Source organism: Solanum verrucosum, unplaced genomic scaffold, assembly GCF_900185275.1.
Source record: "Solanum verrucosum unplaced genomic scaffold, falcon-dt-bn FXZP01000228.1, whole genome shotgun sequence".
NCBI lineage: Eukaryota > Viridiplantae > Streptophyta > Magnoliopsida > Solanales > Solanaceae > Solanum > Solanum verrucosum.
Window position 1 is genome coordinate 3,004,796 of NW_026020210.1, and position 72,089 is coordinate 3,076,884.

Here is a 72,089-nt window from a genome sequence, read left to right on the forward strand (position 1 = left end):
GCACCTTAAGAATTTCAATTCGTCCAATTAGACCAGGTTTTGGGATGTATATCTTCCGATCAAACCGCCCTGGTCGAACAAGTGCTGGGTCCAATATGTCTGGTCTATTTGTAGAAGCAATAGTGATGACTTCACCTTTGCCTTCAAAACCATCCAAGCATACAAGAAGCTGGAGAAAAAAGGGGAACATTCTAAATTAATGTAGCCTGAGATCTCAACAAGATGAAGTGACAGTTTCTCATAAGTGCAAAATGCCAAGGGAACCTGATTCAAAGTCGCATCACGTTCTTGTCCACCTGAACCCTTGATCAAACCACGTTCTCTGCCAACTGCATCCAACTCATCGATGAACACCACTGATGGCGCCTATGCAAAACCACAAAATAATGCTCATATCTTGTTGAGACTTTATAAGTTACATATAAAACCACTCTAAATAAAAGCAAAAATGGCTTGACAAGATTCAGAAACAAGAATATGAAGCAGCCCACTCAACAACAGAGAATCAAGCAATCAACTACTACTCAACACCAAACTAGCTGGGGTTTGCAATATGAAAAGACAACAGCAAACAGTTCATTCAGAATAGGAGGGAAATGGCAGAATCTTAATTCACAGCATAGGTGGAAAAAGAGTAGCCAACTATAACGCCAAGCATTTATAAGCAAATGACTCTGAACGATGGTGTGGATAGTAGAGAGATAGAAAATTAACTTACATTCTCCCTCGCCTCTTGGTAGAGAGCTCGAACACGGGAAGCCCCAACACCAACATATATCTCAACGAACTGAGACGCAGAAATGGAGAAGAAGTTCACCCCTGCCTCACCAGCCACCGCCTTTGCTAACAAAGTCTTCCCCACTCCAGGTGGACCACAAAGCAGTATCCCCCCTGAAAGATTTTCTCAATAGATACGTGATGGTATAAGACAAGAATAAAGCGTACCAAGCTAATGTGCCAAACAAGGAGACAAAAAAGCTGAGAGAATCACTGGAAAAGTGAAACAGGAAGGTGCAAAAGAGTTACCAGGTACCTGCACTAGTGAGACATAGCGGTACCTGGTGGAATAGTCGAGGTGCACGCAAGAGGACCCATATACCACAATTATTTTTAAAAAAAAAGGAAAAAGAAAAATCAAACAGGTGCATCGTAAATCTTACGGGCACACTAAGTTGTCATTATTTGAGAAGTGAAATGTCACAGGAAAGAACTGGGAAAAATATGATAATTGCAGGGAAATAGCTTTAAAAAATACAAAAGCAGCAAAGTCCACACTGGCAAAGCTATTCATATAAACTGATGTAATTAATAACAACAAGAATCAGTAATCAAAAACTTTGAGGGAGAGAGACAGACAGACAGAGAGGTTCATTCAATTAAAGTTACAGAAGTAGATATCAAACATCTTATGTTATATTTAAGTCAGAGAGAGTACTATTCTTGCATGTGGTTACATTAACAAACCATGGGAAGTGAAATGCAAGAAAATGTTAATAACCAGAGAAAGAGGTATTCATCTTATCATAAAAGGTGTGCAAATACATTTCGCACTATAAATGTTACTCATAGACGTGATATTTGTTGTTGTTATTGTTATCAGGGGTTATAGAGATAGGAAGTGTCTACAGCCAAAGGACAGAACAGTACTAAACCTTTCTGGAAAAGAAAGAGTCATAGGTGACCTAGCTAGTAATGGATTAAAGAACCTTGGACCTGATAATGCTGGAAAATCACAGTGGAAGAAGCCTATAGCTTTGTGTCAATTCAATCCACTTAAACACGCGATTTTATAAGGAAATGACAGTATTGCGGCTAGTGCAGGAATATATAGTACCTAGAACAAATAACTAACAAGTCTAGAGCAAATGATATGGCTTAATTCATGCAGATCGGAAATAGAAAGAGAAGGACTTCCTGCTTAAAGAAAATATGGATCAAACAACAAACTCAAGTAGGAACCTACATTCAAGAAGACCCCTACAAATTACTATCTGCATATATCTAACCTGGTATTTTGACTCCTCGCCTGCGATACATCTCCCCGTGGGTGAAGAACTTAACAATTTCCTCTAGCTCCTCCCTAATTTTTCCAAGCCCAGCAACATCAGAGAACTTAACATCAATACCTCTCTCTAAATACTGGGGAAGTTTCGTATTGCGTGCTCTTCGAACACGAGCACCTGACTTCATGAACTGCATAGCCATCTTCATATAAGGATTTTCCTCTCCTTTCCTTCCTTCTTCTTCGTCGTCATCAACACCCTCAATCCCTTCCATTTCCCTCTCCAATTCCCTCAGCTTCTTTTTTTCCTCAGCATCTGCTTTCTCTATCTTCAACCTGTCGTCATAATCCTTTTTCTGCCTCCTATAGCTAAATACAACAGTTCTATAAAATATGTAGAAGAAAACCAAACCAAGAGCAGTGGAAACATTTGAATCACTAGCCAAGCTTTCCCACACCATTGCCATATCGTGAGAACTTCTACTCGCTTGACGCAAGGACTCCTCATACCTCATTCTCTTCAACTCTCTTTTTCTTTTACTCGCTTCCATTTTCTTCTGCATTTTCATTGCCTTCTCCATCCTCTCCCTCTCGTTCCGTATCTTCGCCAACTCCTGATTTTGCCTTCTCTTCAATTCTTCCCTCATCCTCTTCAACTCCAACGCCTTTTTCGACTGTGGCTTGGCCTTCATAAAAGAAAACAACCAAGCAGGAATATTTGACAAGAACCCCAAATAAGGTGAAGGAAGCTCAGGTTTTTTCAATGGTGGAGTATAAGCATTCATACAAAGTCCATCAACTTTTAACTCATCCCATTCAGCCCAAAATCTTGGATCACTCTCAACAGAAGGTAAAACAATTCTTACAACCTTAGAATCCTCTAGAACAGCTAACACTACCTCAGGCCGTTGCTTTAACCCTACATTAGGTGGCTTAATTATATGCTTAAGTTTCCCTTCCCTTTTCAAATCCAATATTTCTGTATAAGGTAACCTATTGCTCACAGTTGGAAGACCTTGTGACCATTTTTTCAACTCTTGTGGCGTTAAAGCTTCTAACTTTTTCCTCTTTTCAGACACTTTTGCTGCATTTGCGGGTCGTACAAGTGAAGCTGATATTACAGTGAGTGTAACAGAAAGATTAAGTAAACCCAATTGATTTATCCTAATTTTCTTGTCTTCTTCAGTTCTGGGTTTGTGAGAATTGCAGGAAATGATTACCGGAATTGTATTTTTCCGATAATGGGGTTTGTTTTTTGAGGGGAAAGAAGGCAAAAATGGAGAATTGAGAATGGAATTACAGGCCATTTGAATAATAAAAGGTTGAGGGTGATTACATTGTAGAGCTAAGCAAAAAAAAGTTGGAATTTGAAATTGAGACACCTCTTAGGAATTTTATCAAACAGCTTCAGGATGAGAATTTTGGGTCAGCTTTCGTTGAATTAACCGCAATTATCCAGAAATATACACCAATGAATGTCTGCAAAACAGGCTCAAGTTTATGAATGAAGAGTGAAGAGAAGAAGAAGAAGAAGATGACGACGACGACACCGAGTAGATATGGTGGCGGGTCGCCTGCAATAGAACCAACGAAGTTAGCAAGGCACCAATGGCCCAATAATAAAGTTGATTTTTTTAAATAAAAATGACTAACATTTTGAAGTAATTAGAGATTTATAGTTATAATTTGGATATTTATCATTCGAGAAAATTTCAAAAATAACAAACATAATAAGATATAATAAGACTCTATAGCTATAGTTTCGATAATTGCGCTTCATAACTATTGTATTGTTTGCTATGGAGGCTACAATTGTATATTTTATACAAATATGGTAAGTACATACAAAATATATATTTATACATTTAGGAATTTATCATAATTTCGTTTTTATATTTTGCTTGCCAATATATAAATACAGTAATTTATTATGGATTTTTCATAAATCATATATAAATAGATAGGGTCAACATATACAAAATTCTGGATTTATACAATCAGGAACCAAATTATGAAAAAATTGAATTTATACCAACCGAATTGTACAAATCAAGCGAATTATACAAATTAGGTGAATAGTAAAATTGGACGAAACTATAATTGCGAATTAGAATTTCCCTAAATAATAGCTATAACCTTTAATATGATTTAAATGTTTGTTATTCTATACAATTTTCCCTTAAACATTATTTAAGATGCTAAGCAAAATAGATTTTAAAAAAAGTTTTTTGCCTCTTTTCTCAATCTTTCTCACCCCTCCCTTTGTTTCTCTCTCCGTTTCTCGATCGTCTCTCTGCCTTCTTTCTTTCTTTTGTACCCTTTTCTTTCGATATTTTTATATTTTTAAAGGTATTAGATGACTATATTTGTAGTATTTATATGTGCATTTAGATTGTATTGTTTTCTCTTTATATATATATATATATATATATATATATATATATATATATATATATATATATATATATATATTTTTTTTTTTTGTATTTTTTTTATCAGGCGACTATATTTATTATGTCATACGTGAATTTAGGTCGTTCTCTGTATTTTCACATTTCTTGTTCTTGTATCATGTATATTCATTCGCCATAAATATTTACTTTTGTATTCATTTGCTCTTGTATCACTTGTTATTAGTTGCTCTCGTATCATTAATAGTATTCAAAGCTCTTCTATCACAATGAAGGACTATCGTCAATGCGGTTGGAGCCGCTAGATCCCACAACAGCGATCTTCAAACTGATAAATCAGCCTTTCACTTCTCATATGGGGAATCATCCACATGAGGACCAGAAGACTGCATTCTAAGGCTATATAGAGCCCTTATCCAAGAAATGAGCTATCTTGCTTAGCATACCTCACCCAAAGCTATTTATCACTTGTAAAGTTATAATTATTCGCTCTTATATCATTAATAATATTAAAAGCACATGTATCACTTGTATTCATTCACTCTTATATCACTTGAATTTGAATTTTGTATCATTTATATTCAAAGATGTCACTCATCAAATATCAGCTAGATACACATATGTATCTCCTCAAAGATGCCTACTCGTCTCTCAAGGATATTCTTGTAAAAAATTTCTTCTCTTGAAAATGTCGGAATAGCTCTATAACAAGGTACAAATTATAAAATGTGATTCTTTAATGTAGTTCATGTTTATATATACTAGATACACGACCCCGTGCTAGCACGGGCCCAATATCCGTTCGTCTCATATTAATTGATTACTTTTCATTTTGCACGGTACTGAAGAAATTATAAATAAGAAAATAACTTTACTAATTCAACCCTTATAAAACTTTGTGAGAATTTTACAAACAAATGTGACACTTTCAAAAGGAATTAACGGCAAGGGTAATATCGAAAAATTTTAAATAATGTTTTGTTGATTTAGCAAGATGATCAACTAATATGAGTCAACTATTTTTAGAATAATAGTCAATTAATATGGAATGAAGGGAGTGTCATAGAACTTGAAAAGTTAGCCAAATTTTTATATGATTTTAAGTTGTTAGTATTTTTTATATAATTTTAAAAATAATATATATAACTCTCTTTTTGTTTCAACTTACATGGCATCTATAGAATTTCAAAAATTAATCATTTTTTATATGTTTTTTAAATATTTAACATAATTTTCAAATTATATATGTTACTTCTCCTGTCCCAATTTATGTAGCACTGATAAGATTTTTTTAGAGTCAAGTGATTTTTTATATGTATTTTATACTTTTAAATTGTTAATTATTGTGATTTATGAATTGATACCAATAAAATTTCAAGAGTCAATTAATTTTTTTATATAACTTTTAAATATTTAAGTTGTTAATTATTACTCCCTCCGTCCCATTTTATGTGGCAACATTTGATCAGGCACGGAGTTTAATAAAATAAATGAAGACTTTGAAATGTTTACCAAATTGCCCTTTAAAAAGTAGACTCACTTTCTCTCTCCTCATAAATGTATTGGAGTATTATTTTAAGATTAAGTGGGACCAACAAGAGTAAAAAATGAATTGTACCTTTAAATACTTACCATATAAGGAAATGTGACATTATTTTTGGGATTGACCAAAAAATAAATGGTGCCACATAAAATGGGGCGGAGGAAATATGATTTATAGTGTTATTTATATTTATACAATTTTTAGATATATAACAAACTAACTGTTGACACCCAATTTTGACCCTCCCCGATAATAATTAATTTACGAGCTTCTTAATATTCAAATGATTTAAAATAATCAGCTGTATCAAATTCAAATAGTTTCAAGGTTAGTTTAAATAATTTCAATCAATTTTTATAGTATTTGAATAATAAATATATTTCATATAATTATATAAGTAATTAGTATATTTAATAAATGTTTGAAAATCATATCAAAAAGATTTTTGCTTCGTTAAAATAAATATTTTATTGATTTAGTTTTAGTTTGAATTATAGTTTGAATTTTTAATTAATTTATTGAAAATCGATTAGTTTATAATTAAGTTAATTATTTTTTCTCGTTAAGATTAAAAAGCTCATAAATTAATTATGTTAATTTGTCCTATTTGAATTCTAGCCGAATTTTCTAAATTTAATTCATTTGGCTACCTTTTTAATCCGCTTGGCTAAATTGTTAATTAGTTCCTATTATTATTTTAGCCAAAATCTAACCTTTTATTCAAACCCATTTTAAGACCAAAATTTGGGCCACTTTGCAGCAGCCCAATACAATTTTCTAGCAAACTCAACCCACATTACAATACCCATCAAATACATACAACAATACAGTAGTCCAATTCCAAAAGAAACCCAGGCGTACAATAGTACTAGTCGACTCCATCGCGCATTCTTCTTCACGCGAACAACTGCGTCTGGAAACCCAGGAACAGAAGCTAAAAACAACAATTCCCGACAGCACGCGTGAACGACACCACCTGACCCCATACGCGCCTCGTCTTCTCCACGCGAAGACGAGTTCACGGGAGTAGTAGCAACGACACCAAACGACGTCAATAGTACAGTGGAACGTCCTCAGTCTGAGTACTGTTCCCGTGCAAATTCGGCGATGGCAGATTGGGGATTCGTCCTTGCTCGCGCGGATGCATGCCACGTCGAGTCCCAAGGACGGAAGATCAATCTTGATCCTCCATTCCCCTTTCCTCTTCTGGAATGAGTCAAAATTGCAAGAAAAAGGGTGTTTCCCTTAAATGGTGAAATAATTTTTGGAGTTTTGAAATTGGAATGGACCATTTCTATCCGAATTCGATCCTTTTTCCCTCCAAAAGGTGAACCCTAATCTCCTTCTATAAATTTTCTTGTTCTTTTCAGTATTATGGGGGATTTTTGAATTTTTTTTTGAGAGAACAGTAGAGCAAAATAGTTGCCAGAGATATAGAAATACATTTCAAGGAAAGACAGAAGAGAGACTTGTTTTCCTTTGGTGTTTGGGTTTGACATTTTTGCTCAAACATTTTGGCTGTTGTTCGTGTTCGAATCTTGGCGTGGTGAAAGTCATCGTTTTGCTCGTAGCTGTCCTCAGTCGCTGCTCACCAAAAGGTGAATAACTCCCAGCTCGCTTAATCTTTCAGTTTTCTAGTATATGCCTAGATCGGAGTTACGTTTTGTTTTGTTGTGTGATATGAATGTGAGTGTGTAAATGTGGGAAGATTGTTTGTTGGTTGCTGCTACCTAATCGCCTTAGTTCTCATAAGTGTTGTCATGATCCGTTTTAAACGCCTTGTTAGCCTCAGTTCATGTGTATCTTTATGAATCTGCGTAAATTGTTAGTGTCCGACATCGTGTCATTCATTCTCTGCTTAATGTTAAATACGCGAATCAGAATATAATTATTTAAATTTATTTATTTTTTCTCGTGCCTTTGTTACACCTTGTTCTGAATGTATTCACCGAAACAAATCTGAGCCTCTTAGTTGTCAGGGATTTGTTCTTTTAGTCCCTAAAATGGCTTGACATCTATTTAATTTCGTTTGATTATTGTGCTTTGTTTGATGTTTAGTTTGGGTTCTGTAGTGAAAGTAATAGGTTGAAAATGATTTGGCCTTGATTTATTGCCCCTTTCGAATTTAAATCGTCATGCCCTTTTTTTTTCTTCCTGATTTGGTTCCATTCAACCTAATTTCTTGTTAAGTCACAGTAATACAACTTTTGCTTAGATAGCTGAAATCTGAAGCTGAGTCTTTGTTTATTCAGTTTCCAATAAATGTTCCATGATCGTTTTGTCGTTACTACTAAAAGGATTCTTAGTTCCGCTACTCATCTCCTCTTTCGAGTTTATTGGGTTTAGATACATAGCCTTAAAGGTCAGCCGGTGATCCTCTCTTCTCTAATATATTAAACACACATTATTCGGTCTGGACGTTTGCCAGGGTCATTTATTTATGCCTAAATCAGTATATTGTCTTCTTAATTTAAATGCATGCTCGTGTGTAGAGAGTATAGTAGGCTTATTATGACATTTAGTTGTATTTTGTTACCGCCCTTCATTAATTGCTGAGAATGTAAGTGTTTGCCTCTTTAGGAATAGCTAGTGAAGAATTACATCCCTTTAATTATTTATTGTTAAGTTATGGATTTGAGAATTTTATGCGGATCGCTTAAATGTTTTTTTTTTCTTGTCCTCGTATAATTGCGTGCAACCATTAATTTCATTTAGTTCACTGATGGACAGTGTTTCAGTTCACTTACTTGGTGTCATTTTTCTATTTAGTTGTTGAGTCTTATTAAATTAAATGGTCCTTCTTGTGTTGTTGTAGTTATATATTTTATTTTATTTCTTTATTTTAGTTTTAGTTGTTTTTTTTTTGTTATAAATTCTTGATCTTTCTGTCTAGAAGTGTGTTAGTTTCGCAATCATGCTCTCATTTCCTAAAGTAATTTATGTGCTTATCTCCATCTTGTGTTAATTATTTGATTGTCGTTTTGTTGGAATTTTACCTCTATTCTAACCCTTGGTTATCTTTTCGTTGCATGTGAAATTTGTCCGAGTTCACTATGAACTCATCATTCCCTTTGCATTTCGGAGAGTCATAAAGGCTTAAATTCCGCCTTCATCGAGTTGGCCGGTCCTAAAAATTAACGAACAGGTCCCATAGTTGAAAGAGTATGAAACAGATCAGGAATTTGAAAAGATTGGGCCAAAGGCCCACTCTTAGTTCCGGAAATTGTATTTTTGTTATTTTGGGCATAAGCCCTTGTTATTATCTTGTTAAAATCTAGGACAGGTGAAAGGATTGAGCCTTACCCAAGAAAAATATATATTTCTTTTTATGTTAGTTTAGGACAGGTGCAGATGATTCAAATGGGCCCAAATACTGGCCCAGGCGGACAGGAAAATCAGATTTGGGCCCAAATCTCGTTCCCTCATTTCCTTGTTGTGTTTGTTTACTCGTTATTATCTGTTATTAATCTTAAAGTTAAAAATTTCAAATCTCCAAAAGACACCCATTTTGAATTAATCACTTAACTAAATTAGCTGTTTCTTTCTTGACTAAAAATAAAATAAATAAATAAATAAGTAAGTTTACAAAATACTTCATATTGCGATATTTTTTGTTTCTCCCTTAAAACGGTATTAACTATAAAGTAGTTCACTTTTGCAATTCAAGATAAGTTAAAATATTTTAGTCAAATAATTAATTGCCGGATAACCGCATATTAGCGGGCATTTCGGGTGCTTTCTGTCACTCCCCGAGCCTACACCCTGGGCGGGACCGGCACCCGGAGACCATTTCTGGCCCCAAGCGAACCCTTGGCCTGGCTTTCTTAACTCAGCAGAAACCTAACCCAACAGAATAACTCAATGCAAATGCAAGGTTACAAAACAACTTAACTTATAAAATCTGGCCACAAAGGCAACTCGAATCTCAAAATAGAATATTTACATATATACATAGATGAGAGACTCAAAACTAACTGACTAACTGTCTATGAAGCCTCTAAAATACTGAGATGGATGTTGGGACAGACCCCGCAACACCCTAATAAAACAAAACTAAGAATACAAAATAATTGAGTCCTCCGGAATGCAAGGAGGCTCACCACTGACTCTGGAGTGCTCAGCTGGATCAACGGCGTACTGGATGTTGATCTTGAGTACTTGCGTCTGCATCATAATAAGATGCAAGCCAACTGACATCAGTACATGGAATGTAGAAGTATGCGAGTTGAAAAGCTAAACCACAACTTAAGCTTGAAAAGAGTAGAAAGAGAACACTTACCTTGGCTCTGTTCGACTCATGAATAACTAAACTCAATATATAAAGCAATAAGACACATGCAATATATAAGACTTGTAAAACAGTATAAACAACTTAGCTTGTTAATGATAAAACAATAACAACTCAACTTTACCTGTATAAAAGTAATATAACTTATGTGGGAGATTCTTTAACCGACAACCACCACTATGAGCCTTAGTGATGATACAACGTTTTAGCTCACGTTGCCCAAGGACCATCTTATACCTTGCTGTGATATAGGAAGCTAACTTTACTAAGTGGATCCGCTAGCTTAACTTTCGTGATCATCTAAAAAGTATGACCCGAGAAATCCCATGTTGGCGCATGGTTCTTATGGAGAGTTGAGTTAATATGAATTCGTGTCCCCAATTCGGTGCTCAATACTACTCCCAAAAAATACTTTGGCTCATAAGTGTCTTTAAACCCATCTTTCTTTAACTTGAGATAATTACTCAAAATCTAGCCCAAAGGCTCTTTTGGAATCGATGTTCCTTTCTTACTTAAATGTAAAAACATTTAGAAACTTCTTTGGGAAATACATAGTTCCCTAATAACTTTGGAGAAATGGACTCGACTTTATGCTCTTGACTTAACTTGAAACTTTAGACTCTTCACTTGGCTTGAAACTCTATACCCTTTACTTGACTTGAAACTCTATACCCTTTTACTTGACATGAAACTTGAGTCTTAAAAATGAAGTTAAAACGTTCACTAAAGACTCTTGAACAACTTAAAAAAACTTGCTTTGACTTACTTAACTTCTAAGCTTGGCTCTAACTTCACTTGACTTCTAACTTCAATTGACTTGGAAACTAACTCTCCTTGAATCGGATTATGAATTCAAGGTGTTTGATCACATGTTATGGATGAGTTTGGGATGTTAAGATGTACCTTAAAGTATTGAAAACAACTATAAAACATAGGTACCTTACCAAGGAATATGTATGAAAAAGTGGGGAATGAAGGTAACGGGAAGGATTGGCGTCCTTGACGCTCTAAGAGGTGCGGGGAGCCAACCCTCAAACTTCAGAGGGGCTTGCTGGGCACTCTGCCAGGCGCTAGCCCTCAATTTCAAAGGGGCCTGCTGGGCCTGCTGGGCACTCTGCCAGGCGCGCCAGCCCTCAACTTCAATGGTTTCAGCCCCAATCACTTAGAAACATAAAACCCCTCAACATACAATAGATTCAACTCAAGAACACAACCAGAAACATATCCCTCATCAACAAGAACTTCAACAACACAACCAACAACTCCAACAACCAAAATAAATCTTTTCTTGGAATTAAAAACGAGTTGGCGTGTAGGGGTATCAACCAACCAACACTATGAACTTACATACAATAGATTCAACTCAAAAATACAACCAAATCATGTCCCAAATCAACAAGGGACTTCAACAACACAATTAACAATATCAACAACACAACCAACAACTCCAAACAACACAACCAATCTTTTCTCAATAATAAAACGAGTTTGGTGTGTGGGGGAAAGAATCAACCCATCACTATGAACTCACATACCTAGTAGGGATCACCCCCGACGATATCCACGATGATCTCCTTGATTGCTCTTCTCTTTCTCCTCTTCCTTCTCTTCTTTCTTTCTTCTCTCCCAAGCCCTAGCTCTTTACTCTTTAAAAAAAAAAGCCAAACTGATCTAAAATCAGTCTAACACTTTAATATAACCAAAACAATTGATTAGGGAAAAGATCAAAATACCCTTAAAAATTTCCGGATAGAAATCCCTACCAATTGCCCAACTTCCAAAGGGCATAACTCACTCATACGAACTCGGAATCGAGCAAACTCATTGGCGTTGGAAAGGTCATTTCAAGGGTTTTCCAAAAATATCTAGAAATACACATAACTCATCCTGAGCCAGAAGTTATAACTTTTTGAAGTTGACCAAAAACTCATTTTTTCCACACTTAACCAAATTTTCCAGATTCTGAACTTAGCCAAATTTCCAAATTCTGAATTTTTCCAAAAATGACTACTTCCAATTTCAAGCTTTTTCATATTCATTTTAAATTGTCGGATGTTACACTTTCAAACCCTTTTCGAAATGCTAATAAGAACCCTCGAACCTCCCTTAAGTATTTTCAATTGATTCCCTGTTTTAATCTATTGAAAATCAATTTTCTTGATTTTTTTCTTAAAAATTAAGTGGGGACTTATAAACCAGTCCAAATAATATTTTCCTAATAAAACAGAATGACGATTTTGCTGGGGATTTGAATGGTTCTAACCTTAAGATTAATTATTGGCTATGTGTTTAATTGTTAGCTTGTTTAAATTTTCGTATCTTATATTAATTGTGCCATTCATGGCACCCGATTTTACCAAACGGCAAATAGATTGCATTAGGGAAAAGGCGATTACGTGGCTTACCACGACTGTCCTTCAGAAAAAACACAAGTTAAATTCTTTGAAACTGATAAACGAATAGTTGACTTGTGGTCATCCAACGTCGTTTATTAGACTTCACCCCGTTGTTTGTCCGACTCGGGTAACAGTAATTTCTAAGCCAATTCTAGTCAGCTTAGAGTAGAGCGAACCAAATCCAAATCTAAGTATTAGCCTAAGACGGCTTAATACCCAAGGCGTATTAAGTCCATTAGTAAAACCGCCAAAAATCATGTCCAAGGTCCACGACCTAACGACATATCATATTAATTGACATTTGAAAGATGTATGTGTGGAAACCTGATTGTTGCCTATTTGGGTGAGGGAATCTTCACCGTGCTTTATTTTATAGGTATGGATCGATTTCCTAAATTCGACATGGTAGTGGAATCCCTAGTTTTGCTTAAGATGTGGTACAACGACCTCATTGTGGTTTATAAAATAGTCCTCAACAAATATATAGGAGCCTTAACGGAACTCATCAACATGGTTGGGTGGCCCGAGCTGATTGAAGGCCTCACAGGCTATTGGGACAATGATAAAATGGTGTTCCGATTTGGAACCATGGAGATCACCCCAATAATTGAGGAAATTCGGGCTGGAATAGACACAGTCGGTACAGGACTTGAAAGAAGAGTGAGAAAGCAGGAAAATATCTTAATCTCTAACAAGCCTACTCTTGAGGATCTTATAAATTGGCTCGGATTAAGAAAGGATTACGCCTTTTGGGCTGAAGGTTCTAGATGTTAGATTCGGGAACGCAAGCTTTTACGCGAATTACAACCAAGAGTTCAAGGTCACTTACAGAGAATGGGATGGGATCAGACCGTTGGCATTCACCGTCGCACTATTGGGCACCATGGTTTTTCCACACGGCCCGAGCCTCAGTATCAACACCCGTCCCATTCTTATGGATCTTTATGTTAGATTCGGGAATGCAAGCTTTTACGCGAATTACAACCAAGAGTTCAGGGTCACTTACAGAGAATGGGACGGGATCAGACCTTTGACATTCACCGTCGCACTATTGGGCACCATGGTTTTCCCACACGGTCCGAGCCTCAGTATCAACACCCGAGTGATAATGCTTGCGCACACTCTGTTCCACGGGCATCTAAACCAAGGGCAAGTAAAGTATTATCCTATCGCACCTGTCATCCTTTTCGACATGTACCGTGCTTTGGGAAAATGCAAGAAAGTTGTAACGACTTGGAAAAAAATGATAGGTTAAGCAAGAGCCTATGACTTTGTGTTGACTTTATAATGAGGTTCTATGAGGGGTTTATATGTAATTTCGTTTTAATTGTGTAACTCCGACAATTTAAAATGAATAAGAAGAAGCTTGAAATTGGAAGTAGTCATTTTTGGAAAAAAATTCAGAATCTGGAAATTCGGCCAAGTGTGGAAATCAGTGAGTTTTTGTCCAACTTTGAGCAGTCATAACTCCTCGCTCAGGATGATCCAGGAGTAGTTCCAGTTATGTTTGGAAAGCCCTTGGAACTATCTTTCCAACGCCACCGAGTTTGCTCGATTCCGAGTTCGTATGAGCGAGTTATGCCCTTTGAAAGTTGGGCAGTTGGCAGGGAGTCCGTCCGGAAATTTAAGGGCATTTCGGTCTTTTCACAAATCTTTTCTTTTGAGGTTATATTGTTGTGTTAGGCTGTTTGTGGATCATTTTTGTTCCATTTTAAAAGAATAAGAGTTAGGGTTCTTGAGTGAAGAAGAGAAAAAGAGAGGAAGAAGAGGAGTTGGAGCTAGGGTTGAAGATTTCTTGGTGTTTCTTCTTCAAATTTCGTGGGGAATTCATCTTTAAGGTATGGGGATCCTTTATCCTTGATCATTCTTTCTTTCAAGGAGCCCAATCAAAAGGTTTTCAAGGTCTTTCAAATACACCAAAATCCTATTTCGAATTCTAAGCATGGGTCCTTGCATTAAATGATTTCCAATGATGTTTTATGTTGTTATTAATGATTATTGATGGTTTTAGGAAAGAAATCTTCATGAACCCATGCCTTTACAAATTCTCTAAATTTGGCCTAAAGTGGGTGTATTGATTTTGTGTAATTTGATGGACGATTATTGTGTAAATTGTTGTGGGTTGTTCATGTATGTATTTATCTATGTTGAATTGTTAAGAATTGTTATTGAATTGAAGGACGTGGGATGTTAGCCTTGAATGGGCAAAATTGTGAATTGGTCTTCATGTTGATTATGGGCTTATGCTTAGCTTTGTTTGTATAGTTGAATGATGTTATTATCATTGTTATTGTATTGTTAATTGTTGAAATATGAGGATGATGAAGATTGTCATGGAAAGAGGGTAAGTTGATCAAACTTGATAAATATTGTATAATTGGCATGAAATTGAGTATTGTGGCTTATGGCCTTTGAAAAGGGTGGTAAGATGGCTTGATCTCTTAGTATTAATATAATTGTTATTGGTTGGTTTGATCCACCTTTGGTGGAGGTGGTTATTTGTTGTATTATTGTGAATTGAGGCCATGAAGGGCATTATGTGAATGTTATTATATTGTTGTATTATTATACACATATGAGGCTATATGTAAAGTCCTATATGAAGCTATATGTAGAGTTTGATGTGAAGCTATATGTGAAGGTATGATGTGAATGAGTTTTATATGAAGCTATATGTGAAGGTATGATGTGAATGAGTTTTATATGAAGCTATATGTGAAGGTATGATGTGAATGAGTTTTATGTGATCTTGTGATGATCCTATGTAAAGTGGATAGCATTGTGAGTTAAAGTATGATTTCTTATGATGTATATATGAAATAATGTTGGATTATGAAGTATCCTTAAATGAAAATGTTGTGACTTGGTTGGTAGACTAAAGTGTCCCTCCTTGTTACTTAAAGTCTTGAATGCATGAATGTGTGAAATGGGCAGAACTAAGAAATGGTACCCTTTCTATAAATGCTAAAAGAGGAATTCTAGGCCAAGACTTGAATCGGCAAAACTAAGAAATGGTGCCCTTTCATAAGTCTAGCTTTCCCAAGTAAATGTAAAACCATGAAATCGGTAGACCTAATGGTAGTAGCCCTTCTCATGTGTGAAATGATGAACCTTGGACCGGCAGGCTTAAGGCACCCTTAATGAAAAATCGGTAGGCCTAAGGCACCCTTCCAGGGGGATTTAATGAGCTATCCTTATGAACCTTGATTGGCCATGACTAAGAAATGGGGCATTTCTTGGGAAGAGGTACTATGAGTTGGTTGAACTAGAAAAGGAACCTTCTCTAAGTACATATGTGATTGAATACTCTATGGGAAACAAGGCTAGCACCGAGTGGATGTGGTTAGGAAGGTGGCCTAGTTGAGTATGAGATTAGGCACAATGAACTTCCTTGGACATCCCCTAAACCATGTGCCTACATGGGTTGCTTACTAGTTCTACATTTGTCAAGTAGAACAACCTCCACGGAGTAGGATAGACTCCGGATTCCATACCTAGCTAGTATGGTCTATGTCGGTTATGCCTATTCCCATCATGTGGGATGTGCACTCTAGTTATTGGATAGGTTCTACAACGTGTAGGTAGTAGTATGGGATGCTATCTACACATGGCACGAGTAGGCTTTGAAGATACTAAAGTGAGTTCCCTAAGTCTAACGACTATTATGTGAAAGTCCCCTTATGTGCTTGAATGTCACCAAAATGGTTTCTTAAAGAATGTTGGCCTATTGATGTTATGTTGTAAAGGAAATGTCCTTATCTAAGGTAATCTTGAGGAACACTTAAGTGTGCTTGAAGAGGTTGTATGGGCGGTCACTTCTTGTCTTACTCAAGTGTGTCTTAAGATTATATTAGGTAGAGGTCCTATGGTAATGAAATGACATGTGTTCTTTTAAAGTTAAGCATGAGTTGTATATGGACATATGTTGATTATATGTATGGTGGGCTATGGTCTTATATGTTAATGATGAGTTGTATATGGACATATGTTGATTATATGTATGGTGGGCTATGGTCTTATATGTTAATGTTGACTTGTATTATGTCTCTTATACTTGTAAAGGAAAGGTTTTATCAAATTGATATGAAAGCATTTATTCTTTGAAAATGTCCTTTTTGACATGTTTTTGCATGGTCTCCATACTTAGTACTTAATTGTGCTAATCCCTTTCTTTCCCTTTTTTGAACTAAAGTGTAGGGATTTGGAGAAGATGACATGTCATGGCTTTGATAGGTTTCTAAGTGTTAAAGATGAAGACTTGGTGAGTCCTCATAGATTCGAGGACAATACCCAATACGTTCTTTTATGTCTTTTAGTATTGTTTAAGTTGTGTACGGGATTAGTCCCGAAATTTGTACTCTAAAGTATTAGATGGTTTTGAGACATCATGTATAAAGTCTAGAAAGTCTTCCGCTTGCTATTGTTTTTTTTAATGAAATGTTTTCTTGGTAAAAAAGTTTTTAATTCCTTATGGTTTTAGTGTCTATGCGATGAATGAATGCTAAGAGGCTTGTATTAGACCTCTTCGAGGTCGAGTACGCCGGTTACGACTAGGGGGTGATCCCGGGTCATGACAAAAGTGCATCGTTACTTTCAGGGTTGCAACCTTCTCCTTCATTGGTGGATAATGAGTCACTTGGTGAAGAGACACAGAACTCAAGAACTTCATACTCTTGATGAGCATAACGCTCTTAAGAGTTTGAATGACATGTTTTTCTGGACAGACTTGGAAAAAAGAAGAACCAGAGAAAGATGGGCTCAAATTTTTTCTGAGTTGAGAGAAGAAAACATCCAATGGATGTTCGACCGTTTCATCTCGAAAGATGCCATAGTACGGGGGCTACAGAAAACTTGTGCTTCCTCTGCCAGGTATTCGAGGAATTCGCTCATATGCACTCATTCGGGTCCTGAGACAGTTCGAAAGAAGACAGACTACACCTCTAGAAGCATACTACCGTATCTATGCGTTCGACATCGGGGATGATAGAGTGCCTGAGGCTTCAAAGATGCTGAGAGAATGGAAAAGAGCAGTGCGAATGAAAGACGACACCATTGCCGCGGACCGATTTAATGCGGGGTACGACAAAACTTACAAAGCTTGGTTGAAGCGCAATATATAGGGTATCTCCTTCTCAGTTCCGAACATTTACCGCAGTGTAGAGGACAAATAGTCCAAAGCTTTGATAGATTTAAGAGAGGTAAGAAGAGAAGCCCAGGAAATACATGAGGAATTTCTCCGAAAGCAAGAAGAGGATAGGTACGCCCTCGATAGCGTGACTCAAGAATTAGAAAGCTTGAAAAGCGATTTGGGAGAGCTTAACTTGTGGATTGGAGATAAGAAAAGCGGAATGTGTCTCGAAGACTGGGAAGAGAAAGGCCGCCGGAGCGAAGGATACTTGCTAATGATTCAATATAGGCTTCAACATCTCATGACACAGAACAAGAGGACCAAATCAGAGGCGGGGCCGTCGGGAACATCTTAGCGGATTTCGCCCCTGCGTGGGTTTTTCTATATGTACTTATTGTTATTTGCCCTTGCGTGGGCTTGCCTTTCTTGTATTTTGGTACTCTTTTCAAATGACCTCTGTGTGGGCCTTTCCTTTGTATTTTTCGTTTATTCCCTACTTCCCCTGCCTATTTTCTCTTCTTGAATATCATTTTATATGCGAAATTTGCTTTGGGTTAACGAAATGGTTCAATTCTACACATACATCTTTCAAATACGCTAGGCCTACCCTTGGCACAAAAGGGCCCCCTACTTGTTTAGGACACGCGATATATGCTTGTGTGCTTTAACTGTTTATGTGGTACGTTGTTTTGAATGAGGACACCCTTAGCCCACTCCTTTTCAAAAACTTCCAAAAATTCCTACAATATCAAATACAAGTCACTACCAAATGTCCGACCAAAATTCCATGAGTCTTAAGTTTCCCAGCCAGAAATAAAATCCTACCACCAAATCCTAAAATATTACTCTATCATCAAATGTGAAATTGCTGCTAAGATGGAAAAAGGCAAGGGTATCGACATAAAGCTAATCGAAGAGGATTTGAGGATGAAATTGCAGCGGCTCAGGCGAGAGATCCAAGAAACCAGAGAAAGGAGAATAGAAGTGGAGTTTGCCACCGCGGTCACACAAGCAGCAAATGCGGCACTAGATGCGGAATTGACAGCAAAGATGACAAAATGCGATGTTATAAGTAAAAAGATAGTTGTTGTGCGGAAGGAACATGACGCCTTCAAGTATGACATAACTATGAGACTTCAGAAGATACGTGGGAAATGCTCTTTCTTCAATCAAGAAGCCAATAGTGGTCCAGAAGACACTCACCCTGGAGCTACTGAAGAAGATGTCGATGAGGAAATCATCTATATGCCTCCCTTCCTGGGATGTCTGAAAGGAGGGGACCAAAAAATCACTCTCCTGGCTTATGAGCGGACACATAGCGTGGGGGCAAGAGTCATGCCGTGTGCTCTCATTTACGAGCACCTTAAGGCGTCAGGTATGTTGAAGCCTCTCAAAGGAACCAATTTTGGGTTTGGGCATGAAAGCTCTCAAAAGGCATGCGCCTACCACCCGAACCAAAGAGGACACACTGTAGAAGAATGTGTGGAGCTTAAGGCAGCAATCCGTAACCTGATCAACATTGGGGAGATCCCGTATATGTGGGGTGAGAACACCGTCCTTACTTGTGACCAACAGGAGCCTAATATGCCGGTCACTACGCACACTTTGTTTTATTGTCACTACTTCACGCCTTTCAAGAAAACGTTGCTGGATATCTACAGTTGTTAGTTCAAAAGGGAGTCTTGGTCCTGTATCAGAAAGGATGACGAAGCAATCGATCCCGTCGGAATTGAGATCTGGAAACCCTGCCCTTATCATGATGCCATAGATCACAACATTGGAAGGTGCCTCAGGTTTCGCTATGACGTGGAATCTCTCGTCAACATGGGAAAGATTCAAGTTGAGTTTGTACCCCGTGGCTAATACGACAGTCAGAGGAAGGAGCTTCGGCGAAGACACCATCTATCTTTTAGGAGCTTTATTATCTATTTTTCACTTTCCTTGTAATCACTAGAAATGAATGAATGAAAACGAAAATTTCCTTTGTATTCGAACTATGTAGGGCCTGAATTATCCTTGGGAGATATGTAGGTAGCATTTCAAGGCCCGACCCCTATCTTTTTCAAATTTTCTTTTCCCCCTCTTTCATTCTACAAGGAAACATTGAGTTCAGATCAACAGATTCCAGAAGCTGCAGCAAGAAGACCTTAGCTCAACACAATTTAGCCTTTCTGAGTCACTAGCCCCAAAATAAAACGAGCAAATTCCTATTTGTTCAAAAATCAGTCTCCATTGCTCGTGGGTTAACGTGTCCTCAAATGAAGCAACTTTTATGTGTTTATCTGCTTTCTATGTGATAACTTGCATTATTCATCTAGAACTAATACTGACAGATTTGCCTTTGAGTTGTTTCCTCTACAGGTAGTTAGAACTGATCTGGCTGAACACCCCTATTTTACCATATCAAAAGGGCCTACAAATTCCTTCCCCAATCAAAGTTCACAAAAGGGAAAAGCAGCAATGGGTAATAACAACGAAGAAACCAGCCTTATTGATGTCGTGGTGGCTCAACCTGCCCTTGCTGATCAGAATGAACTGATCCTGCAGTTGATGCAACAAATTGTTGAGATGAGGGTCGAGATGCAGAGAAAATAAGATTTGCCTCCTTCGATTTTTGCTGTCAACGCTCAACTAGACGGAAGGCCTCCAACTCAAATTCCCCCTCCTAACGTGGAACAAACTCAAAACCTGTCTTCAAGTCCTTCTCGTAATCCCTCCATCATTGACCTTACCACCCAAAACCCTCATTAGGCCTCAACCTCTTATCAAACATCACCCCCTCCTAAAATACCAACCTCCAATCATCACTCCCTCCCCCCAATGCAAACCACCAAACTGGCCTACCCACTTACACCCAAAACCCTAATAACCCACGCACTTCCCTCATTCACCAAAACCAGTATACCAGCCCCCAATTTTCCCCAAAACTATCATGCCCCTTTGAACGGCCAAAGTCCGTTTATTGCTCCACCACTACCGCAAAAAGCCACTTTCCAAATACCGGTTCCAACGAGCATGACGCCCATGGTTCGGAGCTCGACCACTATGATGAGAGGGAGAGAGAGAGAGAGTGGAGGTCAAAAGAAGAGACCGCCAAGATAGATATGAAGGAGGAAATTAGAAAAGCCATGAAGGAATTGAACTACATTCCTGAGGTCGCCGGGTTGAGTTACGAAGACTTGTGCATTCATCCAAATTTGGACCTCCCGAAAGGGTTCAAGGTGCCAAAATTCGACATATTCGGAGGAACGAGGAACCCCTTAGCACACCTGAGGGCCTACTGTGACCAACTTGTGGGAGTTAGGATAGACTAAGCTTTGTTAATGCGGTTTTTAGTCGAAGTCTGAGCGGAGAAGCTCTAGAATGGTTTACGTCTCATGAAACGAGACATTAGTCTAGCTGGAACGCTCTGGCTAAGGACTTCATTGAAGGATTCGCCTACAATGTGGAGATCGTTCCTGATCGTTACTCATTGGAGAAGATGAAGCAGAAGTCGACCGAAAGTTACAGAGAATTCGCATATAGATGGCGAAAGGAGGCAGCTAAAGTTAGACCTCCCATGTCAGAAAAGGAAATTGTTAAAGTATTTGTGCGGGTGCAGGAGCCCGAATATTATGACAGAATCATATTGCTCGTTGGAGCAAAATTTGCTGAGATAGTCAAGGTAGGTGAGACTATCGAATATGGATTGAAAACCGGGAAGATTGCCCGTGTTACTGCCTCGCCCGGATCTTCGGGCTTGTTGAAGAAGAAAAGAGAGGATGTGTCCTCTATCTCTTATGAGAGGAAGAAGACCCCAAGGAAGTCATCATCATACCAAGGTCGTTCTCTACCTTCACAGAGTTCATACCTGGCTTGTTATGCACAGGCTGATTACTAGAATACCCCTCCCCCCAGTTACCAAAATACCCCCTCCCAGTTATCAAAATACTCCTCCTCTTAACTACCAAATTCCCCATCCAGTTTACTAAACTCCACATCATCACTACCGAAATGTCGCCCCCAATTGTGCCCACGTTCAGACGAATTACCAAACGCCTCCCCCAATGTACCAAACCCCAACTCCACTTTACCAAAATACCCCCTGAACTACCAAGCTCTACAACCAAACTACCAAACCAACTCATATCCCAGATATCAAGCCCCCCATCCGAACACTCCAAATTATCGTCAAATGCCTCCTCCTCAACAAGGCAAATACGATCCCCCCGTCCTAGATTTGAGAAGAAGCTCGCCAGAATTTTCACTCCGCTTATTGAAAGCCAACAAAGTTGTTCGAGCGATTAACTGCGGCAGGACATATTCATCTAGTGGGCCCAAGCCGGTTGACGCTAGCTCAAAGTTTTACAGACCTGATCAGAGGTGCGCGTATCACTCCAACAGTGTTGGACATGATACCGAGGACTGTATCAACTTGAAGCATAAGATCCAAGACCTGATTGACCAAATGTGGTCTCTCTTCAGATAGTTGCGCCCAATGTCAATAGTAATCCTTTGCCAAATCATGGAGGCGCCACTATCAATATGATAGAGATAGATGATGACTGGTGCGTGAAAGGCAATAGTTTCGATTGCTTCTGATGAACTGGAAAGGGCTGTAGCTTCGTTGAGCATTAGAGAGAAGAAAAAGTTTGTGATTCTGACACCTGAGAAGGCTGTTGCCTTGGTGCCACGAGAAACTCTTACCCAACCAAAGTTTGTGATTGAAAGGCTGTTACCCAGGTATGACCAGATTCGGCAGGTGCTACACACCGGAAAGTTAGCTCAAGGGGGCAGAAGAATGACCAAACAAAAAGGCCGATCAGTGAAGCCGAGGCCGAGGAGTTCTGGAGAAAAATGCAGCCGAAAGATTATTCGATTGTGAAGCATTTGGAGAAAGCCGGCTCAATTTCTGTGTGGGCCTTATTGATGAGTTCGCAGTTACATAGGCAGGCTCTGATGAGGGCTTTGGATGATACTTATGTGTCTTGGGTACTAACAGTGACAATTTAGCAGCCATGATAAACCAGGTCATCCGAGGACACCGAATCAATTTTTGTGACGAAGAGCTGCCCTTTGAAGGGAGGATGCACAACAAAGCTCTGCACGTCACCTGTATGTGTCGAGACAAGATAATTAATCGCGTCTTGGTCGATGACGGATCCGGTCTTAATATTTCCCACTTTCGACTCTGAGGCAGCTGAAATTCGACTTGGGAAAGCTTCACCAGAACCAAGTCAATGTGAGGGCCTTTGATGGAGTGCAAAGAGACACATTGGGTGCGGTAAACTTGGATATTCAGGTGGGTCCTGCAGATTTTAATGTGGAGTTCCAGGTGTTGGATATCAACACCAGTTACAACTTGCTTCTGGGAAGACCGTTTATTCATATGGCTGGGGCTGTGTCTTCTACCCTTCACCAACTAATGAAGTTTGTTTGGAAGGACCAGGAATTGGTCATTTATGGTGAAGGGAGTCATTCCAATGGGTATGCACCGATCGTTGATGATGTCTCTCGAGGTTGTGATTTCTACACGGTGGAGCTGGTAAATGCCACCGGTGATGACTTGGCTCCACAACCTCCTATGCCTGCCGTGTACAAGATGATTGCTACTGTCATGCTCCAGAATGGTTTCGAACCAGGTTTCGATTGGGGAAGCACTTTCAAGGAATCGTCGAGCCTATCCAAATTCCCGCCAAAGGAGCAAAGTTTGGTTTGGGATATGTCCCAACAGACGACGAAGCAGAGATGAAGAACAAGAGTGTTGATCAAGCATTGGCCAGGCCAATTCCTCATCTGTACCAGTCATTTCGGTACGAGAAAATGTCAATGATGTGGTCTCGGGGAAGGAATTTGGGGCCTTTTTGAGGAGATTGATGCGGTCATCGAGGAAGAGGCTGGGACATCAGGCATCCGTGATGCAGAACCTGAGGAGCGATTGCAGAACTGGACCTCCACACCACTCCTGATTTCCCGCTCATCTGGGTAGAAAAACATGTGTCTTTGTTTGTTTTAAAATCGGTGGTAGTTCGGAAGAGGCCCGAGACCCACCCTTTATGCAGTTTTATTTGTTTGAAGCTTTTAAATTCCCTTGTGATGTTTAAAAAGGCAAAATGGCCCTCGGCCATGGCCAAAGTTTGTGCTTGTTTTTCAATTTAAATGAAAGCCTTTTTATCAAAATTTGTTTATTTATCTGTTTATATTTTACTTTCCTAACTTTGTTTGTTTATGATTTCAGTAATAATAATTTAAAACCTGTCAATGTCATGTCATGTCATGAACCGAGTGAACAAAATGAGGCAGGTGATGATGAGTGCGAGGAATACGAAGAGAAAATGAGGTACCCGAACATGTTGCTGAAGAGTTTCGACAATTTGAGAATCAACACAAGCCAAATCTTGAAGAAACTGAAACTGTGAATCTCGGAGATGAGAATGTGTCAAAGAAGTCAGAATCAGTGTCCATCTGACTGAAGCCCAAAGAAGAGACCTGGTTCATTTGCTCAGGGAGTACATTGATGTATTTGCCTGGTCTTATAAAGACATGCCAGGGCTGAGCACGAATATGGTGTCCCACAAGTTGCCGATCAATCCAGATTTCAGTCCAGTAAAACAAAAGACTCGGAAGTTCAAGCCTGAGTTGAGTTTGAAGATCAAAGAGGAGATTACAAAACAGATCGAGTCTCAAGTAGTGGAAGTGACGCAATATCCGACTTGGTTAGCCAATGTTGTTCCGGTTGCCAAGAAAGACGGAAAGATCAGAATTTGTGTCGACTACAGAGATCTCAACAAAGCTAGCCCGAAAGATAATTTTCCATTGCCAAACATTCACATTCTTATTGATAACTGTGCTAAGCATGAGATGCAGTCGTTTGTGGATTGTTATGCGGGCTATCACCAGATCTGATGGATGAAGAAGATGCAGAAAAGACAGTTTTCATCACGCCTTGGGGTGTATATCATTATCGGGTGATGCCTTTTGGTCTCAAGAATGCCGGTGCTACTTATATGAGGGCATGACAACCATCTTTCACGATATGATTCATAAGGAGATCGAGGTGTATGTAGATGATGTCATAATCAAGTCCCGCGAGAGTTCGGATCACTTGACTCACTTGAGGAAATTCTTTGATCGCTTCGCCGATACAATTTGAAGTTAAATCCCGCCAAATGTGCTTTTGGAGTGCCAGCTGGCAAGTTGTTGGGATTTATAGTCAGAGAGGGGCATTGAGCTTGACCCTTCCAAGATCAAGGCGATCCAGGAATTACCTCCTCCGAAGACCAAGAAAGAGGTGATGAGTTTTTTAGGAAGGTTGAACTAATCAGTCGGTTCATAGCTCAATCCACCGTGGTGTGTGAGCCCATCTTTAAGTTATTGAAAAAAGATGTCTCGACCAAGTGGACCGGAGAATGTCAAACTGCTTTTGATGCCATCAAGAACTATTTGTCCAATCGCCGGTGTTGGTCCCTCCGCGAGAAGGGAGTCCGTTATTGCTATATTTGTCTGTCTCAGATAACGCATTGGGATGCGTGCTTGGTCAACATGACGAAACTGGGAAGAAAGAGCGAGTCATTTATTACTTGAGCAAAAAGTTCACTCCATATGAGGCTCGTTACACTCTTTTGGAGAGAACATGTTGTGCTTTGACTTGGATCGCTCAAAAGTTGAGACATTATTTGTCTTCTTATACCACATACCTTATTTCCAGGATGGACCCGTTGAAGTATATTTTCCAGAAAGCAATGCCGACCGGGAAGTTGGCTAAATGGCAAATGCTTTTGAGTGAGTTTGACATTGTGTATGTGACTCAGAAGGCGATAAAGGCACAAGCCTTGGCTGATCATCTTGCAGAGAATCCAGTTGATGAAGAGTATGAACCGCTCAAGACTTATTTTCCGATGAAGAAATACATTTGTGGGTGAGGATATTTTGAAGCGTACCCTGGTTGGAGAGTGTTCTTTGATGGAGCGGCGAATCATCAAGGGAAAGGAATCGAGCGTCTTAGTGTCAGAAACCGGTCAGCACTATCCTATGGCGGCTAAACTCAATTTGAATGCACGAACAACATGGTGAGTATGAAGCTTGCATCTCGGTCTGAAGATGGCAATTGATATGAATGTTCACGAGTTGCTGGTTATTGGAGATTCAGATTTGCTGATTCATCAGGTTCAAGGGAATGGGCCGTGAAAAACCCAAAGATCACACCGTATGTGCGGTATATACAGAAGTTGTGCAAGAGATTTCGCAAGATTGAGTTCAGACACACTCCCAGGACACAGAATGAGTTGGCCGATGCTCTTGCCACCATCGCATCAATGATTAAGCATCCGATACAAGTTATATTGATCCAGTGGATATAGAGGTAAAAGAACAACATGTTCATTGTTCACACGTCGAAGCAGAACCAGATGGTTTGCCTTGGTATTTTGACATCAAAAGTATTTAGAGGACGGGACTTATCCTGAGAATGCAACGTTCAACCAGAAGAAGTCGATACGTCGTATGACCCTCAGTTTCTTTGCAAGCGGGGAAATCCTTTATAGGAGGACTCCAGATTTAGGTCTTCTCAGATGCGTTGATGCTAGGAAGCTGCAAAGCTTCTGGAACAGATACATGCCGGAGTTTGTGGTACTCACATGAATGGGCTCACTTTGGCAGGAAGATCCTTCGAGCCGACTATTTTTGGATGACTATGGAACATGATTGTTGCAAGTTTGTGCAGAAATGTCATAAATGTCAAGTGCATGGAGATTTGATTCGAGTGCCGCCTCACGAACTCAATGCATGAGTTCACCTTGGCCATTTGTAGCTTGGGGCATGGATGTCATTGGTCCAATAGAGCCACCGCCTCTAACGGACACAGATTCATTTTGGTTGCCATTGACTACTTCACCAAGTGGGTGGAAGCAGCTTCGTACAAGTCGGTGACCAAGAAAGTTGTAGCTGATTTTGTTCGCAACAATTTGATATGTAGGTTTGGAGTGCCATAATCCATCATTACTGATAATGGAGTGAATCTCAATAGTCACTTGATGAGAGAGATATGTGAACAATTCAAGATTACTCACCGGAACTCAACCGCCTATCGTCCCCAAATGAATGGAGCCGTAGAAGCTGCCAACAAGAACATAAAGAAGATTTTGAGGAAAATGATTGATAATCGCAGAGGTTGGCACGAGATGCTGCCATATGCTTTGTTGGGTTACCGAACGACTGTCAGAACATCAGTTGGAGCTACTCCATATTTGCTAGTATATGGAACAGAAGCAGTTATACCTGCCGAAGTTGAAATACCTTCCTTGAGAATCATCCAAGAAGCTGAATTGAGTGATGCTGAATGGGTTCGAAGAGAATTGATAGTTAACATTGATTGATGAGAAGAGAATGGTTGCGATTTGTCATGGTCAACTGTATCGACAGAGAATGGTTCGTGCTTTCCACAAGAAAGTAAGGGCCAGATATTTGAAGTTGGTCAGTTGGTTCTCAAACGCATTTTTCCTCATCAGGATGAGTACAAAGGGAAATTCGCACCAAATTGGCAAGGACCTACATGGTTTGTAAAGTGTTGTCTGGAGGTGCTTTGGTCCTATCGGAGATGGATGCACCGAATGGCCAAAACCGATCAACTCAGATGCTGTCAAGAGATATTATATGTGAAGTTTCAGTTTGTACTTCGGTTATTTCCTTGTAATCATTCTATTAGCTTGTAATTGCTTTGTTTAGAATTTTATCCCTCTTGTAATGAGCTACGTTTGACCTGAATTCTCAAGAATGAGATACGTAGGCGGCCTATGCCGGCCTCGGTCACCCCTTTATCCCCTTTTAATTTTTTTCTTGTATTTGAACTACATTCGACTTGAATTCTCAAGAATGAGATACGTAGGCGGCCTATGTCGGCCTCGGTCGGTTTCTTTGTAAATTTCCTATTTTTGTTATCCTCGAGAGGGGGAACTACGTTTGACCTGATTTCTGCCTCAACGGGATACGTAGGCGCCACAAGGGCTCGGTCATATCTCCCGTAAGATTTCTATTTTTCCTTTACAATAGAAACTGGGATAGAATTTTTGGGAGGGACTAAAAAATTCTTAGTAGAGGATCTCTCCAACAAATTCAAGACTGAAGTTACTTTGAGATTCGCAACTGGGACAGAATTTTTGAGGGGATCTCAAAAATTCCGTGATTTGATCACCAACGATTATAGATACACCAAGATAGTTAACTGGGACAGAAATTTTTGAGAATGACCTCAAAAATTTCAACTGAGTTTATCGACAATTTAGAACAACTTTGAATACTTCCAAACAAATAATCAGATAGACCTCGAGGCACCAACTTCAAAAATGTTTGCTAGAGCTCGACGTGACATGACACTTGGCAGTGACCTTTTCCAAATATTATTTTCTTGAAAATATATTTTTTCTTTAAATTTTTCTTTCATGTTTCAATTATTTTGCATAAAAATGTTTTGTCTTATCTATCAAGAAGCGGGAGATAGGAGAAATCAACCGGAGATAGCTAAACAAGGAGTAGACAAACGAAGAGACTGACACAGATCAGTTCATTTTCAAACTAACAATTTTTCTGTGGATGTAAGTTTATAGGTTTACCTCAAAATCAACATATTCCTCAATTCAATGAATATGAAAAAGTCAAAAGGGCGGAGAACTCTCCAAAATTGACAATTTTTTGTGGATGCAAGAAATATTCTATGTTTCTTATGACGAATAGTTGAGAATATAAGTAGCATTATTTCATTCATTTCCCAACAGAGTGAAGTCCATAATGAACGTGCAACTATGTTAAAAAATGGAACAAATGCGAACCCCGAGGAAAGACACTTTACTGTTTTCCATCAACTAAAGATATCTAGAAGACATTTATTTGCATTATATTATCAGATATGATAATATTTCTTACCCTGAAGATCATTTATATCGTATTGTCGAATGAGATGATACGACTATCCGAAGAATCCTTCATATCGTATTGTCGAATGAGATGATACCATTACTCCAGATGTCATTTTATTGTATTGTCAATTGAGACGATACCGCCACCCAGAAGATACCCAAAAATTCACCTATGTTATCCGGTGAAGCATTATCTTCGTTCGGTATCGGGGATGGCATCATCAGAAAGAAATCATGCATAGCAAAAGAAAAAGCCATGCATCGCGGGAAAGAGATTCATGCATAGCAAAAGAAGGATTCATGCATCGCGGAAAAGAAGTCATGCATCGCTGGAAAGAGATTTATGCATAGCAAGAAGAAGAAACCATGCATAGCAAGAGAAAAAGTCATGTTTCACGGGAAAAGGAGTCATGCATAGCAAGAAGAAGAATCCATGCATAGCAAGGGAAAAGTCATGCATCGCGGGAAAGAGATTCATGCATATCAAGAGAAGATTCATGCATCGCGAAAAAAGATTCATGCATTGCAAGGAAAGATTCATGCATTGCAAAAGAAGATCCATGCATCGCGGAAAAAAATTCATGCATTGCAAGAGAAGATTTATACATCGCAATAGAAGAATTCATGCATTGCAAGAGAAAAGAGTCATACATCGCAAAAGAAAAGAGTCATGCATTGCCAGAGAAGGAGTTATGCATCGCAAGAGAAAGATTTACCCATCATAAGAGAATCAACATCAACTGCATCATTTTTCTTTGCAAAGACGAGATCAAGAGAATCGTCAACATATTACATCAGCTTATTTTATTGCTTTGACATTCAAAGGAAGAGTACATTGAAGATTATATTGCAAATATGAGACATAAGCTTTATTTGCTTCACGTCAAACCCGATAAAATTGAGTCAAATGATCAAAGAGAACAATTAAGTGTCAACACAGTAAAAGACACAGTCTCCTATTTGAATTGCATTTTATGCTAATGAGTTTTATCTCAGTCTTTGTCGAGAGCATCCAAAAGGATGAATTCTTAAAACCAACCACAGGTGTGGACGACATCAAAAGGGATGCAACACAACGTGGAACTTTTTCTTAGCAGCGAACTGGGACACAATCCAAAGAGGAGTGCCAAACTCTTAGGACGCGAGCAGAGGAGCAACTTCTACCACAATCAAACCACACCCCTATTAGAAGGCATCTGTGTTTTTCTTTAGGTTTCATGGTTTCAGTTTCGTATTCGGAAATTTTTGGTCTCTATCGAAAGCAACTTTCCAATCTGAGTGGCAACGCACCAAGAGCTTTGGAAATTATGTCCGTGTAAGTTCTTAATTATAGGTGTGAAGTGCACCACATCCATGACTAAGAGGTTGCAAGCTTCTTTTTCATAGTCGACTTATTTTGTCACTCTTCTAAACCAAAGGTTATCTTGCATAATAGATTTCCTTTTCAACCGATTGAGTCGAACTACAAGTGGCCTGAACTCTCATATTGCCTGAGATACGTAGGAAACCCACTTCCAGGGTTCAACCATAATTCCTAAAGTCCGTACCAAATCCCTTTTAAAGGATGAAGATGTGTCGGTCAAAATTGGATCAGTCAATGTCATTTTCATCGAATTTCTTGCATCAATCCAAGTAAAATGAGGAACAGTTGTTGACACCCAATTTTGACCCTCCCCGATAATAATTAATTTACGAGCTTCTTAATATTCAAATGATTTAAAATAATCAGCTGTATCAAATTCAAATAGTTTCAAGGTTAGTTTAAATAATTTCAATCAATTTTTATAGTATTTGAATAATAAATATATTTCATATAATTATATAAGTAATTAGTATATTTTATAAATGTTTGAAAATCATATCAAAAAGATTTTTGCTTCATTAAAATAAATATTTTATTGATTTAGTTTTAGTTTGAATTATAGTTTTAATTGTTAATTAATTTATTGAAAATCGATTAGTTTATAATTAAGTTAATTATTTTTTCTCGTTAAGATTAAAAAGCTCATAAATTAATTATGTTAATTTGTCCTATTTGAATTCTAGCCGAATTTTCTAAATTTAATTCATTTGGCTTCCTTTTTAATCCGCTTGGCTAAATTGTTAATTAGTTCCTATTATTATTTTAGCCAAAATCTAACCTTTTATTCAAACCCATTTTAAGACCAAAATTTGGGCCACTTTGCAGCAGCCCAATACAATTTTCTAGCAAACCCAACCCACATTACAATACCCATCAAATACATACAACAATACAGTAGTCCAATTCCAAAAGAAACCAAGGCGTACAGTAGTACTAGCCGACTCCATCGCGCATTTTTCTTCACGCGAACAACTGCGTCTGGAAACCCAGGAACAGAAGCTAAAAACAACAATTCCCGACAGCACGCGTGAACGACACCACCAGACCCCATACGCGCCTCGTCTTCTCCACGCGAAGACGAGTTCACGGGAGCAGCAAACGGTGTCAATAGTATAGAGGAGCGTCCTCAATCTGAGTACTGTTCCCGTGCAAATTCGGCGATGGCAGATAGGGGATTCGTCCTTTCTCGCGCGGTTGCATGCCACGTTGAGTCCCAGGGACGAAAGATCAATCATGATCCTCTATTCCCCTTTCCTCTTCCTCTTCAGTTTTCTAGTATATGCCTAGATCGGAGTTACGTTTTGTTTTGTTGTGTGATATGAATGTGAGTGTGTAGATGTGGGAAGATTGTTTGCTGGTTGCTGCTACCTAACTGCCTTAGTTCTCATAAGTGTTGTCATGATCCATTTTAAACGCCTTGTTAGCCTCAGTTCATGTGTATCTTTATGAATCTGCGTAAATTGTTAGTGTCCGACATCGTGTCATTCATTCTCTGCTTAATGTTAAATACGCGAATCAGAATATAATTATTTAAATTTATTTATTTTTTCTCGTGCCTTTGTTACACCTTGTTCTGAATGTATTCACCGAAACAAATTTGAGCCTCTTAGTTGTCAGGGATTTGTTCTTTTAGTCCCTAAAATGGCTTGACATCTATTTAATTTCGTTTGATTATTGTGCTTTGTTTGATGTTTAGTTTGGGTTCTGTAGTGAAAGTAATAGGTTGAAAATGATTTGGCCTTGATTTATTGCCCCTTTCGAATTTAAATCGTCATGCCCTTTTTTTTTCTTCCTGATTTGGTTCCATTCAACCTAATTTCTTGTTAAGTCATAGTAATACAACTCTTGCTTAGATAGCTGAAATCTGGAGCTGAGTCTTTGTTTATTCAGTTTCCAATAAATGTTCCATGATCGTTTTGTCATTACTACTAAAAGGATTCTTAGTTCCGCTACTCATCTCCTCTTTTGAGTTTATTGGGTTTAGATACATAGCCTTAAAGGTCAGCCGGTGATCCTCTCTTCTCTAATATATTAAACACACATTATTCGGTCTGGACGTTTGCCAGGGTCATTTATTTATGCCTAAATCAGTATATTGTCTTCTTAATTTAAATGCATGTTCGTGTGTAGAGAGTATAGTTGGCTTATTATGACATTTAGTTGTATTTTGTTACCGCCCTTCATTAATTGCCAAGAATGTAAGTGTTTGCCTCTTTAGGAATAGCTAGTGAAGAATTACATCCCTTTAATTATTTATTGTTAAGTTATGGATTTGAGGATTTTATGCGGATTACTTAAATGTTTTTTTTTTCTTGTCCTCGTATAATTGCGTGCAGCCATTAATTTCATTTAGTTCACTGATGGACAATGTTTCGGTTCACTTACTTGGTGTCATTTTTCTATTTAGTTGTTGAGTCTTATTAAATTAAATGGTCCTTCTTGTGTTGTTGTAGTTATATATTTTAGTTTTAGTTGTTTTTTTTTTATATAAAATCTTGATCTTTCTGTCTAGAAGTGTGTTAGTTTCGCAATCATGCTCTCATTTCCTAAAGTAATTTATGTGCTTATCTCCATCTTGTGTTAATTATTTGATTGTCGTTTTGTTGGAATTTTACCTCTATTCTAACCCTTGGTTATCTCTTCGTTGCATGTGAAATTTGTCCGAGTTCACTATGAACTCATCTTTCCCTTTGCATTTCGGAGAGCCATAAAGGCTTAAATTCCGCCTTCATCGAGTTGGCCGGTCCTAAAAATTGACGAACAGGTCCCATAGTTGAAAGAGTATGAAGCAGATCAGGAATTTGAAAAGATTGGGCCAAAGGCCCACTCTTAGTTCCGGAAATTGTATTTTTGTTATTTTGGGCATAAGCCCTTGTTATTATCTTGTTAGAATTTAGGACAGGTGAAATAATTGGGCCTTACCCAAGAAAAATATATATTTCTTTTTATGTTAGTTTAGGACAGGTGCAGATGATTCAAATGGGCCAAAGGCCCAAAAAGAAAATGGGCCCAAATACTGGCCCAGGCGAACAGGAAAACCAGATTTGGGCTCAAACCTCGTTCCCTCATTTCCTTGTTGTGTTTGTTTACTCGTTATTATTTGTTATTAATCTTAAAGTTAAAAATTTCAAATCCCCAAAAGACACCCATTTTGAATTAATCACTTAACTAAATTAGCCGTTTCTTTCTTGACTAAAAATAAAATAAATAAATAAATAAATAAGTAAGTTTACAAAATACTTCATATTGCGATATTTTTTTGTTTCTCCCTTAAAACGGTATTAACTATAAAGTAGTTCACTTTTGCAATTCAAGATAAGTTAAAATATTTTAGCCAAATAATTAATTGCCGGATAACCGCATATTAGCGGGCATTTCGAGTGCTTTCAAACCCTTCCCGAAATGCTAATAAGAACCCCCGAACCTCCCTTAAGTATTTTCAATTGATTCCCTGTTTTAATCTATTGAAAATCAGTTTTCTTGATTTTTTCTTAAAAATTAAGTGGCGACTCTTAAAACAGTCCAAATAATATTTTCCTAATAAAACACTAACAAAAAGACATAATTTTTTCATAATTGGTAAACAAATAAAGTAATTAGCATTTTAAAAAATGATTTTGCCATAGAAAGTAAAATGAAAGAAGTTATGAGGTATAAATAAAGAAAAGGAAATAAGAATGACCCACATGCATGGAAAGTATGCAAATTTTTTTGCGGCTGAAAAGTAAAATGTGGAAGGGCTTTTATGTCCCAAATTTTAAAAGAACAACTACAAAAAAGTGAAGTACAATATTATTCATTAGAAAAGTATTAAAAGTTGGACCAAATTGCCCTTAAGCTTTCCTAAATATGGCAAAAAACAGTCATGTTGAAAGTTGAAAAACTGTCTCTTCTATATAAGAGAAAATTATGAAATATCAAATTTGCCTTAATTAAAAAAAAATACAAATATTGCCCTTAGTCATTCTAATGTTACCTTAATTTTCATACCAAACTTCACAAAAGTTTCCAATTTGAAAGCAATTAATAAATCTTGAAAATGATAAACTTTTGATACATGATTGGCTATAGATTAATGATTGTGTTGAATATGATCAATTACTGAAAGGAAAGTAAACACATGTATGATCAAGCTGTTTTCTTCCATTAATACTTTATAAACATATTTTTAATTTAAAACAAATCAGGCTTGAATCGTGTAAACTATTATGATTTCTCAATTCTCATTCAATCTTTATATATGAGCAAATCATAGTTCATAAATAAAACATTGAAATATATTAAGTTGTCACTGATATATCACATATATCTATATTCTTTTTATAAATATAATCATAAACTTTCTAATACGCATGATTATATAAAGATCAATTAATCAATAATAGTAATAACTAATTAATGATTTATATTTTTATTTTAAAAAAATTACTACTATTTAAATAAAAATAATTATTTTTAGTAAACATGATAAAATAGAGTAAATTTGGAGAAAAAATTGACATCATAAATGGAATAAAAATGTATACTAATATACCATTGAAATGAGACTAATTACCTTATATTTATATTTTGCATTGTTTCCACTAATCACTTTGGCTTAGTTTCTCTAATTTATAGTTACTATCTCCATTATACAGCTTTTCAGACAACTTATAAGCTTCATTTTAAAATAAAACTAAAAAAAATTATGGGCAAGTATATAATCTTCTGTCTATCGGAGAATTGATTCCACTGGTATATAGTTTACTACTTACTGAAACAACAAAAAAAATGGTAAATAAGAACTTACAGTTGAAGCAAAAATATCACAAACTTCTGCTGAAATTTCTTAACACAACATTGTATCATAGTAGTAACTAATTCATTGGTTCTTCTGATAGTTATTTGATCTTCATATAATACAAGTTATTCAACTCAAATGATACAAAGTGAATATTCATCTTGCATTTCACAAACGAACTTAGGCATCTTGCTATTTCAGGCTTGATATGATAAATAAATTTGTCACGGTTTCGGCTTAAGTACATCAACAACCTCTGTACATTTTGAAACTGGATCCCGAGGAGAGGATAAAGTAATGAACTCGCAATATGTCTTCACAACGAAGCCTGACAAATTGTTCAACCGTGAAGTTACCTCCATGCTTCATCATCATTGCCAAATGACATTGAATGGGAAATCCTTATCTATTGTGTTACTATTCCATGGAATAAAAGTCACATTTCATTAGCAGTACATTCAAAGCAAGTTTCAAAGCTACAATAAAAAATTAAAACAAAATATCATATAGGACATGTATAAGCTATATGGAGGAATAAGTGATATCTCACTTCTTTCTAAGCTGCTGCCCTTTTCGAACCTCCCATCATGCACATTTGTACAGTTTGACTCCACAGTATTTTAAACTTTATCTAAACAATTCAGTGCTCTGACATTAATATACAATATATGCACAAACTCTTCCTTTGAGATGCTCGACATCTACATACCAGTCACAAGACAATGTCAATAAAATTCAACTAAAAAGGGTCAAAATAACTCCTGATTGCATTAAGAGATCACACTAATCATTTCCGCAATACAAACTAAGCATGAAAATGTTAAGAAAAAGGACAAAAATGGTCATTTCACAAATTAAAGCAAATTCACAAAAAATGAGACATTACAGATAGAAGGATCATATATACTCGCAAATTCAATTGGACGACGAATTCTTACATGGTCCATGGATTTAAGAATAATTATGATTGAAAAATATGGAATCCACATTAAATGTCACAATATTGGGATACACTTGGCATTTTAGAAAAAATGTTTGGATGTTTTTGTTTTGTATAATTATGACCAATTTTACTCTAATTTGTCGTGGTACTTTTTATGCTCTATTAAATAATGAATTAAAATTTATAATTTAATAAATTACTTTTTATTTTTTCATCTCAAATCAATATACTACTCACTCAATTTCAATTTGTTTATCTTACATTTTTTTTTAGTTTATTTCTTAAAACATGTATTTTTTTTCCTTTTTAATAATTCTTTAATTTTAATTTTCTACGTGATATTTTAATACCACAAAATTAAAGAGTATTTTGATATATTCAATATATTTTTGATTTAAGACTATAAAATTGAAATGTTTTCTTTACTCTTTTTTAATAAATTTATGTCAATTGAAAATAGAACAAACAAATAAAAACAAAAAGAGTATTTGTTTTTATAATTTCATTGTATATTTATATTTATTGTATTAGAGAAAATATAGTTTTATACTCACGTTAGTTATATTATGAATTAAAGGGAAGGAGTAGCAACTCACAGAAAATACATATGATATTAAATGTTAATTAGAAAAACTCTTATGACAAGGGTGACCGCTGACAACCATTTGAAGACAGACTTGGGCTCACATTTTTAGACGGTACACAAATTTTTTCAATTTTTTCAATGGGTAGAAACCACGTGACCATTTCAGCTTACTGTAATTGAATGATTTTTTTCAGAAATTTAATTTTTTTTTTGCGTATTGTACAACTTCTTGAAGCTGAATTTTTTGTTAATTTACAAAACTACCCTTGATCGTCCTCTTCATCACATTTCTATATAATAGAAATATATATATATATTTATTATGTTATGTTTTTGCTAATACGGAATGTTGTGTCTAGTGTATATATTTATATATATAATAGCCTTTTATATGAAACTAATTGTTTTTTGTAAATATGATGAATATAAATAATTTATGAATTTGTGAAGGAATAACAAAATACAACAATTGAGTAGACGGGATGTTACACTACTTTAAGAAAAAGAAAAAAGGTACTCTATATGACTTTTGAATGTTATTAACTTATTAGTATATTAAAAAAAAATAAGAAAATTACTGTGATAACTTTGAAGACAATAATGGGCCCTACATTTATAGAAGTTCATGTGATTACTGTTTTACTCTTCTAATATGTGGATAGCCATGTGGCCTCAAAAATATGCTAGAATTTGGATGGTTTTTCTGGAATTTCAATACTTCCCATGCACGAAGTACAATTGCTATTAAGCTGTACATTTTGCTTATTTACGAATTTGCCCTTGATCGTCCTCTTCCTCATGTTTCTATATAATAAAAATATGATTGCACTATTAAATCAATGAAATAAATTAAATAATTCTCTAAACTGTGTGTTTGATTTAATTTTTCATATTTTAAAAGACATTTTCGCCTTCAAATAATTTAATCTCCTGATAACTAATACATATGCTTATTCCTTTTTTTTATCACAAAATAAGATAATACAAAAAATTCACAATAACTTATCATGATATAATTTAACATCACCAACCAAACATTGGAGTAGTTATGATGACTCTCTCTTCTAATGGCATCTTCAACCCTATTTTAAAGAGTAAATCAACTCCAATTCACTATACTAAAAAGAAATATTTCTTTCATATTCTTCTTTCTCTTCAATATTATATTATTACTAGTAAAATTACCCGCACGGAAATTTAACTTCATGAAATTTATAAAATAATACTTAAAACATATTCGTCATTAAAACTAAAACACTATATTATCTTACATACAAGATTACGTAAAAAAAAACATTAATAATGTAAAGGAAAATTAAAATTATTACATCTTATCATTTATCATTAATAACATAAGCATAAATTAATGATTGTAAAAATACATACCATGATCTGTCACATAAACAATGGTGTCAGTGAGCCACTCAAGGAGGAGGAGGAGGAGGAGGAGGAGGAGGAGGTTCAGAATTTTTGTTGTTTTAAAATGAGAGAAAATCCCTCTATTTACAAACAACAAATGATAGTGTGAACAAATGTTTATTGTGCATTATCGAAAATGTTACAACTATTTGGAAAAGTTACAACATTTCATAAAAGTCGCAACTCTTCATTAAAGTCGCAACTTTTCATAAAAGTTACAATTTTTCATAAATGTCACAACTTTTCATGAAAGGGGAAGACTAGTTTTGAAAATAAATAAATTAAAAGGTAATTCTGGTTTGTGGTGACACCACGTAGGCAGGCCTAAGGTTCTTTTATATATATATATATATATGATTTTTTTTATTATTCATTTTATTTTTTTTATAAAACAAATAATTTCTTCTTTTTCTTTTTTCTACATATTCACCTTATAAAATTCATATTCTTTTCTACTAATTATTTAATATTGAATTCTTTATACAAATATAATTTATAATACACTTAACTTATATTTTATATAAAAATAATATATACAAAAATTAATTTATAAAAGTTATTCACAAAATTATATTAAAATTAATCTTATAAAGAAATTACATAAACATAATTAGGTATATTAGGAACTTAATTAAAAACTTACAATTTATAATATGTCAAATTAAAAGTTCATATAATACAAATAATAATAAAATAATATAAAAAGTGATCTGGTGTTGATGAAAAGTGTCACACCATGATACTAAAATATAGTGTTGGGTTGGAGATGACCTAATGCAGCCAACAAAACATAGCACTATCTCATACAAGATTTTATTTTGGGATTAGTTATTCCAATACAATCAACCAAACAACCCCTAAGTTATTGCCTTGACATATTGGCCTCAAAACTACAAATGAGAGCAAATAAGCATTTTCCCCTATCAAAATATGTGTGATGAATATAGTCCTAGATATCTAGTTAATGTAAAAACTCATGTAAATAACTACATGTTGTGAGCTACAAAATAAGTGAAAAACAAACAATTGAAATAGCTCATCTTAGAACAACCTTTAACTTGTTCTCCACCTGTTCTCTAACTTTCCACTGCATCCAAATACAAAAAAGACATTTACTAGTGGTAGGAGAAAGATGGTATAGATACATTTGAAAGAGGGTTTACCTGCAAATCATTTATTTCCTCGTCCATTAGTGAACGTTCCATGGACCGAAAAGCTATCCTATAGCAATGACTCGTCATTCCTTTCTTATTGGTGAAGTTGTCGATCAATTTCACCTGACAGTAGTAGGAATAGAAGCAACAGTCACTACCACGAAGTCATGTAACAAACACGAAGTACATGATGACCAAGAAATCTGTCTAGAGCCATCCTTCGGGGAGGGGATGATAGGCCCACCCTCTACCCTTCACCACTTAAATACAAGAGTTAGTTCACTACACGAACTCATGTTACAAACATGACTCTATAAACCAACTGTAGAACTGGCCAAACCTATAGCGCTTGGCTTCACTAGACAACCCTATCACCCTGCTCCCACCCCAGGGTATGATATGAAAATCACTCAACTCAATGCTTAAGATCAAATTACTAGACTTGGCATAGCTTACTTTGGAGTAATAAACTCATGACATCAATGAATAGCACCTTAGTAAGAGGAAACATTTCAAATATTCAGGAAGTCTTGCAGGATAATCTGGAATACACTCAAAAATTTGAATATTGGGGTATATTCAAGGACAATTAAATGGGAGAAGTTCAAAGCCACAACTGGATCCCTTTTCTTTTTCCTTTGTGATAAGCATTCACAATCAAATTTTTTAGCCAACATCATCTGTCTACATCTCTTGTACTGGAGAATTTGAGGTTTGAGTTTATTAAGCTAATAAGAGATTGGAGAATTTGAGGTTTGAGTTTATTAAGCTAATAAGAGTCAGTCCGACACATTGAAGAAGGGCCTCTCAATATCTTCAAGTTGAATTTGGCAGTAAGTAGAATCATAACATGGACGTACCTCCTCGGCAAGGTCTCCAGCAATTCCTCTAACAACTTCACAGAGTTCTCGGTAAATGAATCACGGATCCAGAAGCTCATGTCTTTATAACAAGGTGGATACTGCAATAATTAAGGAACTTAAGTCTCTTAAACAAGATCATAAAGTCTAATAGATCCACAAACAAAATTATGCAGTCAATGGACCCCTTAAGTACATTCTTCAAACAAAAAGTTATGAACTTAAGGTATGTTTGGTGTCTTTTCCTATTTTCCCATGTTTTGGTTGGCCAAAATGTTTTGGAAAATATTTTCTCTAGGAAAACAAGTTCCATAAAAATGAGGAAAATAACTTTCCTAGTGGAAGTAGAGAAAATAAGTTCCATGAGTTACGTTCCAAGTTCATTGTCTCCTCCCCACCCAGAACCCCACCTTGACATCCTAGCACCCACCACCCTTCAACTCCCACTCCCCACTCCACCCCACCCCACCCCCATAGTGATATGCTAGCTTACATATAAATGCTCTTAGGAAAATACCTTTTTGCTTACTTACCAAACACTAGAAAAAATAAGTAAGAAACCCACTTGTTTTCTAGGAGAACATTTTCCTTTATACTAAACACACCCTTTCTGAAAAATGAAATGCTAAAAGCACATATAAGAGTTGGATTCTTCAAAAGCTTAAAAACCCCCATAAGATAAACATTAGCAAACAAGTCCTACCTTGGAAAATGGCTTAAACTTCAGCCCAAGCCGGCCGGCCGCTAGAAAACTACATCATGATCAAGAAAATGTTACCAATCGCTACCAAAATCCAAACTGGCGATTAAAAAGGAGAGAGAGGAGGGAAGATGAAGAAATTACTTGAGAAGTGAACCGCTCATCAGTTGACCAGAAAAGTCGAATATCTGGAATATCAAATAAAACAATAGCCAAGCGCTCCAATCCAAGGCAAAATGCCCAAGCAACATTGTCCGTTCTACCACTTCTTTTCAATATTTCTTGTTCTGTCACTCCACAACCCAAAACTTCCATCCATTGATCCTGGAAAAGGATTTGACAGTTAGCAGATCCCAATAAAAACTATACTGGAAGGATGAGTGTACCTCCTATTTACTTTCAATAGCTCAAATTGGTCTTTGCTCTGGCTTTCTTCTCGAGATTTCATTTCTATCAATTGTAATTACGCAATACTTAAGTGCTCTCAAATTCTCCTGGGTAAAAAAAGCAGACTTGTCAAAAAATAAGGTAGTCCTCTTTACATTCTGAGGGATAAAACACCAACGATGCTCACTAATTTTTTTAACAAAAAGTTTCTCTTTAGCTGCTTCGAATGAATTGATAGTGTTGTGCTGTGCAGTACATAAACTAATAAACAATCATTTCCTTTGTAGTGAAGAAAAATAATTTACAATTTGTATCTTCCTTTCCTCTATGCTGGACTCCTTGTTGGCACACATCCTTAATCTTCCTACTTTATATCTCCAACAAAATTCCATTTATTGACTGAATTCAAAGTAACGACAGCTAGCTCACATAATTAGAGAATGGCAAATGATGCGTGTGTCAAAAGCATGCTTGACACTCTTGAGCCACAGTGAAAGAAATTGTTTAATTAGGTGATAAAGTCTCACTCTTTTAAACTATTGATAAATGCAGGCAGAATAACCTTACCATTAGACTTTAAATGTTATGTTAAGTTAAACCAAAGGGACTTTGGGGAAATCATGTCTTGCCCCTCCAAAATAAATATAAGAACCCCTTCAATACCCAAAAAGTAAAACAAGAAGAAAGGGAAGGTGAGAAAGTTACATATTAAGATACTCCAGCTTGGTAACAAACTACCCCTGCTTGGGCAATTATGTCTCACACCTCCAAAATAAATATAAGAACCCCCTCACTACCCAAAAAGAAGAAGAAGAAGACGAAGAAGAAGAAGAAGAAGGAGAAGGTGAAAAAGTTACATATTAAGCTACTCCTGCTAGGTAACAACTACCCGTGCTTCTACACATTTTATAGCATCTTATTAGACAATCTGATGAAACCACAAAAATAGCTCGCATATTATTCTGGACTTTAACATTTGGAGAGGAGGAAATAAAATAAACAAAAGCAAGAAACTATGCAAAGTTTACTTGAAAATATATCTCCAGTTCAAATGATGGACTAGTAAACGGGAAATAAGTGTCAACCCAGCGCATTTCCACCCCACCTGAAGAATTTAGAAAGATTAGGCTGGAGATTCATAAACTTTGTCAAGAAAAGGAAATTTTGTATTAGAAAGATGGTTTCTGAAGAAGAGGATAAGTTACAAGATTTATACATGAACATCATCAATGAAGTAAGATCGATAAAATTTGGAATAGCAGCAGAGGATTGGACCCCTCCTGAGTCAATTGGTCACCAAGTACATTATAATATCAGATAAGTACTTCCATAGGCACTGTAACTTCTTACAGTGACTTCAACCTATAATCTAGAAGTTTTCCCTAGCCTTCCATGAACATAAATAGCTGGCATCTAAGGACCAACTGCTAATGACTTAGGAAATTATGTAGTAAGAGATTCGTTGCACTACCGAAATTTAAATGGTAAATCATAGTCAAATCACCACCACTCATTATTGGTTTGCTATCCCAATAATTATATGGTAAATTAGTATCAAATCATTACAACTCACTTTAGATGAGATATAAGCTTTGTACCAAATAGATGCTGAGCCAAACCCTCAAGACATTTCTTCAGAGCTTCTGCAGCATGTGACGTTGCATCAGTACCTGAAGCCTCCCAATCATTTGGAGCAAAGACCCCTACACCCTCCATCTACACAATATGGAAGAAAACCATTAGAAGGGTGACAATCAGCAATGTCAGTAGAAAAATATGTTTGAAGGTAGAGAACCTGGTGGAATACAGGGTAGTGAGTTGAGTCAATGGAATCTCTACGGTACACATCTCCAGTATCAAGAAAATGGGTGTATCCATTCCTCAGTAACTCAGCTTGATGTGCACTGGTGTGGCACCTTAGGACAGTTTGAGAATCCACATAATATGTGTCATTGTAACTCCTGCTTACATGATCAGCAGGTACCAACACTTCATCAAAGTTCTACAGGATGGAAGAAGAAAGCAACAGAAGTTAATTAAAACTCTTACCAAGATAATAAATGAAATAAAGAGAAAAAACATCTCAAGTACAGTATATGAATATCCCATCATTAAACATGGATGAACACAAAAGACGAATTGGTATAAGAAGAAAAAGCAGCACAACTTAGAAAAGCTTTATTGAGCATAATGTAGTTACAATACAAACCTAGATATGCTTTTAAGTAGTTAAGAGCTCATGACAGGATTATACTTTGGTCTATTGACAGGCGTCTGTGTGCTGCTGAAAACACAAGATGCACAAAACAAATATGGTGTCTAAAGATACATTTTTTCCTTTGGGTTGAAATTCAGGACATCCAAACCATAAAAAAATGATCCATTAAAAACTTCACGGGCAAAAATTTCTCACCGCCTTGGAAGGAAAATTACAGCTATATCAGCTAACCTATCATCCATTCCCCCAGATTAACTTTCAATCAGCAAGATTCTCAAATATCTAAGATTTCTAGAGCTAGTAGGTCTAGGTCCAGCATTTCTAAACTATGGATGTGTTTAGTATGAAGGAAAATATTTTCCAAAAAATATTCTCTCCCATGTTCGGTTGGTAAAATATGTTGGAAAAACATTTCCCTAGATATACAAGCTCAAAAATGAGGAAAACGACCACTGTAATGAAAGTAGGGAAACAAGTTCTACCAGTGGCATTACATATTGATAGTGTCCTCCCCACCCTCCAACACACCTCATCTTCACCCCCACCTCCATAGCCCTCATCCCCACTATCCACACCTCTACCTCCCCTCCCATAATATTGTCTAAATTATATACAAATGTTTTTAGGATTATATTTTGTGCTTACCTACCGAACACAAGAAAATAAGTAAGAAACTCGATTATTTTCCTAGAAAACATTTTCCTACATACCAAACACACCCTATGTGATGACTTCAAGTCATAATCTGAAGCAGTTACACTCCAGTTAAGATTAAATAAAGAACCGATATATAACACTACAAGTTGGCAAAGTGTAATGACCCTCCTGGTCATTTCTGTATCTTGCCTTCTGTGTGTCGTTTAGAGCGTTCCTGTAGCGACCCCGAGTCATTTATGACTTGCTGGGACTGACATGTTGGTCACCTGGTCGTTCGTTTGGTTATGGTGCGAGTTTTAGTGTTATGAACCTTGAACGATCATTTTCGATCAAAATTTCAAGAAGATGACATCGAAATTCAATTCTGATTAGTAGCATGGTCGGCAGGACTCCCGAGGTTTTCAGTGTGAGTCGGTGCGATTAGGCGTTTTAACTTTAAGTCTAAGTTTGACTTTAGTCAACATTCTGAGTAAACTCGCTCAGATGAGAATTCCGTCAGCGCGGTTAGCTCTGAAATGTCAAGTTTGGTCTAGATTGACCCTTCTTTTGTGTCCCGAGCCCTTTTGTGATTTTTGACTTAAAATGGCATTTGGGTGTGGGACCCACTTTTTGTTAAGATAACCTTGTATGAAAATTTTGACTGTGCCATTGAGTTCAAAATATCGAATTTGGTATGTTTGCATATCTCGTTTGCGTGCATGGGGTTCCGAACGAGTTCGGAGCACCCCGTCGAAGTTTTGGGGAAAATGCAAAAAAATCTGCACTTTTGGAAAACGTTAAAAACCTCATCTCTCAACCGAATTAGGCGATTCAAAGTGCGGGAGCTTCGTATTTTCGGTGGCTTCACTGTAGAGTGTTCGGAAGTTGTCGGGTGAGCGTAGTTCGAAGTATATTTCGCGATAAACCTGACTACTGTACCCTTTTTCGAGCTTTTGTTTTTGGCATCCTTGTTTTGGTTATATCTCACTCATTTTAGCTCGGTTTTGGGTGATGAAGGCCCACGTGTTGGGAATTATCGAGGCTATGTCGTGGAGTGTTCAAGGAGTGTTGGCATCATTAGATTCTTGTAAATTTCAAGATTAGACTGCTGCATGTTTTCTTTTAAGTTGATTAAAGTGTGGTTTTCTTGCGTGTTGGGTTTTGTTGCGTTTTGAGCCTCGAATTGTGTTCCATTTTGGAACACAAGTTCCGGGTACTGTTTAGGGTCTCTTAACGGAGTCAAATTCGGACAGTTCGGTGCGGGTCCCATGATTCCCGTTTTGACTCCAAAATTGACCGTCTCCATTTGTTGTGATTTTGGTGTCTAAACGACCGTAATAACGTTGTGACTCTATTTTTGGTAGCGTGGCAGCATTTCGAGGCCGTTCGAAAAGGAAAAGCTTTGGAGGAGTGATTTTGGAGCGCGCGTGATCGGCCTACATGTAGGCTACGGCTTCCCTCTCTTAGATTGAGTTCGAGAGTGTGAATGCATGTTGATTAGTTGGGATTTGGGTTGGTAGTTATTGAATCATGCATATGTATTTAGAAATCATGTTTCGGCCTCTTTCGGGAATTATCGGGTAACTATGAGCATGCTATGTGTTACTAATTGACCCTTTTTGCTATGTGGAGTGCTTGAATGCTTGATTATTGTTTATCTGAAGCATGTTGGGCCTTAGTTTAGGTTTGACTAGGACTTGCCTTAGAAATACATGATTCGGATCTGATAGGCCTTAGTTTTACCCCGACGTCGCTCGGCCGACTTAGATCCCTGCAGACTGGTGTAGTAGACTTGAGTCTGATAGTTTGGGCATTAGTTAGGCGATACGCTTGCTTCGACGATAGCTATCCTTATTTTCCCCAATGTTACGGCTTCACGAGTTACGTCAGCGACACTAGTTCTGCTTCGCGATTTGAATTTGATTTTTGATTCGATTCCAAGGACTTACATTGATTGGCTAAGTGTGGACGGCGTTCCACGAACATTTATGAGCATGGATCGATTGGGACTCTTTCAGCAACTACATTGGCACCTTTATAGAGCATCCGGTTTAAGGTCCGACCTCAATCGCCCAGATACTTATATAGAGCATCCGATTTAAGGTCCGGCCTTTATCACCCAGATACTTAAATAGAGCATCCGATTTAAGGTCCGACCTCTATCGCCTAGATACTTATATAGAGCATCCGGTTTAAGGTCCGACCTTTATCGCCCAGATACTTATATAGAACATCCGGTTAGAGGTCTGGCCTCAGTTACTTGATACTTGTGATTGGTTACTTGGGTACTTTTGGTGAGCATCTGGTTCGAGGTCCAGCCTCCGTACTGTCAGATTCTACTAATTGGGGTTGAGGTTCTGGTTCTATGTTCTCCGTTCTTGGGTTCTCATATGCAATTCTCTTTAGTTATAGTTATTTTGTGTACTCGTCGGGCATATGGGGTCCGTTCGGGTTTTAATTAAACTTGTCCACGAGTGTACCTTCTGGGCTTATGGGGTCTAGTTAGATGTAGTTAGCTTATAGATTACTTTAGTTAGTTCTTTCTACACTCGTGTGCATTCCATTGTTACTTAGATTTCCGTTCTTGACCTCTGTTTGTGTTATTCCTTCTTTTCATATTGCCTTTACTTTTCAAGTTCAGTCGGCCTATGATGCCTACTGGGTACCTGCTGTTGTGGTACTCATGCTACGCTCTGCATCTGTTTCGTGATGCAGGTCCGAGCACCAGTGGCCAGCGTTGATCCAATTTGGAGTAGTCTGATCCGGAGACGAGGGTGAGCACACGAGGTTTTGTACTATTTCAGTCTCCATCTGTATATATAGACTTGTTTTTACCTTTCGAGACAGTCCAGTCTATGTGGTCCACTTTTGGGACTTGTACTCGTTTTGTTAGTAGCTCTGTACTAGTGACTTCCAGGTTCTGGGAGGGATCTTTATTTGTTATATGTTTTGATTTGCTTCCGCCTGTTTATATTGTTATCTTTAAATTTTGCCTACTTTTGTTTAGTTTCTGCCCTCAAACCCATTACTTGTTTTCCGGGTTACGAGTTGGCTTACCTACTGGTGGGTTATAGTAGGTGCCATCATGACTCGAGGAATCGGCACCGAACTGTCCGAATTTGACTCCGTCAAGAGACCCTAAACAGTACCCCGAACTTGTGTTCCAAAATGGAACACAATTCGGGGCTCAAAACGCAGCAAAACCCAACACGCAAGAAAACCACACTTTAATCAACTTAAAAGAAAACATGCAGCAGTCTAAACTTAAAATTTACAAGAATCTAATGGTGCCCAGCACTCCTTGAACACTCCACGACGTAGCCACGATAATTCCCAACACGTGGGCCTACGAATCACCCAAAACCGAGCTAAAATGAGTGAGATATGACCAAAACAAGGATGCCAAAAACAAAAGCTCAAAAAATGGTACAGTAGTCAGGTTTATCGTGAAATTTACCTCGAACTACGCGCACCCGACAACTTTCGAACACTCTACAACGAAGCCACCGAAAATACGAAGCTCCCGCACTTCGAATCTCCTAATTCGGTTGAGAGATGAGGTTTCTAAGGTTTTCCAAAAGTGCAGATTTTCTGCATTATCCCCAAAACTTAAAAATTTTGATGGGGTGCTCCGAACTCGTTCGGAACCCTGTGCACGCAAACAAGATATGCAAACATACCAAATTCGATATTTCGGACTCAATGGCACAGTCAAAATTTCCATACGAGGTCATCTTGACAAAAAGTGGGTCCCACACCTAATGTCATTTTAAGTCAAAAACCACAAAAGGGCTCGGAAACCTCGGGACACAAAAGAAGGGTCAAACTAGACCAAACTCGACATTCCAGAGCTAACCGCGCTGACGGAATTCTCATCCGAGCACGTTTACTCAAAATGTTGACTAAAGTCAAACTTAGGCTTAAACTTAAAGTTAAAACACCTAATTGCACCGACTCGCACTGAAAATTTCAGGAGTCATGCCGACCATGCAATTAGCCTAAAATGACCCTTCCGGAGCTGATGGAATCGTCAGAATTGGATTCCTATGTCATCTTCTTGAACTTTTGATCGAAAATGATCGTTCAAGGTTCATAAGCTCCAAAACACTAAAACTCGCACCATTACCAAACGAACGACCAGGTGACCGAACTGTCAGTCCCAGCAAGTCATAAATGACTTGGGGTCACTACAGGAACACTCTAAACGACACACAGAATGCAAGACACAGAAATGACCAGGAGTGTCATTACACAAAGTAACCCCTCTATAGGATGAACAAATTCACACCAGTAGTTACAAGTATTTCTTCAATAAACGTGTTATGTTTCAAAAAAAAACTTTTCCTATCCCAAGTCCAATGATAAACTTATTTTCCAGTTTGATACCATCATTGAGCTATTCTTCCTATTCTTTATAGAGCATGTAATAACACAAACAAGAGATGTAAGTCAAGCAGTTAAAAGAGGTAGCCATACTGAATAGTATTTCAACTTATCATTGAGAAACATGATGATTCTAACGGCTTTTTCATTACCATTCTCTATAGGTTAGTGGCTGAATGGTTGACATGTCTAACTCATAATTGACAGGTAAAAGTTATATTGGCCTTACAGCTAATACAATTAGGCCTTCAGGAGTAGGAGGTAGAGTCCATTACAACAGCAACAAAGCCTCGGTCCCAAACAAGTTGGGGGCAGGCTATATGAATCCTCACTTCTTCATTTAAGCTAAACTCAAATCATCATCATACCAAATAAAATAAAACTACTTTTTTTATACACACACATATAAATATAAATAATAGTAATAATAACAATAATATAACTTTTCTAACAAGTCTGAAACCTATTTACAACTAGTAGAGGAACCCCATGAATAGGCCAAAAAGAATGGCTTGTTAGGACCCTAACTTTACTGAAAAATCAAACAGATACTTATGCTAGCTATATGAATAAAGAAAAGGCTTGATCAATGGGATAAGAAAGGAACAAAATTCTAGCACATAAAATCCAGAAAGCAAATATATAATTAAAAAGAAAAAATCACGAAAAGTGCAAAAAATGCTTCCTTAACCTTCTTGGACCAACCTGTCTAACAGAAACTATAGGGCACAGATCATCAAACTTGTCGAACTTGTCTGGATAGTTTGTGTCAAAATAATCATAGATTGCATTCTTAAGGATGCCAAGTGGATGGTGGTTCCTCCTATGAAGCTGCATTCCAAGCTTTGCAAATATTGTATCCGGAATATTGTTTGTGGGGTCATCCCTTACTATTTCTGCATATGCAATAATCACCTTAGTACCAATAACCAGATGATAGAACAAAACATTCTCTTTGTTAAAAGTTCCACCAAGGCAGTACAAATGTCAAAAAAGATGGAAAACAATCTTTACTGACAAAATACAAAGGATATGCATAAGGCCACTGTTATAAGTGAAAATAGAAACTGTCTGTACTTATTTTAAGAAACCACAGCAAAAGAAAAAGAGAAATATAAAAGATAAGCCATATTAAGATTTCTTTGGCTACTTGCTTTCGTGCCTCTAAGAGCTTTCTGTTGGCCCCAGAGGACCAATTCTATTTGAAATAGAAAGTACATGAATAAGGAAACAAACTTGATAGTTAATGGACTCTTCAGCTTTACACAAACATGTACCTTCTTATAGGTTCTGGTGGAAACATTGATATGTCAATACAATTTACTAAATTGAAGTTGGAATGACCTGGTGAAAATTGGTGTGTTTTTTAGTAACTACCCAGCTAAACAAGAAATTTATTAGGAACTCTGAAATTTTCAGATGAACAACTGCCCAGACATTGAAACTGCACAGAGTACATTCTTTTAAAATTCTTCTTGAAATTGAGAATGAGTGATTGTGAAGTTGAGAATATTCAAAATTTGAAAAGCTGTGATCGAGGAACCTGCAAATTTCAATACACATGAGCTATCAAAATTCAAACTTGAATAGCCACCAATAGTGGGGAAACTATAACATTCCAATGTCACTAAATACCATATGAGAGATTAACATTCTAAGATCAAAAACGTTTGAAGTTTAGTATCCCTAGTCATGTAAATGAAGATTGGAGTGAATACACCAAAGGATAAAACTTGAACCTTCAAAACTAATGCCCCCCCGCAAATCAAAATTGCAAACCATTATTTTCTTTTGATAACCAAGAAATTCTCCAGGAACATTGCATGGTTCAAAACTTAGATAATGGACCTACCTCTCTATTCTTTTCCCCTTAAATACCGGACTTTCTCTGCAATCACGTTTGCATCCTTGACGTACGCCTAATTCACATCATGCACTGTGCTCTTACTCCTAGACGAAGGCCCTTGGAGCTCCTCAAAAATGCAAATTTTAATGGCCTCCAATGGGGAGCTGACTACAAAATACCATTTCAAAAACGACCCAGGAGCTGTTACTACAACTTTTGCGCCTCAATCCCAAACTAGCTTAAGGTTGACTATACAAATTCTCAATATCAATTCTGCTTCATTTTGACACAATTAGACCGACCCAGATGAAATTTGATTCTAAAATCACAAGAATTCAAACTTTACAAAACTAGATCATGTATATGAAAATTGGTCTCCTCCAAATGCAAACTTTAATAGCCTCCAATCGGGAACTTACTACAAAATACCATTCCATAAACTAGGGATGGGTGTTCGGTTCTTCACTGGTGCATACCGAGTGGTTTTTTCTAATTTGGTTCAGTTCTTCGATACACGTATGATAAAATGGGCTGTATTTCTGTTTGTAACATGAGCTACTTTTAAATTCAAAATGGGCTATTTTGTGTTTTTTATTTAAAAAATTGGTCAAGGTCATGCATCTATTAATTTGATGTAAATAATCGGTGCGATTTTACCCATAAGCAAAAGACGGATAATTGAAATCGAGCAATCATAAAATGATGATTAAATGAAGAATCGGAGATGGATAAATAGATTATTAGTTTTGGTAGCAGCTCCTGGGTTCTTGTTGTACATATTTTGACAGCAAATTTAAACAAAATTATTAGAGAGAAAGGAAGGCAATTGCATAAAATTTCACAATTAAAGTAGCCACTCACAGAGATATTTGCTGTCAAACAAGAATCAAATATGTGTTTCCATTATCTGATTTACAACTGTAGGTAATACTCACTTGCATATTGATGTTTACCATCAATATGATGACTGCTAATACTCTTAGGGGTCGTTTGGTTTGAATATGAGTTATGATGGGATAAGTTATGTTGGGATAAGTTATGTTGGGATTAGTTATGATGGGATAAGTTGTCCTGGGATTATTTCTTATTGAGTGTTTGGTTTGTTATATTCAAAATAATATATATTGATAAATTTTAAGAACAAGTTGTTTGTTTACAAAATTACCCTTCACTTTATTTAAACTTTTTAAATTTTTCTTTGTGAGCTTTAGTTATTCATTTTTTAAAATAAAACTTTTATTTTTTTTAACTTAAATATTTTTGTTTATGTATTCCCATGATAAGTACCATGTGTATTTAAAAATATAACTTTTTTCTTATTTAGCTTAAAAATAGAACTTTCCTCTTAAGTTTATTAAAGAGAAGAAAATTTATGAGAAATCAAAATAAAATAAACATAAGAATTAGTCAAATAAATTCATAAATAAAAATTATATTTATATAGTATAATTTTTTAATAGAAAAATATGTATAATTATCATAAAAATAAGGAGTAGTAAATATTATTATACATGGTATTAAAAAAAATGTAAATATACATAAATGTAAAAAATGATATATAAAAAGGATTTAAAGGGACATATTTGTCATTTACCTATTCTATCTCGGGATAAGTTATCCCGGGATTACTATACCACCCATGGGGAGGGATAACTTATCCCGGTACTAATTATTAATCCCGGGATAAGTTATCCCGGACTTGCCAACCAAACAACATAATTTTTTTTTTATCCCATCACTATTTCCTTATCCCATCACTATTATTTCTAATCCCTCACACCAAACGAGCCCTTATAGCAGTCTTTCAAAATTTAACAAAACACAAAACCATATCTGGAACTCAAAAGTCAAAACTACCACAGAAAATGCCAAGCTTACAACAATAACAACATACCCCGTGTAATACCACAAGTGGGGTCTGGGGAGGATGGTGTATACACAACCTTACCCTCACCTTCACGATGTGAAGGTAGAAAGGTTGTTTTCGATAGACCCTTAGCTTGAGTAAGTATCAAAATTAAGTAAGTAAAGCAAATACAATAGCGAAGAAGCCATGCAGAAAACAACTAAGATGGAACAAGTAAAATAGCGGAGAAGCCATGCAGAAAACTACTAAGATGGAACAAGTAACTAGAGCAAAGGAAACAACAAATACCAATAAGAGATCTAGACAACGCCCGACTACCAACTAACCTTCTACCTTAATCCTCAACCAACACCTCCAGTCTTCCTATCTATCTAGGGTCATGCCTTGGTAAGCTGCAGGTGTGCCAAGAGAAAACGCCAAGCTTGTTTAGTAACAAAACAAAACAAATAAATAAAGAATTTTCTAACATAACTGAATCACAACATTTGGAGGAACCCCTCTATGAACTTAAGGGTGCCAACAGCTATATATAAGAAAAATTGGCTCTTCAATCACCGAACGGAAAACTGAAGTTCTGAAAAATTATTGTCTACGAAAAAACAAATTAATTCAGTTCCATCCGATTTTTCAGTATTTTTTTTTTTGTTTTTTTCGTTTTTATGCCTACCCCTACGACCCAGAAGCTAGTACTACTACCACTACGCCTCAATCCCAAACAAGTTTAACTGTTGCTTCTACAAATCCTTAATATCAATTCTGCTCCATTTGAACCCAATTAGACACACCCAGATAAGAAATTCGATTCTACAATCATAAAAATGCAAACTTTAATAGCCTCCAATGGGAAGGTAACTACCAAACACCATTCCATAAACGACCCAAACTAGCTTAATGTTGGCTGAACAAATCTTCAATATCAGTTCTGCTCCATTTGGACCCAATTAAACCTACCCATTATAGACTGTATAGTTATAACAATTCAAAATTTACAAACCCAAATCAAACTGAACAGATAGATAGAGGGGAAAAACTTGTTATTCTATTTAAGTAACTGTAACTGACCTTCTTTGGAAATCTTGAGTCCACCGAGCTCGAGAGCGGAGACTAGTACAGATTGCCTCCTTTTGTGATGATGGACTCTATCTACTGGAAGAGACGAAGAAGAAGAAAATGAAGAGAAGGGTATACGAAGTCGAATGCCATTTTTTGGAAGGTATAAACTGGAGCTAATTGAGGTGAAGGTGACAAAAAAGTCTTAAAATTAAAATTGGTGAAAAAAAATATTGACCAAGTCAAACCTCTTCTTAATTAGTGATTAAGATAATTAGGGATTAAAGTGTAATATTTAAAACTTCTAAACTTTTAAAAATATTCAAATAAACTCATTCTAATTGTCTTTCTTTTTCTTTCTTGCAACAGTAGCTTGAAGCCCATTTCCAATTGTATTTCTTTTTCTTCCTTGCAACAACTTGTAGCAGAGAGACGAATTGTTGAGAAAATATTGTTGGTGACTTCCAATACCTTCGTCTTGGTCTTCTTCGTCATAGCCGTCTTCTACCTCAAGGTAACACTCTTTTCTTTTCTTTCATTGTTAGGGTTTTGAGATGGTAAAGATTGAAATTTCATTGGGTTTTATTAGGCCTTCTTTGTTTTTAGCATGTGGAAGTTTGTGGGTTTAACGATTTTGCTTGATAGGGTTTTCTTGGGGAAAAAAATGTGGGTCTTTTACACAAGATTTGTGTGCTTTCATTGATCCTTCTATTGTTTTTTTTTGTTATCTATGTGGAGTTGTTCTTATCTTCTTCTATGTGGTGATTGATGGCTCTTTAATGTTTGCATTTTACTGTTTTGCCCTGTTTTAGGTTCTTGTTTCCTATAGGAAAAAAAGAATTTGGTTGCTTTTGAGGTAAATGTTTGAGACATTAGATGTGTCTTTCTTGGACCTTTAATTGTTGCTCATCTTATGGAGAATGTTGTTCTTAGAGATCATTTATTTTTATTAGTCTTAAGTTAGTTTGATCATTGGTAGTTAAGCACTGCTATTAGTTGTTATCTTCCAATATTATGATGTTCGTTAACTCTTGGGGGGGGGGGGGGGGGGGGGTGTTTCACAGAATGTATTATAGTTACTAGTAATATATTCATTTTTTTCAAGCCTATGGTTTTGTTCATGATTTAAGAGGAGAAGTGTAGTATGCTTTTGTCACTTCCTGATGTTGTTGTTACCTTATTTTATAGTATGCTTTGTATACAACAATAATAATTATTATACCTCAATCCCAAACAAGATGGCATATAGATGATTTGCATATATACTTCAAATAACATACATGCATCCAGCCAAATTTTGATGATATATTTATAATTGTTTACCCTATTTCTTTATGTGGTTTTGAAACTAACTTTCAAAATTATCTAAATGATAATTAATTGTCTTTTTTTATTATTACATTTTGATTTTATTGTTTTTATATATAGATTGTGCATCCATGACTCCAAGGAAAAAACGAACAACTCCTACTAAAACGTATGAAAGGCGAATCAGAACACAAAGACAAAGAGAAGAAGAACTAGAAAACACAAATTTGAAAAAATCTATAGAAGAAGAAGGAGAACATGAAATAGATATTTCTTCTACAAATGTAGAAAGAGATGATACAACAGTTGAGGAGGAACAAAATGATATAGCCATTCCAGAAAAGGAGACATCTCCTATTGTTGAACTATCTCCGCTCAGTCCTTCACCCGATAACTTCATTGTGAAGTCGATTAGGTATGCAAATTACAATTTGGAGTCAATGATTGATAGGTATCCAAACTTAAGAGGTTCTTTAACTGTTAAGTCGGAGTTACGTAAGTTTTCTAAATTTAGAACGATTTTAGAAGAACAAAAATTGGTAAAGTTCTTTTGATCTTCTATTTTCGGAAATTACTTACAACTTGAAGGTACTCGTATAAGATTTCAAATGAGTTTAGTCTATCAACTTCTTCGACGTCAAATTTATAGCCATCGAAAAAAAGAAATTTGGATAAATTATAGTGGCATGCCCATTTGTTTTGGAATGAAGGAGTTTGCTATCATCACCGGCTTAAATTGCCATAATGAAGATGTGTATGATGTTGAAAATATGTCAACTAAGACAAAAATGAGACGAAAAGAAATTCTTGAGGTTGTGGGAAGGAGTTGCAAGAGAAATGAGTTGATTGAACATCTCCAAACCAAAAATCTTAGTAAAGATGTAAAAAAATCATTGTGTTTACTTTATTTTCTTCATAACTTTCTTTGCCCAAAAGATGTGAATACAAATATTCCAAAGAAGTGGATTTTGCTCTCGGCAGATAGAAAAGCATTTTCTGCTTATCCATGGGGTTGTATTAGCTATGATATTACAATTAAGCATCTATTGAAAGCGGTGAAGACTATTGATGGGAAGACTACCAATCTTTATGGCTTTCCATGGGCCTTTATGGTAAAATTTATTTTAGTTTAGTTCATATATATATTTATTTCATTATTTTTTGGTGCTTCCAATATTTTGATCTCCTTTTGTGATTATTTTATGTAGTGTTGGGCATTTGAGGTTGTTCCTTTCCTCCAAAAGAAATATAAGGTGTTTTCGAAACAAGTGTCTTCACCGAGGATTTTTTGATGGCTTTTGGCGACTAATAACGAATTAGTTGACATTAATGACTTGTTTGATCCCCCTCAAGACTCAGTAAGCATTATTCTTTAAACATTTTTAGTTAAAGTGAAATTGTTGTTGCTTTTCTGATTTTGTTGTTGCCTTTTCAACAAGTGTTTTCTTTGTTTAATTAGTAGATGTCAATTGTTGAAGTTATTACAACAATTGCTGGAACAATTAGAACAACTGGTATATAATAATCTTTAAATGCAACAATTGCTTTATCACATTTTAATTATTATTATTTTTACATGTAGATTGTGCATCCATGGATAATTCCTACATCTAGTGAAATGGAAATGGAATTTTTCACTAAGTTTATGCCTAAGAAATTAACCAAGGATGATAAGATTGAAAAGCTTGAGATAGATTTGAATGGTGTTGTGGCTATAAAAAGAGACATCATAATTGATGAGCATAATCTTGATGTAGGAGGTGAAGGAGCATCTTCTCCAATTTTTGAGAGAGTTTTTAGTGGTGTTGGTGATGGAGGGGGAGGAGAATTTACTCCAAATGTTGATAGATGTACTGATGGTGTTGATTTCGAAAGAGGAGGAGACTTCGGTGATATAAGTGGTGATTTTGGAGTAGGAACATCTTCTCCGATCGATGAGAATGTTCCTTGTCTTCAAGAAACTCCATCCACTAAGGAGACGATAGATTTATTGAATGTCAGGGTAGAGTCTTTAGAGAAAACTATCGTCACCATGAATGCTAAGATTGAGTCTTTAGAGAAAGCTATCGTCACTATGAAGTCTAAGAGAGCTATTAGGCCATCATCAAAGATTTCTCATCCATATACTCCCGACTATGTTAAAAGAACAAAGAGACAAATTTCGAAGGCATTGTCAAGTGCTAGAAAAAAGAAAAAGGGAAAAGTGAATGAGACCATTATCGAAAAAGAATTGGTGTCCGAAAATAGTAAAGGTAAAGTTATATTCTAATCATCTTTCTAAGATTTGCCTTGTGTTATATATATTTCATTTTTTTAATATTACAGATGAAGGGGCTGATATTGCAGATGAAGAGGCTGATTCGAATTCAAAAAGAAGTTGAAAGAGTGATGAAGAAGGGGCTGCTTGTGAATATGCATTTTTACCACTATTTTGCTACACTTTTAATTCACTTTTGTTGTACATTAGTGAATATGGTATTTTGAATTTAATGAATTGAAGGGGCTGCTTGTGGGTATACATTTTTACCACTATTTTGCTACACTTTTTAATTCACTTTTGTTGTACATTAGTAAATATGGTATTTTGAAATTGATGAATTCAAAAAGGAGTTGAAAGAGTGATGAAGAATGGGCTGCTTGTGAAAATGCATTTTTACCACTATTTTGCTACACTTTTAATTCACTTTTGTTGTACATTAGTGAATATGGTATTTTGAAATTGATGAATTGAAGGGGCTGCTTGTGGGTATGCATTTTTACCACTATTTTGCTACACTTTTTAATTCATTTTTGTTGTACATTAGTAAATAGGGTATTTTGAAATTGATGAATTGAAGGGCTGCTTGTGGATATGCATTTTTACCACTATTTTGCTACACTTTTAATTCACTTTTGTTGTACATTAGTGAATATGGTATTTTAAATTTGATGAATTGATATTTTAATTGGAAAAAAAAATTGTGATGTTAGTGAACTAGTTGAAGGTGAGGATTTGACTCATCCAATTGTTGAAATTCTCTACAACAATTAAATAAGTTATTGTATTTTTTACAGTAATTGCTGAAATTCTCTATAACAATTAAGCAAATTGTTGTACTTTTCATAGCAATTGCTGAACTTTTCTACAGCAAGTAAGAAAATTGTTGTACTTTATATAACAATTGCTAAAATTTTCTTTAACAAGTAAGCAAATTAATTGGCTAATTGATTGTTTATTGGTTGTAACACTCATATTTAATGATAAATAAAGTAGTGTTGATTTAATTTTAAAATAAAATTTATATTAGATAGTGATCTTGTATAATGAGATAGTTATTTGAATATGCTATAACAAATAAGTAAATTGTTGTATTTTTCAAAGCAATTGCTACAATTCTCTACAACAATTAAACGAGTTGTTATATTGTTTTACAACAATTGTTTAAACTTCTACAACAAGCATGAAAATTATTGTACTTTTCATAGTAGTTGCTGAACTTTTCTACGGAAAAGTAAGAAAGTTGTTGTACTTTATATAGCAATTGCTAAATTCTCTACAACAAGTAATAAAGTAATAATAAGAATAACAATAAAATAAAATATGCTCTTACAATCAAAATAACAACAATTAGTACCAAAATAGATAAGATCAAATGTGTTCACAAATAATAACAACAAAAACAACAATTAGTATCAAAAAAGATTAAGATCAAATGTGTTCACAAATAATAACAACAAAAACAACAATTAGTACCAAAAAAGATAAGATCAAATATGTTCACAAAAAACAAGAAGAACAAATGTATTTTTATGCAACATTTCGCTCGGAGCATGTAGTTCTCTTGTGACCAATTTTTTTGCATAAAGAACATTTATTTTTCTTCGTTGAAAATGATTCCCCGATTCCTTTATGTCTTTTTGAGGACCTTCTTCCAACCTTGCCTGGCTCAACAAATGGAGAAGATATTTTTCTCTCTAAAATCCCAATAGGAACTTTCAAAGTTTCTTCAGATGGCACCGGTTTAATTTCCTCCACATATGCAATAAGGTATACCTCTACATTGTAATATGAAGAGGAGTACTCATAAATGCGTCTCCCATAGTCATCACCATATTGGCATCGAAGCGCTGTCATAGCATGTGGACAAGGTATTTGTCAATGTCAAAGACTTTACAAGTACAAGAGTTGGCTAGCAAATCAACTGTTGCAACTTCATCTTGACCGGTGACAATATACTTGTAGTTGGCAGTTTGATGGACCAATAGCTTGTTCCCCAAATTAATATTTTTTGCAATGTCTTTTTCTATCGAAGGGATGAAGATGGTTGGTGCATTAATGAATTTCATACGTCTCTCATGAAATTTTTCTGCAAATCGCCTATTTATTGCATCAAATAGAGCAGTAATGGGATATTCTCTTTCATCAAGAAACATTGAGTTAACCGACTCAGCAATATTTGTCGTCATAATATTGTACATGTAACATATAAGTGTCCAATAATATATTATAAGTATGTGTTTATAACTGTTGTATAGTTTTTATAACACTTGTTGCATATTTCTCAGCAGGTGCTGAAATAAGTGCAACAGTTATTATAAAAAATTGCAGCAGTAGCTACAAAAAACTACAATAGTTATACCAACTATCAATAATAACTATAATAAATTTTACCTATTTTCGAGAAAGAATGCCCTGCTCCATCGGTGAAATCCAACGCGTTCAAGATGTGTGGCAGCCTGTGGAACCAAATCTCTTGTCCGATTAAAATGATCACTGAACACATCAATATTATATGCTTTTGCCGCCTTATAAAAGTGATAGACAACACTCGCATTGTGAAAATTATTTCGAATATTTTCTCCTAAGTGCCTCATGCAACAACCATAATGAGCTAAAGGAAATACAATTGAAACCATTTTTCTAATACTTTGATGTCTATCAGAGATTATGCACAATTCAGGAGTATCAAGTACAAAACTTCTCAATTGCTCGAAATAGTATCGGTAGGAAGCATCACATTCAGAGTCTACTACGCAAAATGCCACCGGAAAAATATGATTCTCCGCATCCTGTGCAACAGTAGACAACAACACACCACCATATTTACTTCTCAAAAATGTCCCATCAACAGCTATGACTTTTCTCATTTGTGCAAAACCAAGAATCCAAGCTCCATATGCCACAAAAAAGTACTTGAACCTGCCATTTTCATCAATCTTCAACGCCGTTTTACTTCCCGGATTAGATGTCCTAAGCATATGACTATACGCATCAATCACTCCATATCCATGTTCATGTGTCCCTCTTACCAAAGACTTTGCAATCTCGCTACCCATCCAAACTTTCCAATAACTAACCTTGTATCCCAATTCAATACGGATAGAGTTTTTCAAATCTTTTGTAGATGGACCTTTACCTTCGGGATATCTATCTTTGAAGTATGCTCCAATGACTTTTGTTGTGGCATGTGGATTATGATTCGTAAGATGTTCCGAGCCACATGTATGCATCTTTTATACTTTTTAATATAAAATCTATCAGAATTTTCAACTTTCACCGCTCTTAGCCACCACTTGCACTCAAGATGCTCACATTTGACACAATACACTGAACACGAATTAATTACCTTCTTCAATCTAAAATTTTTTTTGACACAAGCAGTTTTCAATGCAATATCTAATTCTTGTTTATTCTTAAACGACATATCTTTGCAAAAACCTGTTCCATCATCTTAAGCATGACTGCATTAAGTTAATTAATTATCAGCTAAAGCAAAAATTAATTAAGTGTACAAAGAGGATGAACTTTTAGAAATAAGTAAATTTATGAGTTCATAGTACTTGCCTATCAGCAACTTCACCAATAATGGGCAATCTATTCCGAACTTCAGGAGAAAGAATATGTTGACCTTCACGCTTTTCATTCGGAATATTCATATTCATCCTACCACATTCATCGTTCAACACTTGTTGGTCATCACATAAATTATGATTCTCCACCAATCTTTCAACCATGTAGATCCTTAAAACACCTCTAGGCTCATCTTCCAAATAAGTACTTAAACTAAGTTGATCATTTATCTTAAAAGGAGCCGTCTTATGCTTTTCACCACAACTATGCAGGTAAGTGATCACAATATCTTCCAACTCACAATTTAATTTACAACAAGTAATGATTTTATTCGCAAAATCATCATATGTAATATCTCGATGCATAATCATCGCAATTGTCGCGGCCAATTCTTTACTCTTCCAACGCCAAATATAACGATTGTTGGACTCGACCCATTCACCATTACAATCAACTAGTACTACTATTCTATCTCCCATTAATGATGTTGAAGATACCTGAAAATATTGTAACTTAGAACTAAAAAATTGATCATAAAAAAAATTATATTAAAATATCACAATTGTTATAAGTTATTCAGCAGCTGCTGAAATAGATATAGCAGTTGCGGCAATTTATTCAACAACAACATTCAGCAATTGTTGTAAATTACTGAAATAGTCATATCAGTTGCTGAAAATTATGATACATCAGTGGTAAGAACAATAATACAAAAATCAAATTTTTAAATGAATAATACACACAAACAATACTGTTAACTTGTTAAAATGATTAAAAATCATCAGTTAAGATGTAATTTCTAAAGCTTAGACCTTTTCAAATCACATGTTAAATTAAAATTTGAAATTCTCCCTTCTCAAATTCTTCAAATAAGAAATCTACAATAACCTGCAACACCAATAAAAGAAGAAGAAGAAGAAGAAGAAGAAGAAGAAGAAGAAGAAGAAGTGCTAGTGATGAAGATTAGAAGCAAAAAAAATGTGAAAAGAGCAGGATGTTGGGAGAGAACAAAAAAAACTGATTTGGGGTTTTCCTATTTTAGAAATTAGGGTTTTACTTAAATGTGGGTGAAAGTGTAAAAACAAAAACTTGAGGACTTATTTAATTATTTTTAAAAATTGATTAAAAATTTGTCACCTACACTTAATAATTAAAACTAGAGTCACTCTTTTTACATTTCAACACTTTTTTGTCACCTATAATTCATTCTCCCGTATAAACTTGGGATTGGAGAAAAAGGTGGATTTAGCAAGTAAAAGTGCCATTCAATTTGCTGTAAAGAGGATCCTTCTCAAGAAATTTAACACATTGCTAATGCAATATAATATTCAATAAATATATTCCCGAACTATTATAAATGAGTATACATACATCATTTGTAATACTTTGAGGTTGTACATAACCTTATAGTCATATTTTTCGATCATATATATTCTTAAGTCAAATGTATCGAGATGTTATCTGTTTTTTAAATCAAAATTAAAAATTCACTCATCTTTCATAATATATTCGCCCATTTTTTTTTTTTTTAGAGATTTGTTATGGGTTTGTTAGAAATTTGTGCATTTTGGGCTAAAGAAATGTTTTGATGCATGAATCATAGATATGTTATTTCAGTAGGCATAATACATAAATATATTATTTCACTTGACTTTATCTAACATCTATATCTTCTAATTTTAGGTATGCACAAGTAAACAGTTAAACTTGTATAACATTGAAAAAGTATATACATGCATTCTATGTGGCATAATACACCACATAGGATACAAATCGCCACATAGGACACAAAATGTCTCCTTGTACAAACTCAAGTTAAAGTGCACGTTTAAATGTTGACCGAAGTCAACACTACCACCAAAACAACTAAAAACCAACAAACAATCAAGTACCCAAAATCAAATCGGCCATTACGGTATCCAAAGTAAAGGTCCTACTAGGCCAAACTCAATGCTCCAAAGCTAATGACGTCGATGGAATTCTCAATCAAGTTTTTTTACCAAGAATGTTAACTAAAGTAGACACTTTCAACACTAAAGCTCCAAAATAGGGAAATCTCGCTCAAACTCTTCCGACCACCTTGGAAAGAGTGTCACCCATCCAAGCACATCGAAAACATAACATAGGAGCTACAAAAAGGGGCAAATCAATCAAAGCACACAAAAATACGAAAAAATAACCATAAGGGTCTTTACAACAAATGAGAGTGAGTGATAATTTCGAGAGGTATGCGATTGATTTCTAGCAGGTGTAGTGATTAGGCAACTATAAGGCAAGGATGAATATGAATTTCATTGAGTTGTGTATTATGTCAATTGTGTTGAATTACCTTTGTTGCATCATAACAAATGTATTGAATAGACTTGTTGCATTTTGATAAGCATGTGATAATTTTAAATGATGGGTTAGATTGATTAATGTGTTTGTTTAGTGTTTCATCAATATAATTATGATTGTATATTTGTCACTAATTTTAGTCGGCCATCAATATCTAATGTTTATATTGATGCTACTCTGCACATTCTTTTGAATGCAGACTATTATTTAAAAGTATCTAATAGACCTTGCATTTAGTTGAGTTTACTTCCAGATCTAAGGATGAGCTATTTTCTTTCCAATTGTTAGATCCTCTTATTTTTTGATGTCTTTCTTTCTATTTATTGAAACTTTTTATTTGTTTGTTATTTATCATCTTAGATTTGTTAGTTAGATGTTTTAGTACAATGACTTTTAGATTTAGGGATTCTAATAGTTAGACTTCCATGTATTTATCTATCAACTTACGAATTAGACTTTATTTTGTTGTCCTTTAAATTTTTGACTAAAACTATTAGATGAATGCATAATTAGGTTGATAAGAATTGATTCGCCCATTCGAAACTTAGTATAGGTGTCAATCACGACAGTTTGGATTATGACAGAAGTCATTATCAAAATAATTATCTTAAAACAAGATTTAGCACATGTATATAGTAAATCCTTGAATATCCAGTGTTAAAAAGAGAAATTGAAACTTACCCAGTAATGTACTCCATGCATTATAAGCATGAGGAGCACCATTCAATTGACCTATATTTGCACTTTGTTCTGTTTCTCTCACAATATTTAAACATAATTAAAGTGAATGAATAACAAAAAGGAGCAATGTTTACCTTGACATATCACGTCAAAATTTATAATTGATTATGCACTTGGGTAGAATATGAGTGTTCATGCCGCCACACCACACCACATACAACTTTGAATTCATCAAGTCATCAACTCTAATATCAAAATTCGCACTCAATCGAAATAGTTGTTAAAATCCTAACTCAACATTTTCAAGCTTTTCCAATATAACTCTACATAAAATAATGTGATTTTCACCATTTTCATCTATATCGAACACAATTTAGCTACACACAACCAAAATAAGTACAAAAAAATTTCATATGTTCAATTGCTTATTGACACAAATTATAATTTGAGTATTTAAATGAGATTTGTCAAGGTCGTTGTTGTACTAATCCACATTATATGATATTATATATCATTTAATTTAGTTATAAGATGAATAATACATTATATGTATCAATATAACGATATCTATATTTGAGTCTCTTTGCATGTGTGTTACGCCTAAATTTGATATTTTTAAAAATTTATTTGCACGTGTATTTTATATTATTTTTTACAATATGTGTATTCAAATATAAATATAAAGTTTGTATATACATAGTTTGAACATGTTTTACTTCACTAAAAGGCAAAAACATCCGAATTCTTTTTGTAATATCACTACAAGAACATTTTTTAAAAACAGCAAATACAAAATGTATGTCAAAATCTAAGTTGTATTATGCTTCCTACTACGTAGTTGTCTCATTAAGAGTTATTTCACCACTTTTTCTTCTTGAGAATGATTTGTATTAGAAGTCAATATCAAAATAATTATTTTAAAACAAGATTCAACACATGTATATAGTAAATCTTTGAATATCCAGTGTTTAAAAGGAAAGTCCAAACATACATAGTAAGAATCATACATAACTTTGGACCTTCAAATTTTTTTTGTGATTGAAGTGAACTATGTAGCTTTGATCGTGATGTACTCCATGCATTATAAGCATGAGGAGCACCATTCAGTTGACATGTATTTGCACTTGATTGTTCTGTTTCTCTCACAATATTTAAATATAATAAAAATAAATAAATAAAATAAAAAGAGGCAATGATTATTTGAAAAATGTCAAAATTTATAACTGGCCATATACTCGGATATAAAATGTGGGTGTTCATACTGTCACACCACACGACATACAACTATGGATTCATCAAGTCATTAACTTGGTATCAAAATTCGTACTTGACCAAAATGGTTGTTGAGATCCTAACTCAACCTTTTCAAGTCTCTCTAATATAATTCGACATAAAATAATATATTTTTCACCATTTTTAAGTGTCTCAAGCATTCTTTCACTGCACACAAATTTTTTTATATCTTCATGTTTTTATTGAATAAATTATAATTTGAGTGTCAAATAAAATTTACTAAAAAGTTTAAAGCTAGGGTTATCATTCTATTAAGCCACACTATATGATATTATATATTATTTAACTTAGTTATAGGATAAACAAAACTTCGTAAGTATCAATCTACCGATATATATATAAGTCTTGTTGGAAAACTATATACACAGTGGAAGCATACCATAATCTTACTGCTTACATGAATAATAGATAACCAAATCAGTTATACTAGAACACATATAATATGCTACAACACATAAACTTATTGAAATTTAATTAATTCAAGAATTACCTCTTGAAGCGTAGGCAGATAATTTCAAGCGAATCCACGAGTTAGACAGACCTTCAAGCGAATCTACATCAACTATGGTCTTCTACAGTGATCCCAAGTTTACATCCGAACTCTGTCAATACTTGGGTGGACAAGTTTGAATAGAAAACCTTCAATCTTTTCTAGGTTAGGAAAATCCCTACTGATAGAGATTTCTTTCCAATCCAAAGAGGAGAACCAAAATACACATTATTATTATTATTATTTATTTATTTTATTTTATTTTACCGAAAAATACACAGTAGTTTTCTTTTTATAAGAAAACTAACGTCTGTCTCCCTTTTTCTCTTTAGAAATAGGATTCTGAGTTCTAGTTAAATATGAGCACTATAGGGACCACATAATTAATTATTGAGGCTTCCTATTATGGAAATAATTCCAAATAATTAATTTGAATTATTCTTACCATAATAAATTACAAATCATTCCACTAGAAATTCGTAATTGCACTCCTCTATTTATATTTCGAAATTCCCCATTAAACACATATGTAATTCCCCATGTTAAGATTACAGATACTAATCAATAAATTAAATTACTGACGAATTTAACTTAATGATTAATTTCCTTTAGAGCACTACTTAACTTATTTCATGTGTCAGATTCATAAATCCACTTGCAAGGTTTGACACGATGAAAACTTATAAGTTTCTCAAAAAGGCATATCAATCAATCTCTATAACGAGACATGAATTCCATCAACTAACTTATTATTTCACCAATATATATTATTATCATCCAATCTACCAGGCATATTGACTCATATCAGAATCTCACCTTTTAATAAATCAAAAGATAATTAATATATACAGATCATAATAGTTATATCAGGATTAAGAATATAAGTACATTTAATAGTTTAGAGAATATGTTTTTGTCAGGCAGTCTAAAACAACTATCTCTACTCGGCCTCGTTCAATCCATACAAAATGCACTAGCACAAGAAGTTGGAACTATATCGTTCCCATAATCAAGATAAATTACATATAATCTTGTGCTACAATCGTACCGATGGCATGTCCAATTTCCATCCTAGATTTTATACTTGTAAGAACCGATGATTTAATCCTCTGTGTATAAGCTAAAACTCTACACACTAAAGCATCCACTATATAAGTAAACAGACATCATAAACGAATATATGATCTATTAAAACTGAGCAAATATGTATTCTATAATAAATATTATATCTTAACATATGGCTAATAGTATATATCCCAATTAGTCTCTGTACACGTGTGTTGCACGTACATTTCATATTCTTTTTATAGTTTATTTACGTGTGTATTTTATATTATTAATATATTTTACATTATGTATATTTTAAAATAAGTATAAGGTTTGTATATACAAAGTTCTAAACATCGTTTACTTTACTAAATGACCAAAAAAAGATCCTGAATCTTTTAGTAATATCACTAAAATAACTTCTTCTTTTTTAAGAATTAACAAAGACAAAATGTAAGTAAAAAATTTAAGATGTATTCTGCTTTCTACTGCCGAGGTTTTTCTATATAAAACGTAATACTACACTTAATTTGTGCAGGATGGAGTTATCAATGAAAACACATCTCATTTTATTCCAACAAAACAAGACACTAAAAGAACCTTTTCTTAACCAAAAATTTCAAGAATAATCGAACACAACAATTTTTTTTTATGAATAGCTCATAATTGTCTCGTGAAATATTCTTTCTATACTTTTTCTTCTTGTGATCAATTTGAATGATAAGTCAAGATCAAAATAATGATCTTGAAACATGTATATAGTAAATTTTTGAGTATATAGTGTTGAAAAGGGCAGTCCAAACTTACGTAGTAAAAGTCATTCAAACTTTGCAACATCAAATTTTTTGATGATGAAAGTGAACTATGTACCTTGGATAGTAATGTACTCCTTGCACTATGAGCATGAGGAGTACAATTTAGTCGTCCTCTATTTGCACTTGAGTGTTTTATTTTTCTCACTACATTTAGAAGTCATTAAAGCGAATGAATAACGAAAAGGGACAATGTTTTACTTAACATGTGGCGTCAATATTTATAACTGACTACACAATTGAGTAGAGTGTGAGTGTTCATACTACCACATCAAAAAAAATTCTTCATAAATTCATCAATCCCAATGTCAAAATATGATTTAGATCGCAATAACTATTGAGATCCTAACTCAAACTTTTCAAGTTTTCCCAATATAACTCAATAAAAAATAATATGATTATCATAATATTCATAGCTCTCTAACATGATTTCACTTTACACAACCAATAACAAGTACAATAAAATTTCATATATTCAGGTGTTTATTGGAACAAATTATAATTCGAGTGTCTAATGAAATTTGCTAACAAGTTTAAAGGGTCATCAATGTATTAAGACACATTATATATATATATATACACACACACACGAGTCTCTCTACACGTGTGTTGCACGTGTATTTCATATTAATTTTTACAATATAATTGCATGTATATTTTATATATATCACTTTTTACAATATGTATATTTAAAAATAAGTATAAGATATACATACATAGTTTAATTATATTTTACTTCACTAAAAGGCAAAAACGTCTTGAATAACGATATGTAAACATATTTTACTTTACAAAAGGCAAAGATGTCTCGAGGAGATCCTAACTCAAACTTTTCAAGTTTTCCCAATATAACTCAATATAAAATAATATGATTATCATACTATTCATATCTCTCTAACATGATTTCACTATACACACAACCAATAACAAGTACACAAAAATTTCATATATTCAGGTGTTTATTGGTACAAATTATAATTCGAGTGTCTAAATGAAATTTGCTAACAAGTTTAAAGGGTCGTCAATATATTAATTAAGGCACATTATATGATATCATATATTGTTTAACTTAGTGATATGACAAACAATAATTAAAAATTAGTCAAGATGATTAAACCTATATGGTATTTAGATGACCAAACCTTAGTAACTATACCAAAGGTAATAAAGTTAAATAGAGACCTAAAAGAAAAAATTCTACAAATAATAGTAGATGAAAAATATAGGGAAAAATTTCCGATGGAATTTATACTATTTGATTATTCAGAATATGAAATGGATTATCTAGATACATCTGATTATTATCTATCAGATTAAAATGAGCTTAAAGGAAGCTATAGATTTATTAAATGACTTGGTAGAAAGTCATAAGCAAATAAGCCTAAAACTAAAGTTAATAGAGATAGAAATTATATCTCTTAAGGAAAATATTCCGGGAAGGATTACAAACCTGATAGAAAAAATTGACAAAAAGGTAAGTCAAAAATACATAAATGAACTTTTAACAGAAAAATTTGCGAACAAAAGTTCATATAAAAAAGGGAGCCTTGATGAAAAACTTATTCAGAATTTTTTGAAAAAACAAAAAAAATGCAGAAATAGAACAATCTAGAAAAAAGACTCTAGAAACAAAACTGAAAATGAGCAAATCGAAACAGGAGAAAACCCTGAACAAAATGAATGAACTAGATGAACTGGTTTATGCGTTAGAAGACCTTGATCTTTCGGATCAAAAACTAAAAGTTCTTATGAACAAAGGAGATACAGGAGGACCCCAAGGAAAATTCGAAATCGGGGATGGATCAAACTCTATAAAAGAAAAAATCTTGCAACAAGTAGATATGGAAAAAAAATTGTACCTAAAGCAAAAATAAACAAAGACTTTATGAGTCAATATCATAATAATAATAATAAATCCAAATATATGCCTAATAGACTCCCAACAAGAGATGTAGGATCAACTCAATTCTTAGATCTAAATTGTAAAAGAGAACCAGAATTAGGTTAAATCATCTTAACTAATTTTTAATTATCGTGAATGGATCTGATACCAATTTTTTTGGGACTTTCATAGACAGGGTATGCTGAATTTATATGCTATGCTGTGTAAATAATATTTCTATGAATTGTATAAGGTTTTTTATCCCTTCTTGAAGGGATTTTTTCAATCCTTCTATGGTATCGTTTTTTATGATTTCTTTTGCATCATCTGACAATCCTGGACCACAAACACTCGTCACCAGGAGATGAGTCTGAATAAAGTCACAATTGGAATCAAACAGCTGTAAAAGCAACAATGTAGATAGTCAGTGACAAAACAAAAGACGTAAGCACTTACGTCATAATGAAAGAGACAGAACAAAAATATTATCTCTTAAAAAAACACAAGGAAAGCACATGGACAGCTCACCTTATCTCAACGAATCTTATCTTGTCGGTCATCTATTCGAAAGACCGTCGGTAGAGGACTAGAGAAGAATTATGAAATAATTTAGGGAGGTCTTTACAAAACAAAAAATTGTAATTAGTCCATCCTTACATCTATAAAAGGAGATAGAAATCACACTTAGAAGGCAGACTACATTTTCTTTAGAAAACCACCAAAGAAAAATGTTAGGTGCCTTAAGAAGTGAGTAGAAACTTCTCCCGCCAGGGAAAAGTATTTCTTATTATGTTTTGAGTATATGTAAAATATGTATGTAAAAATAATATTATGAAATAAACTGTTTGGTTTATAGACCTCTCTTCTCTAAATTCCATGAATAGTCATAAGTGAAGGTTGTGATCTTCAGCCCTAAGGAGGAAAAGTAAAAAAGTAGCCGAAAGACTGCTTTCGTGAAAGCGAAAAACTGTTCATAGCCTGACGGAGAACTACTGCGGTGGTGATAAGGACTATTCATGGAATTTAGAGAAGAGAAGTATATAAACCACTGAATAAATGAATAAAGAAATACTTCTACTATACCAAGATTTCCTTCTCTGGCATTAATAAACCTTTAATCTGAAAGATTGATAACTATAGGGCAAAAGACGTTTATTGCAGGTTCTTCAGCATTTCAATGGAAAGCAAGGATTACCAATTATACTTCCCAACAATCAATTACATAACGGTGGAAAAATTAAAAGATTTTAATGTCAAAGCCACTGGAGTTGATAAGAAACTTCCACATTTAAACAAAAAGTTGATACAAACCAGAAGAGCGTTAAAGTTGATACAAACCAGAAGAGCGTTAGGAATTAAAGCATTATATTTTATTCTTAAACGTTTTTATAATGAAGATTACAAAGTCATAGACCATGATCGCGATTGAATTTTAATGACCAAAAGAAAATCCAAGTCCAAGACATTAAAGGAAAAAATCCTTGACATTGAGTTTCTTAGACTGGAAGCTACGGAGGAAACATGGAAGCTTGCTTGCAAGTTTTTGGACCACAAACACTTGTCACCAGGTGATGAGTCGGAATAAAGTCACAGCTGTAAAAGCAACAATGTAGATAGTCAGAGACAAAACAAAAGACGTAAGCACTTACGTCATAAAGAAAGAGACAACAAAAATCTTATCTCTTAAAAGAACACAAGGAAAGCACATGGAATAAAATATTTGCCTATGATAAACTGGAAATAGATTTATTATTAGGTAGTAATTTTCTCCAACAATTTCAGGATTATCATCAGACATTATATATGATAAGCCTTAAAAACCTTGCGGACATTTCATCAAAGTCCCGAGAAAATAAAATTCATATAGTTTGGTATCAGAGCCAATCACAATAATTAAAAATTAGTCAACATGATTAAACCTATATGGTATTTAGATGACCAAACCTTAGTAACTATACTAAAGGTAATAAAGTTAAATAGAGACCTAAAAGAAAAAATTCTACAAATAATAGTAGATGAAAAAATAGAGAGGAATTTTCGATGAAATTTATACTATTTGATTATTCATAATATGAAATAGATCATCTAAATACATTTGATTATTATCTATCAGATTAAAATGAGCTTAAAGGAAGCTATAGATTTATTAAAAGACTTAGTAGAAAGTCATAAGCAAATAAGCCTAAGACTAAAGTTAATAGAGATAGAAATTATATCTCTTAAGGAAAATATTCTGGGAAGGATTACAAGCCTGATAGAAAAAACAGAAAAATTTGACAAAAAGGTAAGTCAAAAATACATAAATGAACTTTTAACAAAAAAATTTGCGAACAAAAGTTCATATAAAAAAGGGAGCCTTGATGAAAAACTTATTCAGAATTTTTTTGGAAAAACAAAAAAATGAAGAAATAGAACAATCTAAAAAAGAGACTTTAGAAACAAAACCTGAAAATGAACAAATCGAAACATGAGAAAAACCTGAACAAAATGAATGAACAAGATGAACTGGTTTATGCGTTAGAAGACCTTGATATTTCGGATCAAAAACTAAAAGTTCTTATGAACAAAAGAGATATAGGAGGATCCCAAGGAAAATTCAAAATAGGGGATGGATCAAACTCTATAAAAGAAGAAATCTTCCAACAAACAGATATGAAAAAAAAATTTGTACCTAAAGCAAAAAGAAACAAAGACCTTATGAGTCAATATCATAATAGTAATAAATCCAAATATATGCCTATTCCCAACAGGAGATGTAGGATTAACCAAATTCTTAGATCTAAATTGTAAAAGAGAACCAGAATTAGATCTAGATATATGGGCACAAAATATATTTCTCTTCTTCCTATTAGGAAAATGAGTAAATTATACAGATGAGGAAAAATACATTATTATGATAAACACTTTCACTGGGAAAGTAAGCAACTGGCATACAAGATTGTCAGATGATGCAAAAGGAATCATCAAATATGATACCATAGAAGGATTGAAAAAAAATCCCTTCAAGAATGAATAAAAAACCTTGTACAATTCATAGGAAATGAATTTCTAGGGGGTGAAGGAACCACCACCCAAAATAGAGAAAAAATAAGAAAAATTGCAAAAGAGCAATTAGAAAAATTGCAAAAGAGTAATTAGAAAAATTGCAATATGCAAAATGAGTTATATTCAAGAATACACTTGTGAATTCGAAGAATATTATTACAAAATATTTTATAGTAGCAAAGAAATGCTACCATATCTGAAAAAATACTTTTAAAAATTACCTGGATTTTGAGCTAAATATTTTAGAGAAGAATATGAAAAAGAAAACAAAGAAGGTGATACTCTTGGGCAAATAATATCTTTTTTAAATAATAGACTTGGACAACTATGTATGAATCATAACAAACAAAGAAAAGCCAAAAGAATCAATACTCAAATATATTGCTTAGATACAAATGCAGCCACTCAGTGGGGATGCAATGATAAGACGTACAAGAAAAGAAAAAAGCTTAAGAAAAGCTTAATCAAACGGAAAAATATTTTCAAACAAAACTATATACCTAAAAAACGGTATT

The 72,089-nt window shown here is 35.1% G+C and overlaps 3 protein-coding genes across 4 annotated transcripts in view; 1 reads left to right on the forward strand and 2 right to left on the reverse strand.

Annotated features, from left to right (window-relative positions):
• The window catches only part of LOC125830303 (probable inactive ATP-dependent zinc metalloprotease FTSHI 2, chloroplastic), a 9,459-nt gene extending 6,009 nt beyond the window's left edge, over positions 1-3,450 (reverse strand). For both annotated transcript variants that reach the window (XM_049509505.1, XM_049509504.1), the window contains exons 1-4: positions 2,007-3,450; positions 719-891; positions 265-366; positions 5-169 (exon numbers count right to left, since the gene is read on the reverse strand). In XM_049509505.1, the coding sequence (XP_049365462.1) occupies positions 5-169; positions 265-366; positions 719-891; positions 2,007-3,309 (1,743 nt within the window). In that variant the 5' untranslated portion in view covers positions 3,310-3,450. The remainder of the gene's footprint in view (positions 1-4; positions 170-264; positions 367-718; positions 892-2,006) is intronic.
• Positions 3,451-13,018: 9,568 nt separating this feature from the next.
• LOC125830374 (uncharacterized) lies at positions 13,019-17,624 on the forward strand. The gene is made up of 3 exons (XM_049509558.1): positions 13,019-13,400; positions 13,558-13,890; positions 17,221-17,624. Exons 1-3 carry the CDS (start codon positions 13,019-13,021, stop codon positions 17,622-17,624), a joined length of 1,119 nt encoding a protein of 372 aa, XP_049365515.1.
• A 21,094-nt stretch (positions 17,625-38,718) lies between these two features.
• On the reverse strand, positions 38,719-52,136 carry LOC125830474 (phenylalanine--tRNA ligase, chloroplastic/mitochondrial-like). The gene is given in 11 exon segments (XM_049509668.1): positions 38,719-38,835; positions 38,912-39,025; positions 39,763-39,806; positions 39,809-39,863; positions 40,466-40,503; positions 40,600-40,786; positions 41,878-41,954; positions 42,448-42,565; positions 42,645-42,851; positions 48,792-48,982; positions 52,126-52,136. Coding segments are annotated over 10 exon segments (1,023 nt in total). The 5' UTR covers positions 48,924-48,982; positions 52,126-52,136; the 3' UTR covers positions 38,719-38,784.
• Between the last annotated feature and the right edge of the window lie 19,953 nt (positions 52,137-72,089).

Bases quoted from the DNA above. Each gene is read 5' to 3' on its own strand.
- LOC125830374 (XM_049509558.1), top strand. From the start codon at position 13,019: ATGGATCGATTTCCTAAATTCGACATGGTAGTGGAATCCCTAGTTTTG. The intron at 13,401-13,557 runs GTTCTAGATGTT...GCCTCAGTATCA, and splicing joins TTACGCCTTTTGGGCTGAAG to ACACCCGTCCCATTCTTATG. The intron at 13,891-17,220 runs GTTAAGCAAGAG...TCATGACAAAAG, and splicing joins GACTTGGAAAAAAATGATAG to TGCATCGTTACTTTCAGGGT.